The sequence below is a fragment of the Atractosteus spatula genome, chromosome 16 (assembly GCF_055471065.1).
Source record: "Atractosteus spatula isolate fAtrSpa1 chromosome 16, fAtrSpa1.hap1, whole genome shotgun sequence".
NCBI classification, from domain to species: domain Eukaryota; kingdom Metazoa; phylum Chordata; class Actinopteri; order Semionotiformes; family Lepisosteidae; genus Atractosteus; species Atractosteus spatula.
Window position 1 is genome coordinate 16328224 of NC_142721.1, and position 50795 is coordinate 16379018.

Sequence of the window (50795 nt, forward strand, 5' to 3'; positions counted from 1 at the left end):
AACTTGTCTCCCAAGAAAGGCACTTGAAACAAGGAAGTTACTGAGAAATAGATGGACCTGATCACAGTAGGTTATATGTAATGATTAAGTTTATCCAAACTTGTCCAGAGCAGTGTTGGAGCTTTAGTGCAGGGGCACTGTGAAACATGCCAATGTGATACCAAGGAGTTAGAAATTCCCTAAAATCTCTTCTGCTCATTAAACATTGATACAGCCTAGTGAACTGGAATGGCAAGGTAGTATTTGAGCTATTGCCATAAACCAGTTCCGTTCCCTCAAATGGGTCTCAAGTACGACCACCCAGTTAGTCGAGAATCAAAAAACTCTGCACCAAAATTCAGGGTGTTTTGAAGCAATTTTATTGGCCCAATACAACTAGATCCATATAAAAACTTCTGAAGTCAATAAATCAACCATGGAAAATGACCCAAAAGCTGCAGTATTTCCATTCAAAAAGTTGAGCACTAATGAACAATTTTTGGCATTTCATTGAAGTCCTTTTCATCACTTAGTGTGGATTGCCAGCTCCGTTTGCTGGAGTCCATGACAGAAGTGGTCTGATCACAGCTCGTAGTGCGGCAGTCACACTTATCCACATAGATGTAAGTGTAGGGCCGGCTGGTCCCATCAGGGCAGATCACGGTGATGGTCTGCTCATGAGTTTCCACTTCCTGGCAACAAGCACACTTGTGTTCCATGCTAGCTGCCTCAGCAGAGTATCTGCAATGCACAAATGTGGGGAACAAAGTGGTATTTAGCCCTCTATTCTGCTCACTCATTACTTGATTGAAGTAGCCTTGCTTTTGCCTTTGAATTCACTAGCCAATTACCCTTAAACAGCAAGTAGATTCAAGCAATAAATTCAAGCAGAAAGCCTTTCCTGCTTCAATAGCAATTTCCTAATGCAACAACCTCTGGGTCTATTGGGATGTTTTGAGGCATTAGTCTAGAAGTTAACACTTCTACATAGGGGAACAAAGTTCACTTCAAGGCACTAGTTTCTCTAGCCCATAAAAAGGGTCCCAAACCTACTCACTGCAACAGTAACAATTCCTTCAATACAATAGTTGCTACTTAACCATGAAACACTAAGGGAAACTGGTTGAAGTGAACAGCCATTATGGACAAAACGCTTAAAAGCGGACAACCCCCCCCCCGAAAGAATGTGATTGAGCAGTTTGGTGGGAAACCTACATGGAGGAGGTGCCACAGGCACCCTGACAGTGCGTCATCTCAACCTGATCATGGGACTGGCAGCCCTTATCCGTGATGTGAGTCTTCAAAGTGGACACCTTACAGGCCTTCTGTTTCTCCACACCTGCAAGGACAATCCGCAGGGGTAGCCCAGTGCAACAGAGCAAGTGGCTGACGGGATTAGAAGTCTATCAAAGTTTTTGCAATACTTACATGTCTTACAGCACCCATCTGGAGCGGTCACAATTGTTCCCTACAGGCAAAAAAAATGAAACCTAGTCAGGTCATTTCCCGACTTCCTTGAGGGGAAAAAAAAAGCCATTTCAAAAGTGCCCAGTTCCACAGTAAGAAAGATTGCACCTGTAGAATGCAATTAGCATATTGAGCTTCAACCCTTTTGAATCCTTACCAGAAGATTCCTTTTATAGGAAGGAGTCCTCCAATATAAACCGTATGTAGCTTTAAATGCAACCACAATGCTAGAAGATTCTAGCCAAGCCAGAAGCTTTATGAACATTTCCAGTTCAAAGAGCAAGTAGTCGCTTTAGGTTTTGTGCACCCTTACCGGCTGACAGTTGTTCTCGTGGAAGGCAGGACACTGAATGGTGGCTTTAGTGGAGATGAAGGCATTGTTCATCTTTGCACAGCTGTGCACCTCACACTTGTGTCCAAGAGGGGACCATTGCTCTCCAGGCTAAAGGAAGAGAAGAGAAGCACTCAGCATTAGTAAAGAGCCATGATGCAACTTCAATCAATAAGCTTGCCAGTACAGCTCAGCAGACCTCGAGTACATGAATAGTGCCGTCCACTTCAATGACGCAGTGAGTCTGCACACACTTTCCACAGCAATCTCCGTTATATCCCACATATTGGAATCCCTGGAATACACATGATGCCTCTAGGTTAATACCACTAGCAGCTGGGATATTTAACTCCATAACAGCGCCTTGCAACTTCGCAATCCTCACCTCTTCACAGGTCCTGTTACAGGGCAGGGCTGCACAGCTGATAATGCCGAGATGGGTTGAGAGATCCATATCCTTGGTGCAGGAGCACAGCTGGCATTTATCCACTGGAACACTGGATCCCGGCTGGGAAGAACATGGGTCACAGGAAGTGAGCTGGAATCTCCCTTTAAACCCACTACTATTTCTAGATTAAGTGCAGCATTCACACACCCCTAGATGGGCTACCCATTAAGTTACCTGGTATTCCATGTTGTTGTGCACACAAACCTCCTTTGGCACTGAAAAAGAAAATGCAGTTTTGGCTCCACACTGAATCTTTTACTTAAGACTTCATTGAATAGACTAAAGCAGTTCTGTATTAAAATCCTAAACTTCACAAATCCTAACAACTTCATGTTGCACATTTAGGTGGCATTTTGTTGGGGACCAAAACTGTTTAAGCATGTAGCCATATTGAAGTCCTAATTCTGTTTCAATATTCAGGTTTTGCAACCCATTTGGAATTGCGATAGTGGCCTTCAGTCAGCATTATACTGCTCGAAGACCTAGAAGGTGGAGTAGAAATGCATGATTTTATAGATGTATTTGAAATTGCTCCCTCAGAACCCAAACACTGCTAAATTTTACTTCAGGTTTCCCGAGGGAACCCAATCCAAGACTTGGTACTGAACATGGTGTTCAATTCACAGCTCCCAGTCTTGCTAAAATCTGACACTCAACCCCCCCCCCCCCCCCAATCAAGGTGGTTTTACATTGAGCATTATAGAACAAGAATTATGAAAAGTGGCATTGTCTCAGCTTAGAGAGATGCAGGGCTCATTACCACATTTGTATTCAGGACAGCACTTTCCATCAGGGACTTGGACAACAGGCTGGAACCCCACTAGGCAAAGCATGCCATTGGGTGGACAGAAGCTGGCATTGCACCCTGAGATGGAACAAGATACCTCACATGAGCATCACCACACTGGCACATAGGTCTAGGCACTATGGAGCACTTGACAATAAGGGTGGCATTGTTGGAACGCTTTTGACAGTAAAGATAAGGACTTAAAACTCAGTAGGCTTATGCAATCAAGAGATGTTCTAGCCCACTTGCAAAGAAAAGGGGACAGGTAATGGTCAAGTCTGTGCAGACTACGCTTGGTCATGTAATGAACTTACTGCAGACAAGCTCCTTGCAGCAGGGGTCCGTGGAGCTGGTCTCACTGGTGATGACAAAGCCTGGCCCACTGCAGTCAGGTTTGGGCTCCACCAGACATTCCTTTGGCTCACACCTCACTCCTTTCATGTTGAAGTCACAGATGCAGTTCTGGCAGTTGTACTCAAATGTCTCCCCGAACTAGGGCAGAAATAGAAGGATCACAGACAGACCTCATACTAGAGCCCCCCAGCCACACCCATCTTCTCAGCAAGGTCAGGAAAGGCGCACGTGACCCTGCCTGACAGTGAACTAACCTCTCGAGGTACACCAGCTGGATCAAGGCACCCTGTACAGAACAATGCAATAATGGTCAATAAAACTAAATCAATGTGCTGGTACAGTACTATTTTGCAGGTCATTATAGTCTATACAAATGTTTAAAAAAAGACCTGTATCAATTATATCTGTTGGTCCAATGTCTGATGGTATAGCCAATAGTAAGTCAACTTTTCACTTGACAATGTACTTCAATAGCAATATTGCAAGTTTACCAACACCCTTGTAGGCAAACATTTACAGTGAACGGCAGCATTTTAACTGCCCTTAAAGGCTCAGTTAAACCGAAATGCACATACCACACTTCTCCACACAGACTTGAGTGTGCTTGTTGTACAAGATTGAGCCTTCAGGACAGAAGCAGCCTTCCGTCTGTATTGGAAGGATATCATGGCCTTCAGATGAGCTAGAGAACATTAATACAGGTTTAATTCCTTACAATTTCTTCCCCAACTAGAAGTATGGGGATTTTAAATAACAATTCAGCCCAATAACTTACTGGTCTTCACAAGTGGGTTGCTTGGCAGGACCACATGGCCTGTAGACCATGTTGGAAAGGCAGGTAGGGGCTGTGAAAGAAACATGCCAGTTAGCCAGCTGGCAGAGGATTGTGTTCACGGTGCTTAAAATCAAGGTGATTCACAGAGGTTACAGGTTTCAGAACCAAGGTAGCTTTTAAGACTTTTCCTCAAAACCATTTTAAATAAAGGGTCTGACTGTGGCTGTTAATTTAAGCGTTTTCCCAGCTGTAAGTTACTGTAGTGGAAAGAGACTGACCACATGCCAAAGTAGTTCTTCCACACCCAATTCCTTCAGGATGAGGCACTTACGGCATTTCCCATTTGTATCATCTCTCCAGCTCACACAGACGCCCAGCTGTGCACACATGGAGGCATAGGTCTGCAGGCTGGTGCACTCAATGGAGCTGTTCTCCATGTGGCAGCTGTCAAACACACAGCCCTGGTACAGAGGCTCTGGAGGGACCAGTTTATGGCACGCTGCAAACACCCTGTGAATACATGACCGGGCCAGCTGCAATTTTAAAGCACTGGGGGAGAAGAGTCTTGTACATGTTTAGTCTGCGCAATTAGGTGCGCCTACAAGACAGAACTCCAGTATAGTGGATGAATGAGTATACACGGGACTTTAGCTCACTTGCTCTTGAGGAGGTCACAGACAGAATGTGGTTTGCAGGGTCCAGAGGGTGGTTTGGGGGTCACTGGAGGTGGTGAGGTGCAGTGGGGCTTGTGCTCATCTTTGTGTAGCCAGTATTCTCCCATCACAGCACAGTCCTTGACCAGCCGGCCTCCAGGAAGCATGCAGTCATCTGTCTGGTTGTTAGTGCAGGTTCCTGAGGGGGTGAGGAGGGAAGAGGGCAAGTTGTTCATTGATGGAGAACCCAGCTCCAAGTTACACCATAGGATTGCAGAAATGAGGAGGTTAACTTCTACAAATGGATTTGGCTCTTCCCACACAAGCACCAAAATCAAGTAACTCTTGGATACAATATCCCAGAAAGGGCAGGAAGAAAAGATCTAAACCCCCACTGATCAGGGCTCCCGTTTCCCCCAATTCTTGTTTTGTTACAGGGGTATTCCTTGCTCTTACCACATTGTCCCTGCGTGTTATTGCCAAACCTGAAGTAAGGCAGCTTGACACTGAAGGCAATTCCACTGAAAGTCACCACAGCACCTATATCTGGGATCTCCAGCACCAGGTTAAGGCCAGAGCTGACAACCCTCATCTTCTCCCCTTTGAAAGGGAGTTGAACCAGTTGGTTATCCACCAGCACCTTCAAAAAGAAAGAAAGGGCAATGCACAGTGAAGAGGCATAACTGGTCAAAGACTAGGGATTTTTGAACAAGCTGTATTTAACAGCCTCCAGTTTCTAGGTCAAGTTGATGCCAAGACCTCTTTTGAAGGATGCCACGGCAGGCAAACATGGAATTTCAAATTAAAGATCTTTAGTCCAGTACTTCTAGAAAAATTATAAATTAAGGCTCTGCTCAAAAGTCTCATTAGCCTTCCCCATAGAAGTGGGAGATCCCACTGCCCACTAGAAACAAGGTGGATAACGGCCTAGAGTACTGACCTCCAGGCTCACTGTCACAGTATCCCCTTTATCCTTCAGGGCGATCTCCACTCCACCAAAAGAGACAATGATGGAGCGCGGACAGGACACTTCCTCTCGGGGATCACAGTGCACATTATCAATATAAATCCCAAATTTAGGATACACAGGGTTGATCTCTTCCACCAACACATAAGTGCAGTTGCCCTGGAAGCTGTAATAGAGTCCATCGAAGGTGACATAATGGGGATCTCCAAAGCCAATACAGTAGCCTGTAAAACAGAAATCAGTCTGTTGAATGAACTTGGAAAGTTAACCTCAAGTATTGATTGTGTTCACCAGAAAAAGCAAGCAAGCCTGGCTCTGCTGAAAGGGAGGAAACCATACCACATGGTTTCCTCTAGCTTGAATACCATGGGAGGTACAGCAATACTCACATTCACACTCAAAATGCTGGCAGCACTTGTAGTCATCCCACACCAAGACTGGGGGTCTTCCATTAGTGCAGGCGAGGTTCTGAAGAGGTGGGCATTCATAGGGGATTATCTCAATTGTGTTGTTCTCAATGCATCTAGCCATTGTGCAGTTGTGGATTTCAAAGACTTCGTTTTGCTAGAACAAAAAGTTTTCCAACTTGAGAACTGAATGTAGTTTTTGATCCCTTTGGAGATCTGATGGACAGGATTCAGCATTCCAGGACAAGATCTGATCCAAGTTCTACCAAAAAATACTTTGGGTCATCACTACTCACTGCAAGACCTTAAAGTAAACTCACTTTTTTATTCCATCCTGGGCATTCCGGGATTCTGGGAGTAGTCCACGTGGGACTAGGGGTGGGGGTTGTTGTACAGGGTCTTGAGTGCCTTTCAATCTTGCAAACATCAGAACACGCATCATAGAAGCATGAACCAGCCACACTGTTAACATCAGTGATCACATCCCCTGAAGGGAAGAAAAAAAAAAGGTTATGGCATCCTCTTTAGAAGTTCACTCCCCAGAAAGATCCATATAAATGCTGGAGTCCCCACCCCCACCCCCCCACAGAAGTGGGCAGTTTTCTTGCACCTTAGCAATGACGTTATCAACTTCAAGTGCACTGGAACCCCCCTAAACTTGTATTTAAGTCTCACCTGGATTAAAGGTAGTGCCATTCACAACGCAGAAACATTCAGGTGTTGTGCTCGTTGTAGGAAGACCAACAGTGGTGGTGGGATTTTTCACTGATGTGGAGGAACCCTCCGAGATGGGGCCCCCAGTTGAAGGGGTACTGGTTGGAAAGCCTGCAGTGGTAGAGGTACCCACTGTGGACGGGGAATGGCTTGTTGGCACAGTGGTATGGGCTGTGGGGGTGGTGGCATTTGGAGATGGAGATGTTCGGATCACCAATGCTCCCGACGTGGGTTTAGGACCAGTAACAATTTTAAAAGTAGTTGACTCAGCAATGGTGGTGTGGGGAGTTGATGCTGCAGGGGTTATAGATTGGCAGTTAAAACTGCAACATGACACTTGAATCTCATAGTTGTAGCACTTGGGAGGAAGGGCATTCATATTATCTCTGTTCTTGCAGATCAGCCCAAATGACACATTGCACTGAGCCCTCTGTCCAAGATCTTCCAGGGTGTACTCGGGGTAGGACACAGCCCTGCACCGGATGTCCTCTGGGTGATCACAGATGTCACCACCATGGCTTTTAATATTCTCATAGGTCTCCCAGTCACCACCATCAGGTCCCATCTTTGGATAGCTGACATCAAACCACTCCGTCCACTTACAGATGGGCTTGCAAGCTTGAAAAAAGGTCACATGTAGGTTAACCGACAGGAGTTGATTCCAAAGTTTAAACCACTACAATCCATGGTTTCACTAGAATAACCAGTTAAATGCCTCCAAACAACCATTTCACTTGCACCCCAGACTATAGAACCAGTACGTTCCAGATGTAAAGTATAAGTAAATGGCTTGCCCTGGCTTCATCACAGAAGGGAATCCACTTCATCTCGTGCCCATGAAGGGAACAGCAGCCCCAATGGAGAATCAATACAGGGCCCAATGGGGACCATCAGTTGGTGCAGTACATTCCCAACCTTCACTAGGCCAAAACAAGTCTTCTCACCCAAATGAAGCACTAAGCAAGGCAGTCCATGTATAAACATTCTCACATCTCAACTTCTCAATCAAGTAGCACCCAACAGGTTTTAGACTATTTCAGCATTTAGAAAGAGCTAGACAAACGCTAAAATCCAAGCTGCAGCATGCTCCCCGGCTTGCCGAGCTAGACAGCAAGTTTTTATGGACTCCTCCAGATACTGGAGAATGAAGTACCTAAAAGATAACCCTTATTTGTACTTGGTACAAAAATTCACTGGCCTCTCAATTCTCCCCACAGGAACTTTCAAGGTCAAATGGAGATCAGATGTTTGCTTTCAAATCACCTTTTGCTCCATGGCTTCCCCAAACAGTCTTTAGAAAGTCACCAAAAAGCAAGTCTAGAACTACTTCAAGTCCAGAAGGAATCTGGATCCGATTGGCTCTCCCAGTTAGGAGAACACAGCAGTATTGACTTTAAGCCCTCCAGCTGTAGACTGTTAAAATTCAGTCACCATAGATGCAAGCATAGTGAAAATGAGTACTTCATTCACCCACCAAGGCAGAGCAAAACCACTTACCTGGGAGAGAACTGGTTGTGGTCAGAAGAGTTGTGGGAGGAGTAGTGGTACAGCTACCATGGCGGCAACAGTAAACTCTGATCTCATAGTTGAGGCAGAAGAGCAGCACCCCCTTCTGTTCGTCATTCCTGCAGATCAGCCCATGCGAGAGCTCACAGTGCACAGTTTGGTTCAGGCTCCTTTCTAGTGCCTCCACAGCTCTGCATTCAATGGCAATGGGATCACTGCAGACTTCATAACCACGGCGACGGATTTCTTCATAGGTTTCCCTTTCACCTTCTCCAGGGCCAAATCCCGGAAAGTCAACATCAAACCACTCTGACCATTCACATCTGGGTTCACACACTGCGGGAGCACAAGGCCTACCCGTTAGTACCATGCCAGCATCTAAGCACTACATTTCCGTGCACCAAACACTGGATTCCATTTGGCTCAAATTGGTTACATTCGTTTGCTCACAGTTTTGACGCAAGTGTACTGTGGAGGATTAAGACCAGAGGGATTGTTCCTTTCCTCCTGCATTGCAACAAGAACTCCCAAGACTTGTGCTTGAATTCAAGCTATTAGCCACTTTAAGATGCTAATAACTTGGAGGGCAGATTCTATAGAAGAACCGTAAAATTCTTACTTGTGGTTGGAGGAGTAGTTGATGCACAGAGTTGCTCAGATTTTATAACTGTTCCATTCTTACAAGTCACATAAGAGCACATGCCCAAGTGGTCTGGGAAACTGGAAATCACATGACCATCAGAATACACCACTCCATTGTACTCGCAGCAGTCTGTGGAAGACACCCCCAGTCAGGCAAGAATTCAACTTCTGCAGGACTTGTTGGAAAGAAGGGTATTCACTCACCAGGGTGCTTTGTACACTCAACAGTTCCCAGCTCTGTACAGCGACTGCAAGAACAAGAGGGGCACAGATCAAAGCAGCCATCAACCCAAGGTGCTGTAGAAGTTGACCTAACCAAAAGCAGCTTTCATCCTCTGCCATTACACAAGCTTTAATAACAGTATGGACTGTATAAAGCACCAGCTGTAGTAAAAGGGTGGACCTTTACAATTTCCGATGAAGTAAGTCTGTGCTCTGGAATGCCTTACCATGTGGTACACTGGTCACTAGGAACTTCCTGGCCAGGAAGATATGGAGTCCCATCAACAGAACATGTGCATTTCTCCACACAGGCTCCGCGGTCTTCATCAAAAAAAGGCTTGTCTGAAGGGCATGTGGGATAGCAACCTACAAGAACCAATTTTAGACATTTCTCACTAGAAAGGTTTTTCTGGATCACAGAAATGAGTAGGACACTAGAGACCATGATCCACTTCAACATACTGCTCGAGAATGGCAAGAGTCAGTGTAGGAGGTGGTGCTGATGGAACACAGTAAAGGGTGGACACGATTTCTAGGTCTTACCCTCCAGCTTCAGGAAGGAGCTGCTACAGTTTTCCTCTGGGTTCCGACAGGTTTTATAGCATAGAGGGTGGCAGGGACTGTAGTGCCATGTACAGTTCTCTTCAGGAGTATTATAGAAGTCACAAAATACAGCTAAAAAAGAAAGCCCAAATGCAAGGACATCCTGATGTGGTCATAACATTTCAAAGGATCTGCCTATTTGCATCTTGTAGGCCCTACTCACGGCAGATCTCAGGTGTTCTCCAGGCCACACAAACCCCAGCTTTGTTACAGGCCTCAGCATAGGCAGCCACAGCTGTGCAGAAGCACTCGCAGTCTCCTACACCGTCACAGGAACAGGAGTCTGTCACACAGGCATCGTAGTACGGAGTGGGGTCCACCTGCACAAGGATCCGTTTATAAGTTAGTATTTGTATTCTGCTTTAGAAAGCAGCAAGGACAGGCCAAGCTGCATGCACAATCCTTTTAATCTTCCTCCATCTAATCTTGTAGGAGGACTTACCATGTAATGACAGTTTTGGAAGGTCTCTCCCCTAATGATGCTGCACTTCAGCTTAGCCCAGCCATGGCGGAAGGGATTCATAGAGCAGGGGTCATTGAGCTCTGCGTCGGGACAGCTGCTGGACACCTTCCAGCTGTTCCCAAACTCCAGGGGGCTGGCCACCACCAGCTGGCCCTTGGTGGTGAAGTCGTTCTTCCCGTTGTCATCGAAGTTCCCACACAGGCCGCACACCTGCCCCTAGAGGAGACACAGGGCACAAGTCAGGGAGCCTGCAGGGCACATCCTGCGACAGCAGCACTGCAGAATCCCTCCCACAAGCCACTTCATGCTGAGAAATTAGAGCCGAGTGTACTAGTCCAGCAGTACTTTATACTTTACAAGAAGAGTAATTCCACATTGCCAACTATGCAACATGTTAAACAGTATGGGGTCTCTTCTGCTAAATCCCCATTTAATTTCTTTTATACCAGATGTCCTTGACTGCAGGCAGTCCCGACTCACTGCGTATGATGGATCCAGGATGATGTAGAGGGCTGTCTTCCGGTCCCAGAGCACCTTCAGCCCAATGCTGGTTTCGATAACGAGGTACATGCCAACAGACCGCACTCTGTACGTCACCTGTTCTCCCCAGTCTAGTTTAGTTACTTCATACTTCCCATCAGACAGCTTCAGCTCAGTTCTCTGTGAAAGACAGACAGCTCAGCTCCTGGTGAGCCCAACCTTTATACCAGTTCCAACAGTGGGGAGGCTTGCAGGAAACCAGACAACGTCTCAGCACTGGGTTCAGAAACATTGGAGAACAGTTCTGCCAATAGAGTACAGCTTGAGATTGGATCTAGAAGGATGACGATATACCTGAAAGTAGCTATGATGATAGTCAAGAAATGGCTCTTACCCCCATATAAATCCGCACCGATTTGGAGCAGGTTGTGCCTGTTCCACAGGGAATGTTTTCAGTGATCACACTGAAGGTGCCGTCTGTAGATTCATCTCCACAGAAATCCTTTAACACAATGGTCATGGCACTAGTAAAGAGTGCTCATTCCAACATCACCATGTCAAGTTGCAATTAAGACAAAACAAGCTCAGTGGACTTGCAAGAGCACCTTCTTACAACCCTATCAAATCAACAGCTCATTAGCAATAGTACCTGAGCTGCCACATATCCACAGTCTCCATCAAAGCCAAACCTCTGCTCATCGAAGGTGATGTAGTGCCCGCTGCCATAGATGGTGCAGGTGCCCGGGCATTTCTCCTTCGTGCACTGCCACTGCCCCGCCTTGCAGGTGCTGCAGGGAGAGAGTCACCAAAAGCATTGAACCAGGGGAAGAGAGAGTTGGAATCGCACCAGCTGTCAATATCAACACCAGTACCCTGATGAGCACAGCTTAAATTTACACAGGAAGTACCTCACTATTATCAGGATAATGGTGAACTCACAGTTAAGTTCACCACTGGAGAAATTACTTTGTGAAGTAAACTTCATGTTTTGTACTAGTAAAGCAATGACCAAATGCTTCTCATCTGTGAGCACCAAGCTTAACTGCAATTAAAAGAATAAAAGTACTCATCATCCCCATTAAGATGCCTAAAAACTGCATTGAAGCTACACAAGATGCCTCTAGGGAAGGACCTACCAGGTGTTGCACTTGTCCCTCACTGTCACCCCAGGAGGAAAGACATCTCCATTATGGAAACAGGGGCACTGATGTTCAAGGACACAGTTCTCCATCCCGTCATCATAAAGCCCATCGGGACACTTGCACCCCGACACGCACCCAACGGTGTACTGCAGGGACAGAGCACAATGAAGCACCAAGCTACTGCCAATTCTAAACTTGAAGCCAGATTAAAACTGGAAAGGAAAACCTCTGTACTTACACATTCAGCAGCAGGGTTTCTGCAAGTCTGCTCACACTCCAGGCCTGGAGAGCCTGCCATGGCTGTGGAACAGCTGAATGGAATCTTATGGGACGGGCAGTCTATTAAATACAGAATAGGAATCAGACAAAGCCTAGCATCTGGGCTGCCAGCAGTGAGGCTTTAGTACTTACTTATGGATCTTTCTGTTAGCTGGCAATCTAATGTTCCATTAGTGCAGGTGCTAAAAGGAAAATGCATAAGATGTTCAGTAGTTAACTATTAACTGGTGTGGAGTACCTCAGGAATATCCTCAAGATTGACGCCTACCAGTGCTCATCCTCAATTGTGATGGATTTCCCAGGCTGGATTCGGTCTCCATTGTGGAAGCAGGGACAGCTGGCCATGGGCACACAGATGCCACCCTCATCCTGGTACAGACCGTCAGGGCAGGTGCAGCCGTCCACAGGCAAGAAGGTGGGGGAGCAGTACTGGAGATCAGAGCTGAGGGAGAGACAGGTGCGCTGGCAGCCATGGAGCCCATAGGAGAAGGTCTGAGTGGCAGGGCAGCTCTCCTTGTACTTATCTGTAAATCAGCAGAGTAAGAATACAGCTTCTGCAGACGTCCAAGCCAAAGTTCTTCCCCAAGATGTGCAGCATTGCTCCAACATGAACAGAGCTGAAGCTTAAGACTCCCCTCCCCTCTGCCTTTTGTCCCCATTGCCTGGAGTTTGGACAGAGGACTTGGTATGTACCTGCAGCTGGTTTCTCAGCTCTGGGACCGACAGGCCCCCAGAGCCCCTGACCCCAGTCCCTCCCTCCCCCACTCACCACACACAGTGCTCCTCCAGTCCTGCAGGGTCACACCCTTGGCAGCACAGGCTCGCACATAGGAGGACAAGGCAGCACACAGGCAGTCTTCACTCTTCTCACAGTTACAGGTGGAGTACACGCATTTCTGGAATCACAGGAGGCAGGAAACTAGCTATACATTAGACATCCAAGTTGACCAGAAGAATTGTTCTTTGATCTGTAGAGAAAGTGAAGCAAACAAGATGATCTGGATTTGGAGTTCACATCCAGACCTTGTAGTAGTCCTTGGGATTCACCAGCGCATGACACTCAGCAAACTTCCTGTCAGTCTCCAGAACGGAGCACCAGTGTTCAGCATAGTTCTCTGTGGGATGGAAGCACAGGAACACCTCAGTTCCACAGAACTACTGTAATGGACTAATTTTACAGACCCCTGACAATCACTGTCCATTACCATTTATAAGACCAAGTTGGCATTAAAAAGTCATGCCCATGATTTTATCTAGGCAAAGCTACCAAAACAGAGAAGGCTCTGACTTACAGTATATTACAACTGTTACTAGTTATACTGTCTAGGTAGGTTCAGCTTTCATTTATATGAACCTTTGCATTTTGATACCCAGTGCATCAGGTTCTTCATTAGCTCTCCTTCTCTTTAAGACCATTAGCTTTTTCTGTATTGCACTGGATAGGTCATGTTCAGGCTTCATGGCAACACTTGCCACCATACCCAAACATTCTGAATGATACAAAAGCCCTGTACACCTTTAGACCCCAACGTGGCAGAGATGCCGTTTTTAGACAAATGGTTGGATACACTCAGTCCCTTTATCTGGCCAGCACATGCTGTATATGGACATGGAAGGCAGCTCTTGGACTCTCACCCGTCTCCACACTGAGGGCACAGGGGTCATCCAGCCGGTCAGACCTGTCTGGACAGCTGGCCTGGGCCTTCCAGGAGTTGGCAAAGGGGGCAGCTGTGCCTTCCACCAGCCCAAGCTGGGTCTTAAAGTCATCACTCTGAACGTCATTGAAGTCTCCACACAGACCTGTGCACAAGACACTGCTTACAGTGGGGCTTCTGCCTGAGCAACTTACTGACATTTTCCATAGCAAAGGAACTGCAATACAGGCTGTTGGGCAAAGATTAGCTACCAGAGAGCTCAGGTTTTATTGTGGAACAGATGCAGTGCAACTTACCACACATCTTGGTTTTGTAGGACTGCTCCAGGGACACATAGACCTGCATGATGGGAACCAGCTGGACCTGCAGCTGCAAACCAAAGTCAGACTGCAGGATGATATGGAAGGAGGAGGGTCTGAAGACATGGAGGTGAGCTAAACAATGACAGAAATGGAAGTCATTAGATCTGTATTGATTATTCACATATTCATGCAGTTCTATGTTGTGACCGTCACAATGCTCAGCTCAAGTCTCATCATACACCCTACACAACGGAGTCTAGTTCTCACCCATGTTGTATGGGAGACTGATCTCAGCCGAGTTGTGGAGCACTTTCCCATCAGCTTTAAACACCAACGCCTTCAAGAAGAACAAACGTGTTAAAGATCCAGCAGCTCACCAGGTAATATACTGTACATATTTCCATGTGCTCAGAATTGAATCAATACCCATTGAAAACCTACTAGAAGGTTTTAATTGTGCCTCATATGGACAGGGTGGGTTTTTTAATACGATTTTTGCAAGAGATCTTGTGGATGGTCTTTGGAATCACCCCCCCCCCCCCCCCCCAATCTTAACTGTATGCTACAACCACAGATGCAGTATTTTAATTTACTGAGAATAGGGAGCATTTCCAAGTGTATCTGGTAGAATAAGCTGCCAAGCCTGCTAGTAGCAGTGACTCCATAAAGATTCTTGAAGGGTGCCTTCACCATACAGGTTCTTGAAATTCCAAGTGATCTTCACTGGAAGGATATTACAGTAACTGAAACCCATCCTTCCTGGTATCTTGTCCCTCCAGTACCAGCCTCTCTGGCTCCACACTCACATTGTTCGTGTCATGGTCCAGCAGCACCACTACGGTCTTCAGACAAGTGTCCAGGTCCTTGGAGCCACAGGGAACCAGTTCTCCCAGGATGCTGAACCTGGCTCCATCACAGTCCTGAGAGGGTACAAAAAGTTGACCTACTCAAGCCAACTTATCATGGATGACTGCACCCTTTACATTCCACAGGACAGCTTGCAACATCTGGAAATGACATCTTACAGTAATGGGCAGGGACGTTACCTTGGACAGGACATAGTAGCAGTTTCCATGGAAGGTGTAGGTCTTGCCATCAAAGGTGGAGATGTGAGCTCCCCCCTCCACAGCACAGCTCCCAGGACAGGACCGGCTCTTACAGGCCCATTTCCCCGACTCACAAACACTGAAACACAGAACAGCCCTTCGAGTTTCACACCCTGCATGAAGAATATCACCCCTGTGAGGAACTCTGCCTCGAGCACTAGAAACAAGGATGGGTCATGTTTAGGACACAAAGCCAAAGAGACAACAGCATGCACAGCACGTCACACAGAAATAAGTGTTTGTGAACACAATCCATTTTAATGGGAGGATAAGATGGGACCTGGTCTTTTACATTTCAGTTTCAAACTACACTGAATCAGATAGAGAGAGTGCAGGTGACAGAAGCCACTGCAGTGGCAGAAGATGCCGTTTACCATTCCTCGCACTCCTGCTGGACTGTCTCCCCAGGCTGGTAGTGTTTGCCATGCATGTTGCACTGGCACTGCTCCACTGGAATGCACCCGGTCTGAGAAACATCGTCAAACACCGTCCCTGTGGCACAGCAAAGACGGGCAGCATGAGACCACAGTCCACGACAGACTGCCTGTTTCACTCTCATACTGTTCCTGCTGGAAGGACTTCAACACCCAAAAATAACCTCTTCACTGGAGAAGAAGTCACCATTTCTCTACTTGGTCACTAGTGATCACGCACTGTGACAGTATGTGGATCTACAGTCACGTCATGCTCTCAGCCTAACTCACCCAGAAAAATAGTCAAACATCCCATTTCCTAGTCATTTGTATTCAAATAGCTTCTAGTCTCACATCTTGTGCAATACTGTTAATTACAACTGCACAGTGCATCCAAAACAGGTCTTGGAGACCAAGCATGTCATCCTGGTTTTACAGGGTGGTGTTGCAGAACACAGGGGCACTGACCTGCGGGGCAGAAGCAGCCGTCCATGCGATGCTCCTCACACAGTTTGCTGGTGTCAGTGTGGGAGCAGGTGTTCATACAGGGGGAGCCGCTCTCCAAGTACACCATGTTGAAGGGACACTGCTTGGCTGCAGTTTGGACACAGTATATTTAGAGGTCATCACAGCAATGGGTTAATGACACTAAGCACTGCAGGACATGAATTAGGATGAAGCTGTGAGGAGTTCAGATGTCTGTCAGATGCTTTGCTTTCAAGATGCGCTGTACAGTGATTTTTACCGTAAATAGTAAAAGACTAGCATTAAAGGAGAAATCCTTTGGTTTAATGCAAAGGACTGTACCTCTATCACTGCAGTCAGAAAGTAAATTCAATTAAGCTGTAGTGAAATTCAAGATGGAAACAGGCTTTCCATCTCAGCCACCAAGAACTGCAAAAACTTCAAAGCTGCAAAGAATCCAAGTGGAAATCTCAGCTGTAGAACAATCCACCTGTGATTTAGCATCTTACCGCAGAATTTCTCAGTCCTCCAGTTCTGGGGAGTGCCACCAGCATGGGAGCACTGCCGGGAGAATTCGGAGAGGGTGCTGCACACACAGAAGTCACCCAGGGTAGAGTTACAGCTGCACATGTCCTGAATGCAGGCCTGGACGTAGGGCTCAGGGTCCACAGAGCTCTTGCAGTCGGCCCAGACTCGCGACTTCAGCAGCTGTTCACAGGGTGTGCGCTAGGTACGATACAAGAGGCAGGTTACAGCCACTGAAGTGAGAAGCTGGCACAGAATGCCACTGTGAACAAGCTGGAGGTTTAGACCCGATACTCACATACTGAGAGCAGGAAGGTGTTGACTCCTCATAGGGGTCCTCACACTCTTCACTGGGTTTATGAATCTTCTGCAGGTTCCCAAATGCAACAGGGCTCATCAATTCACCTGCACAAAGCAACCATTTCTAACAACTCTGCATAAACAGTAAACCATTTTAGCAAGGCAACCTCTGTACTACTCCATTCTCCAGCCAAGCTATGGTACACGTTAGCTACTACCAGGTAGTCACACCTTGCCAGCTGGCTGGGTGGAAGCCCCTCTGTGGACTCCAACCAATTTTAGCCTTTGAAAGTGCAGCTCAATCATGTAAAATACAAGATTCATAGCTTCCTGGCTACAAGAGCTAGTGAAAGTGGTGCCCAGTTATAGTTGTACTTGATGTGGTATACTGAAACTGTGGGAAGAAAAAGACGTTGTTGGGTCTCCTGAACCACATCGGCAACAATCAAAACCCAGTGGCAGGTCTAATCTAGCTTCATGTATACGGCCTCTTACTAGCTGCATTCATGAGATGTCTCCTGAAAGAGGAGGACTACAGATAGCAGCATGCATTTACTTGTACAGGAGAGGTGAAGTTAAGAGAAGGCCACAGTGGAGAACTTCCCACAAGCTTATGCTTCAGATATAGATCAAGTTGATATGCTTTGCAAGTTCAGAAGCAGCTACTATGGTCGTTTTCATTTAAAACAAGTCAAGCACTTAACATGTTTAAAATGTCATGGTGTGCCCTTGGCAAATGCCCAATTTCATCTTCCTGATCCTGTTTGCCTTTCCACTCTTAAGAGATTGGAAATGGATCCAAAGCACTAGTAAATTTTAAAATCTTTGAGATGACAAGGGAGCCTAACCCAAAACACAACGATGGGTTTGAATAATTCAATTTGAACCAGGATGCAAGCACAAAAATTGAGAAAAAAAGCATTTTACAAGCTATCCAGTCATGAAGCCAATAGCTTAGTTATCGAAGGATATCCGTTACCAAGTACGCCACAGGCCTGTGTGTAACCGATTCAGAGAAACTGCAGAGGTGCTAGTTCTTGTCCTGAAATGTGACCCGACTTGTTTGAAAGATGAGCATTGATCTCTTGAAGCAAGAGAACAGCAGCTGTTGAGTGCTTAGACTTTGTATGGTATTTGAGGGCACCTTCCCCTTTCAAGAAATCCAAGAGCTAGGAAAACCTGTTGACATCCTCCCCCCCTTCAGATGAATGAGCAAACGATTTTGGCTTTATACAAGTGTAGCCTATATAGTATCGCACAAATGCAGGTTTTGATACTATTTGTTGCACTTCATTTAAGTTTATAGTTAAGTTACCTCAGAAGACCTACCTCACTACAGGTTGGTTGACCAATGCATTTACTGTAAGACTTATTATGGAGAAATCACTTAATACCAGAAGTTTAATATACCCCTACATAAGCTATGTAGGCATATTGGGGAGCTGGGGGTACAGAGAAGATCTCCCCTTTCCTGGGAGGAAGGAGCCCCCCCCTCCCCATCACAAAATAGAATTAAAACTCAAGATATGCAGAACCTTTAAGACTCTCAAGCATTTCCTACTGGCTCTCTACTCAGAAAATCCACACATACTTAAGGCTCTGAAGATAAGCACCAAAATGTAACCTAGCATGAGACACTGTAGAAGTTTACAGCAACCTATTAAAGCATCCAAATTGCTTTTAATTGCAAAGCCACAACATAAATAGGTTCTGGCAAAAGTCCACTCACCTTCATAGATGAACTCATTATACATGCTGATCCCATTGTAATCCCCACACAGCCCACAGGTGCGGTTCCTGTACTTGGAGTCCAGCTCCAGCTGAGGAGAGAAAGCCCAGAATGCTCAGTTCAGAACTGGGGTAGCCTGGCGTCTTGACAGAAGTACATGGAGAAATGTGTGCATGTCAGGCCTGAGACACGCCAACATTTCAAAGTCATGTCTATGGTCTCGTTACAGCTCCAGGAGTGACCTACTGGTAACAGGATGGGAATGAATCTTCCCTCTCTGAAGAACTGACAAACAGCCTGGCTCTTACCATGATGGCATCTTCTCCGTTCCACATGACAGTGAGTCCCAGTTTAGCGTACAGCTTTGTGTAGACCTCATTCTTCTCCAGCAGTACCCCTGAGCCGTAGTATGGCGTTTTCACACTGGGGTTGGGTCAAAAAATCCATGGTGTTAGTCCCAAGTTGTAAGGCTACAATCAACATTGTGGATTTAAAGACTAGTGACTATTTGGGGGTTAGCTCTACTTCATGAGGCTGAAACTATTACACCACATAAGGTACTGTAGGTTTGAAACAGAAGAAAGCTTTCAAATCAAGTAGGTTTATCATGTCCTTGACTGTTCTGAACAAGGAACAGACGTTTTGCGCCAATTTCTGGATTTCTGCACTCCAGAACTGTGCAGCTCTCTTTCCTCCACACAGCCTAGGCCCTAAACGTCATAAGACCCACACGTTTAGACACCTGGAGTGGGAGAATGAAGATCTGACAAGAATCATTCCTCCCACTTGTCAACATTGAATGCTTTGTGGCCACAAGACTTTTTAATGAAAAGGGATGCAGTATAACTAGTCTGTATTTCACTAGGGGCAATTAAGAGAAACATTCCCAGGCTCATTTTATTGAAGAAAGGGCTTGCATCATATCCTGCTGTAGGTGTAGTCAGAATCACAAGAACATGTGCTGCAGAAGGTCAGCACAGTTAAGAAAGCCCAGACTAAGCCTTCAGTACTCACATGTCTCCATTGACAGACACCAGCTTGCCGCGGAGGACGACGATGATGTTCTTGATGGTGACGACCACCTGGCTGATGACCAGGCGGTCCCCGCGCTCTGCCCGCTGGATGTGCACGGAGAACTCCAGGTAGAAGTCATGGCAGTCGGAGGCCAGGTTGTACTCGCACGTCCCCGGGAACTGGTACACGTCCCCATCGAAAGTCTTGTAGTGCCCGTTGCCCCAGGTGCTGCAGATCGTCTGGATGTGCTCACTGCCACTGCCTAGGAGGAAGGGCAAAGGGCAGCTCAACTGGCTGAAGGGCGGCCAGTTTAACAGGTGCAAAACTATAAAAGTCCTTAGTTTGACAACAGTTCTTAAGAACAGCTGTTGTGTTGCACACGGCAGCCACTTACAGCATACTTTGGGGTTACCACATTACAGCACTCACGTTCCCCCACCACCCACCCCCATTACCAGTTCTAAAACATGCACAATAACGAGCAGACATCTGCAGAGCCCTTCCACAGGGAAACCAGTGTGTGAAGCTCTTCCTCCGATCAGACCGCAATATTTCAACCTGCGGTCAGGTGCTGTACAGGATCGTCAGCCTCCCGACAAAACAAGCTGGTTTTGAAACGCTATGCTGTAAAGGGTTTGATTTTAGTTGTTAATGAAATTAACATGTGGGATTAGAGACTAGGAAGTCAGTCTCATGAAGTGAAGGACAGGTTTTATTTGTGTTGACGCGGGCGAGGTCGTCACGCCGACCGAGGAGAAAGCGAACCCACTCCGGCCGGCGGACCGCTTGCGGGCTCCACGAAAGCCGCCTGTCAATGCCGGCAACTCGCGTCCAGCACCGCCCGGCTCGGAGCAGGAAGAGACGCCTCACAAGCCGACAGCTCCGCCACGGGACCGGCTGAGCAAATCGCACCTCATTACTCCGGCAGGGACGAGCGGCGACAGCAGCAGCAGTGTGTGTGTAACAACGGCATCCTACCTCTGGAGAACCGAGAGCCCAGAACGCACACAATCGCGAAGCTCCACACACGGAGCCAAACCGTTATCCTCCCCATCGCGGCCTGAAGAGAGAGCTAAAGACTAGAGCGTGAGAGCTTCTCCCGGTTGATAGGGAAGATTGCGCCCCCCCTCTCTTTTATACTACGCCACTAATTGCTTTAATTGCGGGGTGGGGCCTCTATCTCCATCACGAATAGCGGGTCAGAGGAGCTCATTATTAAGAAATAGCAATTAACTGCCGTCATTCTGTAGCGGAGCTAGTGTGGTGACGTCAGCGCCCTCACTGCGCGTAGCAGGGTCCTCAGTTGGTCCGAAGTCGATATGAGAGTGAGCGCTCATCCAGCTGCCGGTACGCGCAAGTGCTACATGTGTGATTTTAGCAGTCCAGTTTGGCCTGGCGGCGGGTATGCAGACCGAAGTCATCAGAGGTCTGATTTTTTGCCTTCCCGGGGTCTTATACCAAATTAAACTTTCCTACAGTATACCGTTTTACATTTAAATGTAGTCCATCTTCGCTTTGTTATCTTTCACATTTTGTGCCAACGTGTCGTCAAGTCGGCGTGAAATTATACAGTACATTAAAATCGATTGAATTCTCCTCGTCTGGGGTTTGCTACAAATTCCCTTGTTTAATATAAAGTGCAAATAGTGCGTCAAACTAAATGTTCAATATATTTCTTTCCCTTGGGCTGGAGTCATAAATCTAATTATAGATATAATTAATAACAGGTACAGTATTCTGTAATTCTGTAATTAAAATGTATTTTAAGGTGCAGTGTGCAATGAGCAGAGCCCAGCACAGACTGGCAGAGCTGCAGGAGCTCAGAGCTCAGAGCCCAGCATAGACTGGGAGAGCTGCAGGAGCTCAGAGCCCAGAGCCCAGCATAGACTGGGAGAGCTGCAGGAGCTCTGAACTCAGAGCCCAGCACAGACCTGTATTAGTAGGTGAGGCTGCGCTTATCCAGAGTGGTGCTGGTGTCCTGGGAAAGCATATGCATAGAGGAGTTGAGGATTACTGAACTACTAGGGATCTAGTGGAGCAGGGAACAGTTCATAACTGGCCAGCTCTCCTGGCATCAGAAAAGCCCAGAGCAAACGCCTCTTCAAATTTCATGAACCAATACCTCAGTGCTAGAAACCCAAGGCCACTGCATTAATGTGCAACTATAAATTAGTAGAAGTAACTGAAACAGAATGGCTGTGGAAGGATGAGGAATGATGAATCTAAGATGCATGCCTGTGTTCCTGAAGGAAGGTAGGCAGGACTGTAGAGGTGTCGGTCTAGTTTGGATCTCCAGTCGAAGGTCATGGCAATCCAAGGGAATACTGGTTAACAAAGAGGAAGCGACTGTCGTCTTACTGTGCAGATGTGTAGCGCAGGGAAGAGAAATTAGCCGGGTCTAAATGGGGAGAGAAGCTCTCCAGCTCAGAAAGACTTGAATTCAGAGATTGAGTCCTAGATTACATTCATGTTAAAATGCTTAATTCCTAAAAAGGTTGTATGATGATTTGATACTCCTGAGATGTCAGACAGTCCAAAAGGAAAGTTATATTGTAATAAGTTACAAATTGTAAGAAACGTCTATATTTGAGATACTCGCAAGAAGGTCATTGTTTGCAATTTCTTTTTCTTACACTCAACACAGAAACAAGACAGATCAGAGTTTAAAATTGTTTTGAAGTTGCTTTTTATTTGCACAAGCAAAGCATATAGATTTTACCACTTTGGAGAATAATTGATTACTTTAAAGTCTCAAATCAACAATAAATAAAACCCAGTATTTAAGAAGCGTGAAGATTGCCCTTGCTTTCAAAGCGCAGCAGTGTCGTTGCTATCCGGAGGCTAGCGCTGGCGAGCGTGGCCGGGTTGCGCAGCTCAGTGCCTGTAGAAGACCGTCCCTGCGCTGAGAGCCGATCGCCGGTTCCGCTTGCCGGGAAGCTGCACAGCAGAGGCTGGCTGGTCGCAGTTTGTGGTGCGGCAGTCGCATTTGTCCACGTGGATGTAGGTGTAGGGCCTGGTGGTCCCGTCGGGGCAGATCAGCTGGATGGTGCGGTTGTGAGTCTTCACCTCCTGGCAGCAGGTGCACTTGTGATGCATGTTGGCGGCCTCAGCAGAGTATCTGCAAGGAAATGACCAGGAGAAACAACGTTGCGCTTAGCCCTCTGCTTCACTGATCGTTACAGGGTAGAGAGGAAAACTGTGACTTTTCTTTTACTGTACATTTGTACATTCATTTACTGTACTACAATGTGCTAGTCTGGAACTCATAAGAGGGCATTTTCCTGTTGGCCACCATAACCAGAAATCCATTCCAGGTACAGAAACATGTTATGTGGAGCACTCCCCCTGGTGGAGTAGTTGGAAGATCATTACATTTTGCAGCAGGTTTTTGACAAGTCAGGTGAGTGAAATTCTGAGGAACTTGTGACCTATTAGGGGGAAAAAATCTATACATTCCAAACTAGCAATTAATTCTGCCCGTTGCGATAGAAACTATTTCACAAAACCACCAGCTCAGCAGAATATAGTCACTTCTAAAGGCTCCATGGTTTTAGGCCATGTGCTTTTTCAATGGAAACTGGAAATCCAGGGTCTTGATTGAGCAGGGGAACTTACATGGAGTAGGTGTCACAGGCACCCTGACAGTGCGTCATCTCGATCACTTCCTGGGACTGGCAGCCCTTATCCGTGATGTGAGTCTTCAAAGTGGACACCTTACAGGCCTTCTGTTTCTCCACACCTGCAAGGACAATCCGCAGGGGTAGCCCAGTGCAACAGAGCAAGTGGCTGATGGCATCTCTACTGCACTCAGCTGACGGGATTAGTACAAGTCTGTAACTGTTACAGTCATGGCAGACTCAGTGAGTCAACACGACATCACTGTGGCTCGGTAGCATTTATGACCTGAATGAACCTCAGTTTTTGCAATACTTACAGGCCTTACAGCACCCGTCTGGAGCAGTCACAATCGTTCCCTACAGAGAAAATAAAAATGGAAAACTAGAGCAAGAGCTTCCAAAACAGATGCAAAGATCAGCAGGTGACCAAACATCTTCCACACAGTCACTCTTCCAAGATTCATGGGAATTTTGCAATCGCTAAATGCACAATGTGAGATGCTTGTGAATACGTAATCTTTTCACTAAAATGAAATGCTTTTTCATGTTTAAAACATTCCCAGATCTACAATATTTCACTTTAGTCCCAGTTTACCAGTTTCTTTTTTAGGAGAAAATGTTTGCCATTTTATTCCTTGGATGGAAGAAAGAAGATATTAAGAAGATTCTTGCTGCACAGTTTACAGTTGTAGTTGAGATGAGTGTAGAATAGCCCAATATCCACCGTTTTTCAATAAGCGCTCAGTCCAGTACAGGGTCTTGGTGAGGTAGAGCCCAACCTCGCACACAGTGGGCACAAGCCAAAGCACAGCCTGTCACAGGGTGCACACACTCACATGTGCATACAAGAGACAACTTAGAGACGCCCGTTAACCCAGATCGCACGTGTTTGGACTGTGGGAGGAAGCTGGAGCAGCCAGAGAAAACACACAGTCTGTGAGGCCGCAGCACTAACTGGCTTGGTACTGAGCCACCCGTAGTCACAGGTTGCAAATGGGAATAAGTTTAATAGAAGAGCCGGGACACGTCAACTGGCCGTTCTTTTAACCCAGAAGGAAGAAGCAGAAGTGGTTGGCAGGCAGTTGCTTTAGTTTCTGTGCACGTACCGGCTGACAGTTGTTCTCGTGGAAGGGAGGGCACTGAATGGTAGCCTTGGTGGAGACGAAGGTGTTGCTGATCTTCACACAGCTGTGCACCTCACACTTGTCTCCAGGAGGCGACCATGTGTCTCCAGGCTTGGAAAGAGAAGGAAGCCCTCGGTATTAGTGAAGACCCAAGACAGCTGGGAAAGCTGGCATTCCTTCCCAAAGTTTGAAACAGCAGGAGCTGACCTTGAGTACATGGATAGTGCCGCCCACTTGGATGACACAGTGAGTCTGCACACACTTCCCGCAGCAGTCGCCGGTAGACTCCACATATTTGAATCCCTGAAAAATATAAACATCCATTACATATGTGTGCTGTATGTGTACATCATGTGTATATACTGTACTGTCAATACAGTATTACAGTGTGGTTTGGCAGCAGCTCGTTGTCTGGCTGAAAGGCCTTACTGGGGGTGATCAGGTCAGTCCAGTCCATTGTCGGAGTACCTCTGTTGTGGACATTTGTACATCTCATTGTCTCAGGTGGGCTGGGAGTATTGCTTAGGATAACAATAATTCTGATTCCTCACATTTCTCTCCCCTGTTCTCTGGTAAGGAGCAGAAAGGCACATACCTCCAGATTCAGAGACAGCTTTTTCCTGCAAGCCGTCAGATTATTTAATACTGCCTCTACCACTGATTCACAATGCGGTTTCTTAGCACTGCTTATGCTGGGTTTAATTCAAGTTGAGTGTTATTTAACTTTGTTGTTGCTGCTGCTTTTCTGTGTTTAAGTTGGTGTTTCTTCAACGTCTTTGTGTTGGAACATACATACAAATACTGTATAAGCACAGTATCACAGTATCATTGCACTTGTGCATATGACAAACTGAATTGTGAATATCCATGTATATCAGCATGATGCATCTAGGTCTGTACTGTTATCAGTCTTCCAATTAAGTATCCTGAGATGGAAGGTGCTGTGCATTTGCTCATGAAAATTCCTTACCTCTTCACAGGTCCTGTTACAGGGCAGGGGTACACAGCTGATAATGCCGAGATGGGTTGAGAGATCCATATCCTTGGTGCAGGAGCACAGCTGGCATTTATCCACTGGAACACTGAATCCCGGCTGGGAAGAAAATGGGTCACAGGAAGTGAGCTGGAATCTCCATTTAAACCTAACACTACTGTTTCTAGATTAAGTGCAGCATTCGCAAACCCCTAGATGGGCTACCCATTAAGTTACCTGGTATTCTGTATTGTTGTGCACACAAACGCCCTTTGGATCTGGAAAAAAAATAAACATTATTCACTGTGGAGCCCAAAATGCATATCATCTTGCACTTGAGGGTGTATATAGTAGACTGCCTAAAGCTGTCATCTTTGAAACCTTAAAAATTGGTCTTTAAAACAGATTATATATATGTGAACTATAAATAAAAAAGTCACAGGAATCAAACTGAAAACCAGAGACCCTGGAATAGCAGTTAATTATTTTCAACATTACCTGTGGTTCCCAAAGCAATTTATTATAGGCACTGGAAGACTGAACAAGTGTCATTCTGTTCTGCTTTGGGCTTTTAAAGAGAGTTAAAAGATTAAATGCCTTTACCGCATTTATATTCTGGGCAGCATTTTCCATCAGGGATAATGACAGTAGGCTTGAATCCCACTGGGCAGTCCGTCTGAGTGGGTGGGCAGGTGCTGGCATTACATCCTGAAGAGAAACAGCAAGAGGCAATGCAAGACTGTCCGCCACTTCACCAACACAAACAACTGAGGCAGTGATAACGTGTTCCCAAGAATACATGCATTTAGACAAACATCTTGAGCTGAAAATGTGACATAGCCAAGATGTATTTTTAATGTGTGGTTGAAGCAGCCACATGGCGGATGATTGGAAGAGCAGGTTCCTCCTTTCTTCTGTGACAGAGGCCAAGTGATGGTTGAGTGTCGGTGCAGACTACTCTTTTGGTCATGAAATGAACTTACTGCAGACAAGCTCATTGCAGCAGGCGTCCGTGGAGCTGGTCTCACTGGTGATGACAAAGCCTGGCCCACTGCAGACAGGTTTGGGCTTCACTGGACATTTCTTTGGCTCACACTTCACTCCTTTCATGTTGAAGTCGCAGATACAGTTCTGGCAGTTGTACTCAAATGCCTCCCCGAACTAGGGCAGAAATAGAAGAATCACAGACAGACCTCGTACTAGAGCCTCCCAGCCACACCTGTCTTATATCAGCAAGGTCAGGGAAGGCTCACGTTGTCCCCTGGTAGCTAAAGTTCTCTAACTACCAGAACAAAACAACAAGACCGCCTCACCTCCCGAGGTTTGCCCTCTGGGTCCAGGCATCCTGTGGAAACAAGGAGCGAATGTGAGCCAGGTCAGTAGGATACTGTGGAGGTGCAGGTACAGCAGTATCTTGGCTGGACATTACAGACTGAGGCTGTTACTGTGGGGTGTCTAATGATATAGCTGATACTACTGTGTCATCTTTCCCTAAAAGTTTATCATGGACTTTGAGCAATAATAACCTTTAGAAATGCTTAGGCATTATTTGCAGACACCGTTTCTACAATACGTACTGTACACATAGTTTGAACTGAATCAAACTGTGCTCAGGCTGGTAGTCTTAATTGCAGTTCTTGTAAGCACCCTTATTCTGCTCTGTTCTTTTCTCCCCCAAATGTTAACCAGGGCTGTTATTGAGAACACACCCTTACTAAAACTAATGATTTGCTGTTTGTTTTTTTCTCAGATGAAAAATGAAATGCACATACCACACTTCTCCACACAGACGTGAGTGTGCTTGTTGTACAAGATCGAGCCTGCTGGGCAGAAGCAGCCCTCTGTCTCTGCTGGTTGGGGTCCCTGGTTTTGAGATGGGCTGAAAACAAAACCCAGTTAGAAAGTCAAACAGCACCGATTCGTCATAACGTTTCAGTGCAACCCCTCTGGTGGGAAAATAGGCCAGAAGCACATGTCAAACTTTAAATTCAAGACCAGTTTTTGTTCTTGTTTCCTTCACTGTGCTTCTGTATGACAATAACTTACTTGTCCTGGCAAGTGTGTGGACTGATAGGACCACATGGCTTGTAGACCATATTGGAAGGGCAGGAAAAGGCTGTAAGAGAAGATTTTAGTTTTAGTCAGCTGGGTAAACCAACTGCAGAAAAGAGCTATGGTTCATGGTGCTGGTGCATGCTCACAGCAGTGCAATACACCTCTTTATCTTTTCACCTTATGAAAAGCTATTCTAAAACCTGATATTTTAAAACCTTTAAATAATAATAATAAAATCTGCACAGACCTGCAGCCCTTCTAAACCACTGTCTTTACCACACCCTGCCTTGTCATATACAGTATGGACAGTATGTGAGATATCCTGTGTATTAATTAAAGTACTGCAGTGGAATTGATTGACCACATGCTCAGGAGCTCTATCCAGGAGCTCAAAGGAATCAGGTGGAGGTACTTACGGCATTTCCCTTTTGTGGTATCTCTCCAGCTCACACAGACGCCCAGCTGTGCACACATGGTGGCGTAGGCCTGCAGGCTGGAGCACTCAATGGAGGGGTCAATCACGTTGCAGCTGTCAAACACACAGCCCTGGTAGAAAGGCTCTGGAGGGACCAGTTTATGGCACGCTGCAAACACCCTGCGAATACCAACAGGAGGGCAGTCCATCACTGGGCAGCAGTGGCAGGGGGAGTTGCATGAAGGAAAGTTGTCAGTCAGTGAGATTATGATTTGTTTTGCCTGAGTCCTGCAGGGTTTATAGGGGTTTTGAATTAAGATGTAAATGATGCTACTTTTTTCCAGTTAAAACAGGTAAATTAAGAGCAATGGTAAAACCAGAGGAGGCTGCAAATGTTTGGAAAAAGGAATCTGCTGCTCTGTGTCGATGAATGGGTGACTGCTGGACTGTTTTGTTAGCTCACGTGCTCTTGAGGAGGCCACAGACAGAATCCGGTTTGCAGGGTCCGGTGGGCAGTGGGTTTGGTGGGCTGCTAGTGGGCAGGGCAGGTGTGGGGCAGAGGGGCTTGCTCGTCTCTTTCACCCAGTGGTCTCCCATCACAGCACAGTCCTTGACCAGCTGGCCTCCAGGAAGCATGCAGTCATCCTCCTGGTTGTTATTGCAGGTTCCTGAGGAGAGAAAGCAGTATTTTTGCACATCAAAGAGTTAGTTGTGAATTGAGACTGTTTTCACAAGAGGCCAAAATACTTTGAACTTCTGTAATGTTTTGATAGTTTTTTCTAAATGATGTGAATAATGAGATGTAGAAAGCAGCGAATCAGTTCTCAACTCAGGTGTGTACACTAATAAAAAAATAACAGGTAGCAATTATAAAGTTTGCATTTGTAAGTTATTTTTTTCTGATTCTTAAAACAGGAAACAAAAAGAGCAATTTAATGCCTCAGATAATGAAGACAACGAGGCTTTTAGGTGACAAGCTTATGAAGACTCCAGTTTTCCAATTCTAGGTCTGCTACAGGTATTCCTTGCACTTACCACATTGTCCCTGTGTGTTATTGCCAAATATGGAGTAAGGCATCTTGATAGTGAAGGAAATTCCATCGAAAGTCACCAAAGTGTCTATGCTTGGGATGTTCAGCTTCAGACTATAGTCAGACTTCTGTACAGTCATCTTGCCCACCTCGTACTCGTCCTTGTCAGACTCCGAAACATTGCCATTTACCAGCACCTTCACACAGACAGGAGGAAAACAAACATTAGTATACATGCTATTGAGCCCTTGGCCTTTTTTGGAAAGTTTAAAAATAGTGTCATTTGTGAGGTCTTTGTCAGTTCTGTGATCGATCTAAAAAACGTCAGATGGCAGGAGTAGGTTTTCAGATATGAAATACAGGTGATCAGTGCATTTGTAAACTTGCAGAGAAGGCAGCGAGATACAGTGTGCTGGTTCAATGCACAATATTCAGTGTGTGTCCATTTTGTTTACCCACTATCAAATTAAATGCTGCTTGAGATTATCAAGTGGAAATCATATCCAGGAAGCTAACAGTAAGAAGTGAGTAAGACAGGATCGTGTAACAGTGGAGCAAGTAAAGGTTTATTCCAGCTGAAAAGTGAAGAAAAGAAACACATCTATTCGGCTGTAGAGCCTTCTTTGGTTCATAGAAGATGTAGGCTCCACAGCTGAAACGTTGTGTTTCTTTTCTTCTCTTTTCAGCAGGGAATAAACCTTTACTTGCTCCTTTGCAGTTTACGCATACTGACACAGCTCCCTACTTCAACTATTATCATGAAACATTCACTATACTGGGGAACAACAAAATCCGATGAGCGGAATGAGCTTCCCTCCTAACGTTCTTAAAAGTTCTGCTGTGGCAGTTATGTCCTGAGGTGGCTCCTCATGAAATTCTGTATGAAGATGATCAAAGTTAAAGATGTGTAATCAACATGAAAGACCCAAATAGAGAAACTGAGGATGAGTAAAACCAGCGAGGACTGACCTGCAGGCTCACTCTCAATGTGTCGTCTTTATCCTTCAGGGTGATCTCCTCTCCACCAAAAGAGACTGTGATGGAGCGCGGACAGGACACTTCCTCTCGGGGGTCGCAGTACACATTATCGATGTAAATCCCAAATTTATGATATATGGGTTTGATCTCTTCCACCAACACATAAGAGCAGTTCCCCTGGAAGCTGTAATAGAGTCCATCGAAGGTGACATAATGGGGGTCTCCAAAGCCAATACAGTAGCCTGTAAAACAGAAATCCCATCAGTCCATCACTGTGGAGCTAACTCGTATCAGTCTGTATAAAACTTCAAGAATAAATCTAAACAAAACTAAAGGGGGCTGTTGCAACATGAATCTTTGCTTATTCCTGGTGAATATACTACATGGGTCTCGTTTTTTCCATTTTCAGTAGAGATTTTTACTTTTTATACACCTAGGAAAGCACTCCAGAGGTACAGTAATACTCACATTCACACACATACTGCCTGCAGCACCCAGTGCTATCCAACACCAAGACTGGGGGTCTTCCATTAGCACAGGTGAGGTTCTGAAGAGGTGGGCATTCGTAGGGGATTATCTCAATTGTGTTGTTCTCAATGCATCTAGCAATTGTGCAGTTGCATATCTCGAATGTTTCATTTTGCTGGAAATCAAGAATGAAAACAATATTACAAATGCAAATCGTGACCAACAATTCTTGAAGACTGAACTAATTAATCCACCGTACCACTATGTAATTAAATTTTTTTTTATCAATGGTAACCTGTGAAATATCTCTCAAGGGCTTTGCCTCAAAGAATCTGTAGTCCTCATCAGGATTAGGCTAAAAATGTTGTATTACAACATGTACTGTACAGTGTCATGATCGCTAACCCCTCCTCTTAAGGGAGCTCCAGCCCTTCCTCGTTCCCTCCCATTGTCTGCACCTGTTCCCTATTCCCGTTCCCCCTTAAAAGCCAGACGTGGACCTCACTCCTGGTTCCTCATTGATTTCCGCATCATGAGAGCCGGGGGTCCTGCTGTGTCTGGCTCCGTTATGGTTTTACTCTTCTGTTCCCGATTCCCCTCCCTTCGCCGGTCCCGACCCAGTTCGTGTTTTAACTCCCTGGATGGATCCCCTGGCCTTGGACTCTACCCTTTGTCTCGGATTACTCTTTTGGATTTCGCCTTTTGTTCGCCCCGGATTCACTCCCCCTGGACACCAGCACTGCATGGACACGCCCCCCGTCTCCAGACCCTCTCCCACATGACTTTTTTCCTAGTGTATCTTCACTATTCTGGATCGCGTCGTCCGCATAGGGCCCGGAAGGAACTGCTAAGTGACATACAGTGTGTACTGTAAATACACTTACTTTCTTCTATTTTACAGTACCTGTTCGGTTTAAAGGATACCTTCATTGATAACTTCAATTTACAGCTCTGTTATCTTTCACATTATACCTCTACCATTATTAAAGATTGTAAATTTCCTAAGTAACACATTTTAAGAAATTGCTAAAGTTCTATAATCAGTAGTATATACTCACTTTTTTATTCCATTCCGGGCAGCCTGGAGGTGGAGTAGGACCTTTAGTTGTAGTTGTAGTAGTTGTGGTTGTGGTGGTCGTGGATTTGGGGGTTGGAGTTGGAGTTGTGGTGGTTGTGGGTTCAGGGGTTGGAGTTGTGGTTGTGGTGGTCGTGGATTCGGGGGTTGGAGTTGTGGTTGTGGTGGTTGTGGATTCGGGGGTTGGAGTTGTGGTTGTGGTGGTTGTGGATTCGGGGGTTGGAGTTGTGGTTGTGGTGGTTGTGGATTCGGGGGTTGGAGTTGTGGTTGTGGTGGTTGTGGTTTCGGGGGTTGGAGTTGTGGTTGTGGTGGTTGTGGGTTCGGGGGTTGGGGTTGTGGTGGTTGTGGTGGTTGTGGATTCGGGTGTTGGAGTTGTGGTGGTGGTGGTTGTGGTTTCGGGGGTTGGAGTTGTGGTTGTGGTGGTTGTGGATTCGGGGGTTGGAGTTGTGGTGGTTGTGGTTGTGGTTTCGGGGGTTGGAGTTGTGGTGGTTGTGGTGGTTGTGGATTCGGGGGTTGGAGTTGTGGTGGTTGTGGTGATTGTGGATTCGGGGGTTGGAGTTGTGGTTGTGGATTCGGGGGTTGGAGTTGTGGTTGTGGTGGTTGTGGATTCGGGGGTTGGGGTTGTGGTGGTTGTGGATTCAGGGGTTGTGGTTGTGGTGGTTGTTGGTCCGGGGGTTGGAGTTGTGGTTGTGGTGGTTGTGGATTCGGGGGTTGGAGTTGTGGTTGTGGTGGTTGTGGATTCGGGGGTTGGAGTTGTGGTGGTTGTGGGTCCGGGGGTTGGGGTTGGGGTTGTGGTGGTTGTGGTGGTTGTGGATTCGGGGGTTGGGGTTGTGGTGGTTGTGGATTCGGGGGTTGGAGTTGTGGTGGTTGTGGGTCCGGGGGTTGGGGTTGGGGTTGTGGTGGTTGTGGTGGTTGTGGATTCGGGGGTTGGAGTTGTGGTTGTGGTGGTTGTGGATTCGGGGGTTGGGGTTGTGGTGGTTGTGGATTCAGGGGTTGTGGTTGTGGTGGTTGTTGGTCCGGGGGTTGGAGTTGTGGTTGTGGTGGTTGTGGATTCGGGGGTTGGAGTTGTGGTGGTTGTGGGTCCGGGGGTTGGGGTTGGGGTTGTGGTGGTTGTGGTGGTTGTGGATTCGGGGGTTGGGGTTGTGGTGGTTGTGGTGGTTGTGGATTCGGGGGTTGGAGTTGTGGTGGTTGTGGGTCCGGGGGTTGGGGTTGTGGTGGTTGTGGATTCGGGGGTTGGAGTTGTGGTTGTGGTGGTTGTGGTGGTTGTGGATTCGGGGGTTGGAGTTGTGGTTGTGGTGGTTGTGGATTCAGGGGTTGGGGTTGTGGTGGTTGTGGGTCCGGGGGTTGGAGTTGTGGTTGTGGTGGTTGTGGATTCGGGGGTTGGAGTTGTGGTTGTGGTGGTTGTGGATTCAGGGGTTGGGGTTGTGGTGGTTGTGGGTTCGGGGGTTGGGGTTGTGGTGGTTGTGGATTCGGGGGTTGGAGTTGTGGTTGTGGTGGTTGTGGATTCGGGGGTTGGGGTTGTGGTGGTTGTGGGTCCGGGGGTTGGGGTTGTGGTGGTCGTGGATTTGGGGGTTGGAGTTGTGGTTGTGGTTGTTGTGGGCTGGGGGGTTGTGGTGGTCGTGGGTTTGGGGGTTGTGGTTGTGGTGGTCGTGGATTTGGGGGTTGTGGTTGTGGTGGTTGTGGGTTCAGGGGTTGGGGTTGTGGTTGTGGTGGTTGTGGGTTCAGGGGTTGGAGTTGTGGTTGTGGTGGTTGTGGGTTTAGGGGTTGTGGTTGTGGATTCGGGGGTTGGAGTTGTGGTTGTGGTGGTTGTGGATTCGGGGGTTGGGGTTGTGGTGGTTGTGGGTCCGGGGGTTGGGGTTGTGGTGGTCGTGGATTTGGGGGTTGGAGTTGTGGTTGTGGTTGTTGTGGGCTGGGGGGTTGTGGTGGTCGTGGATTTGGGGGTTGTGGTTGTGGTGGTTGTGGGTTCAGGGGTTGTAGTGGTGGTGGTGGTTGTGGGTTCAGGGGTTGGGGTTGTGGTTGTGGTGGTTGTGGGTTCAGGGGTTGGAGTTGTGGTTGTGGTGGTTGTGGGTTCAGGGGTTGTCGTAGAAATGCAGTAGGAGGGCTTGCAGCACACTTGAATCTGATAGTTGAAGCACTTGAAGGGTGGGGTCTTCATGTTCTCTTTGTTCTTGCATATCAGCCCAAATGACACGTCACACTGAACCTTCTGTCCCAGTTGCTCTAGTGTTTTATCAGGGTACGCCTCTGCCCGGCAACTGATGTTTTCTGGGTGTTCACAGATTTGATGTCCTGCCATTGTAATGTTCTTATAGGTCTCCCAGTCACCGCCATCAGGACCTAACTTTGGATAATCAACATCAAACCACTTTGTCCACTGGCACGTGCAATCTGTGAAGAAGTGAAAGAATTTTGTTAAACGGTAGTTATTGTTATTGGCGATATAGGCCAATAACTAGAACAAGTAAAGGTTTATTATAACAAGAACTATGGATTTACAACACCCCACTCAATCATTGTTGACATTACATTGCAATATGACCTCTAGTCTGCTGTTCATGTCTTTTTTACAGTGAAATTATATACTATAAATTCATCAAAATTAAAGTGAAACTACAACTTGATCAAAGTATAATCACAGTTTGCACTATCACATGCAGAAATCAGTTAAGTATACACCAAGTGGTGTGGTGTATAATCATTAAGTGGTGCTAATCATCATTACCATCATTAATACTAATTACAATACAACAATTCAGAGCGACGTAGAATATTGCTCATGTTGGACAAGTAAGAGAAGTAAAATACCACACTAAATGGCTGAAGAGCACAATACATTAACAGCAACAACAGTTAATGTGAAAGGATCTATCTTCATGGCTGTACTTTCGCTTGTTTTATTTAATTCAGAAAAACAGATTTTATGTGTTGTGAATATCATATTCTAGTAGTTATGTGAAGGAACTGAGGAAGAAATGAAGTGATTGCAATTGCAAGTAACATACTTTTTTACTGAACTTAGTCATGGTTTCTATGTTTCTTTATAGATTTATTCCATATAATTATTGATTAATTAATTTTTTAAATATTTTTTATGATTCATAATGTAATTATTCAAGTAATTTTTAAAATTCACAATTAATGTAAATAAAGTGGATTTACTTGGGGGTTTGGTTGTTGTGGTAGTAGGTGTAGTTGTAGTGGTTGCAGTGGTTGTTGTGGTGGTGGGTCTGGTCGTTGTGGTGGTGGGTGTGGTTGTGGTGGTTGTTGTGGTGGTGGGTGTGGTTGTGGTGGTAGTAGGTGTAGTTGTAGTGGTTGCAGTGGTGGTTGTGGTGGTGGGTGTGGTCGTTGTGGTAGTAGGTGTAGTTATAGTGGTTGTTGTGGTGGTGGGTGTGGTTGTGGTGGTTGTTGTGGTGGTGGGTGTGGTTGTGGTGGTAGTAGGTGTAGTTGTAGTGGTTGCAGTGGCGGTTGTGGTGGTGGGTGTGGTCGTTGTGGTTGTTGTGGTGGTGGGTGTGGTCGTTGTTGTCGTGGTAGGTGTGGTTGTTGAGGTGGTGGTGGGTGTGGTTGTTGTGGTAGTAGGTGTAGTTGTAGTGGTTGCAGTGGTTGTTGTGGTGGTGGGTGTGGTTGTGGTGGTAGTAGGTATAGTTGTAGTGGTTGCAGTGGTTGTTGTGGTAGTGGGTGTAGTTGTAGTGGTTGGTGTGGTTGTTGTGGTGGTGGGTGAGGTTGTAGTGGTGGGTGTGGTCGTTGTGGTTGTTGTGGTGGTGGGTGTGGTCGTTGATGTCGTGGTAGGTGTGGTTGTTGAGGTGGTGGTGGGTGTGGTGGTTGTTGTGGGTTCACATTCGTCCACGCAGACCCTCTTTTCTTCATCAAATAAAGGTTTTTCTGGAGGGCATTTGGGGAAGCATCCTAGAAATGAACACAATTCCGTAATTAGTAGTGAAAACCAAACATATCGCACAGTACTATCATTCTATGACCTTTAATGGTACAGAGTCTAGCTGATGGAGTTTGGGGTCAGGTGTGCAGGCACTTGAACAATAAAGGAAGTGGCTAAAGATACCAGCTACCCTCACAGATCATGTACTGTACTACTATTCCCAAGACAGGCAGGGATCGATGATTTTAGTAGTATCAAATATGGTGATGGGAGAGGCAGACGTTATACAGTAAGAAGCTACAGTACCTTCACTCAAAAACCTGAGGCTGTGTTTGTGGTCTCTTACCCTCTATGGCTAGGAGTGAGCTGTTGCAGGTTCCCTGCGGGTTCTGGCAGGTTTTAATGCAGGGGTTGCAGGAATGGTAGTGCCACTGACAGTACTCTCTACGGGGGTTGTAGAACTCGCAGAACACAGCTGCCAAAGACAAAGCACATCCAGGAAACCACATTTACATTGTGCTGTTCTCTTTGAAGAGTGTGTGGTACTTATATTTAAAAAAAAATAGGTGGAACAAACTTGCTTTCTTTTGATGGACAGTAATTGTAATTAACTGAACTGATTTTATGGAGGTGTCCACTCTGATGTACTGTACCTGTGGTTGTTTTCAGGCTAAAATGTAGGGGCCGTGCTTTAACTATCGAGAGTATTGTATTGTAAGGCATGATATGGCATAACATTAGATGGGAAATGTAATGTTAATAACAGTTAAGGGCATCTTAAACAGGCATGTGCACCAGGAAGGAATGAAGAGTAATTGTGAATTTGTAGTCCGGTGTCTGTACTCACGGCAGATCTTTGGAGTCCTCCAGGCCACACAAACCCCAGCTGCATTACAGGCTGCAGCATAGGCAGCCACAGCTGTACAGAAGCACTCGCAGTCTCCTCCAGTGTCACAGGCACAGGAGTCACGGACACAGGCGTCATAGTATGGAGCGGGGTCCACCTGCACAGGGGGAGGAATTCAATATGGAAAATGACAGCTTGTTTACAGCCATAATATTGAGCAATGTATTCTCAAATCAGCTCTCAAAGACCACAGTTACTCAGAATGATATCCAAAGTGAGTGAACATAATGTAAAATCATGTTGCAACACTTATTACATTAATGCAGTGCTGACTGGGAGGAGAATTCTGTATGCTCATCCACAGGAGGTGTGCTAAGGACAGAGATTCAACTCAGTCACTAAGTCACTCAAATAAGACATGCAATGCTGTTTAAAATACATGCCTCTACAATCCTCTGCACAAGGGATATGAGGATGGGTGTACCTTATGTCGGCAGTCCTTAAAGGTGTCTCCCTTAATGATGCTGCACTTCAGCTTAGCCCAGCCATGGCGGAAGGGATTCATAGAGCAGGGGTCATGGAGCGCTGCGTCGGGACAGCTGCTGGACACCTTCCAGCTGTTCCCAAACTCCAGGGGGCTGGCCACCACCAGCTGGCCCTTGGTGGTGAAGTCGTTCTTCCCGTTGTCATCGAAGTTCCCACACAGGCCGCACACCTGCCCCTAGAGGAGACACGGGGCACGAGTCAGGGAGCCTGCGGTGCACTCAGGGTACATCCTGTGACAGCAGCACTGCAGAACCCCTCCCGCAAGCCACTTCATGCCGAGAATAAGTTTAACTTATAAATTAAAATGTCAGCAAATCTGGGATCAGACAGTGGATGTACAAGTGCAGAGTACAGTGATACTGTTCTCTTTGCCATGGAAACAACATCTGGATGACAAGGGCATCTTCCACTAAATCCATCTTATTTTTGCATCTATAGACCTCAGTGTCAGAAATTTTGGAAATACCTGGTACGATGGATCCAAGATGATGTGTATGGCTGTCCCCTTGTCCCAGAGCACCTCCAGCCCAATGCTGGTTTCGATAACGAGGTACAAGCCAACAGACCGCACTCTGTACGTCACCTGTTCTCCCCAGTCTAGTTTAGTTACTTCATACTTTCCATCAGACAGCTTCAGCTCAGTTCTCTGTGAAAGACAGACAGCTCAGCTCCTGGTGACCCCAACATTTATACCAGTTTCTACAAGAGACAGTGGGGAGGCTTGCAGTAAACCAGACAACGTCTCAGCGCTGGGTTCAGAAACATGGGAGAACAGTTCTGCCAATAGAGTACAGCTTGAGATTGGATCTAGAAGGATGACGATATACCTGAAAGAAGTAGCTATGATGATATTCAGGAAATGGCTCTTACCCCCATATAAATCCGCACTGATTTGGAGCAGGTTGTGCCTGTTGTTCCACAGGGAATGTTTTCAGTGATCACACTGAAGGTGCCGTTTGCAGATTTAGCTCCACAGAAGTCCTTTAACACATAGTAATAATTAATGTAAGTGCATAAATATAAAAAAAACATAAACGTATTGCTTTCTGTGTGTCTTGGCCATTAAGGTGTTTCTGTAAAAGCAATAATCTAGTTTATGAAAATTTCTGTGATGGTCAGACAGCATAAATGGTAAGCTAATCAGCATACAGCTCCTTAGAAACAGTACCTGAGCTGCCACATATCCACAGTCTCCATCAAAGCCAAACCTCCGACCGTCGAAGGTGATGTAGTGCCCACTGCCATAGATGGTGCAGGTGCCCGGGCATTTCTTCTGCGTGCACTGCCACTGCCCTGCCTTGCAGGTGCTGGAGAGAGAGTCACCAAAAACATTGAACCAGGGGAAGAGAGCTGGAATCACACCAGCTGTCAATATCAACAAGAGTATCCTGATGAGCACAGCTCAGTTTACACAGTGACTACCTCTCAGCACTGCAGTCTGGATTGCACCAAGGTTATGGCTTACTGCAGTTGCATACAGGCCAGGTAGTCCACCTGATCCAACTCAAGCAGGAAGGCTGACAATATGTGCGCAAGAGTCAACAGTGAAGAACTGTTTCTCAGCAATACACCGCAAGAGGCTTTGCCAGGCAGCAGCCATGACGGTATGGAATTGCACAGCTCTCAAGTTTCACACAAAGTGTTCGTATCTAATGGTCTCACTCATGGGTCTGAAGATGCCATGCATTTGCGTCATGTCCAGGCGGATTTAAAAATGGAGTAATGAATGTAAACTCTTTCAGTCGTAGAGACCGATGAATAAAAGACACATCAATGCAAAGAGTATGCAATCACAATTTTCAATGGCAAATCTCATACATTAGGGTTTTGGACTCTTAAGAGCTATGTTAGTAAGATGTAGAAAATGCAGGGTTGTCTTACAGCTGAATCATCCAGTCACAGACAAATAAATACTTATTGACTTAAGTATAACTGTAAACAGGGCCTCAAAAGCATAAAGAATGCAAGGCAGACAATGGCTTAATGCAGATAGAAAATAGCAAATAGCAACGTGTTTCAAGCGCAAAGCTCTTTCTTGGGTAAGGAAGGACAGGGAAAGGGCTCTGAGGTAAATGAGTCGATTTCCTCAAAAGGCCTCTAGTCAAAGACTTACCAAGTGTTGCACTTCTCCTTCATTATGTGTCCATTGATGAAGCTATTTCCATTATGGAAACAGGGGCACTGATGTTCATGGACACAGTTCCCAATCCCATCGTCATAAAGCCCATCGGGACACTTGCACCCCGACACGCACCCAACTGGGTACTGCAGGGACAGAGCACAAAGTTATGTATCAGGCTATTAAATAAAGTCTTTGATTTTTTAAAACAACTAAATTAAACTGGAAATCTCTAATACATTAAGCATGAATTGATTTTCTGTGAAAAGCCCATAGAATAGAGGAGCTTGAAAAGCTGGAGAAGAGGAGAGAGAAATTTGCCTTCACTCACACAGTTGCCAGCAGGGTTTCTGCAGGTCTTCTGACACTCCAGGCCTGTAGAGCCTGGCCTGGCTGTGGAACAGTTGAAGTAGGTCATGGAGGATGGGCAGCCTGCAGTACACAGGACACAGGGAGTCAGAGCCAGCAGAAGAAACCAAGAGCTCTCTGCATGCTTTGCCAACCATGAGCCCATGGTACTTACTTGTTGATTTTTTTGTAGTGCAGTGTAACTTCCCATTGGTGCACACGCTGAAATCACAGAATGTGTAGGTTACTTATATCTTAGTGAAAACAAAAACGAAAACTTCATATTAAAAAACAGATGCATTCAAATACTTGCGTCCATATTTGCAATTAGCTTTGTCCATATGGACTTTGGAAGCAAAAGAAAAACGCAAACTGAAAACAGGCACTTCCTTGTCCTAAAAATGTGGTTCTGATCTGGAACAAGCTACTCATCCATACTGTCAAAGTTAAAACCATGGTTTCTTATAAGGCATTGACAGGATGAGATTATGAACCAATTCGCTTCTGAAAACTATACAAGCTAGTTGGGCAGAAGGAGACAGTGTCCTCTTCTTGTTTAAATGCTCTTGTGTTCTTTTATTCTTATGTCTTATTCCAATATGGAAGAAACTCTTAAATATTATGATATCCTGTAATTCTCTATGATTATCAGGTGTTTATTTAAGAATATTGGGAATGACGCCTACCAGTGCTCATCCTTGATTGTGATGAATTTCCCAGGCTGGATTCGGTCTCCATTGTGGAAGCAAGGGCACTTGGCCATGTGCACACAGACGCCATGCTCATCCTGGTACAGACCATCAGGGCAGGCGCAGCCGTCCACAGGCAGGAAGGTGGGGGAGCAGTACTGGAGATCAGAGCTGAGGGAGAGACAGGTGCGCTGGCAGCCATGGAGTCCGTAGGAGAAGGTCTGAGTGGCAGGGCAGCTCGTCTTGTACTTATCTGTAAATCAGCAGAGTAAGAATGCAGCTTCTGCAGATGTCCAAGCCAAAGTTCTTCCCCAAGATGTGCAGCATTGCTCCAACATGAACAGAGCTGAAGCTTAAGACTCCCCTCCCCTGTGCCTTTTGTCCCTGTTACCTGGAGTTTGGACAGAGGACTTGGGGTGTACCTGCAGCTGGTTTCTCAGCTCTGGAACTGACAGGCCCCCCCGAGCCCCTGACCCCAGTCCCTCCCTCCTCCACTCACCACACACAGTGCTCCTCCAGTCCCGCAGACTCACACCCTTGGCAGCACAGGCTCGCACATAGGAGGACAAGGCAGCGCACAGGCAGTCCTCACTCTTCTCACAGTTACAGGTGGAGTACACGCATTTCTGGAATCACAGCAGGCAGGAAAGTCATCCTTATTATCAGTCCGAATCAAATTGCTTTTCAAAAAAACAACATGGCCACATGTGTACCTTGTAGTAATCCTCAGGGTCTACCACAGTGTGACACTTGACAAACTCCTGGTCACTCCTCAGAATGGAGCACCAGTGTTCAGCGTAGTTCTCTTAAGGGAGAGAAAGAAAAACCATTAGATCCCACTGCACTGTGGCAGAGATGCCGTTTTTAGACAAATGGTTGGATACACTCAGTCCCTTTATCTGGCCAGCACATGCTGTATATGGACATGGAAGGCAGCTCTTGGACTCTCACCTGTCTCCACACTGAGGGCACAGGGGTCATCCAGCCGGTCAGACCTGTCTGGACAGCTGGCCTGGGCCTTCCAGGAGTTGGCAAAGGGGGCAGCTGTGCCTTCCACCAGCCCAAGCTGGGTCTTGAAGTCATCACTCTGAACGTCATTGAAGTCTCCACACAGACCTGTGCACAAGACACTGCTTACAGTGGGGCTTCTGCCTGAGCAACTTACTGTCATTTTCCATAGCAAAGGAACTGCAATACAGGCTGTTGGGCAAAGATTAGCTACCAGAGAGCTCAGGTTTTATTGTGGAACAGATGCAGTGCAACTTACCACACATCTTGGTTTTGTAGGACTGCTCCAGGGACACATAGACCTGCATGATGGGAACCATCTGGACCTGCAGCTGCAAACCGAAGTCCGACTGCAGGATGATATGGAAGGAGGAGGGTCTGAAGACATGGAGGTGCGCTAAACAATGACAGAAATGGAAGTCATTAGATCTGTATTGACTATTCGTATATTCATGCAGTTCTCTGTTGTGACAGTCTCATCATACACCCTACACAGGTAAGGGCACATTCAAAACAGACAGAGTCTAGTTCTCACCCGTGTTGTATGGGAGACTGATCTCAGCCGAGTTGTGGAGCACTTTCCCATCAGCTTTAAACACCAAGGCCTTCAAGAAGAACAGACGTGTTCAAGATCCAGCAGCTGACCAGGTAATATACTGAACATATTTCCTTGTGCTCAGAATTGAATTAATACCCATTGAAAACCTGCTATAAAGGCTAACTGTGGCTCATATGGACAGGGTGGGTTCTTTAATAAGATTTTTGTACGAGATCTTGTGAATGGTCTTTGGAAATACTGTTGTGCTCCTCTCTCACTCCCACTGTCATCCCCATGTTCACTGTACACTAGGACAGACCACAGATGCACTCTTGTAGCATTTCCATGGACTGAGAACAGGGAGCATTTCTGAGTGTCTGCTAGAATAAACTGCCAAGCCTGCTAGCAGCAGTGACTCCATAGAGATTCTTGAAGGCACTTTATGGTGGGAATCCAGCCGATCTAGTTAGGATATAGTTACAGTAACCTGTCAAAATAAATCTGTCCTTCCTGGTATCTTGTCCCTCCAGTACCAGTCTCTCTGGCTCCACACTCACATTGTTCTTGTCATTGTCCAGCAGCACCACCACTGTCTTCAGACAGGTGTCCAAGTCCTGAGAGCCACAGGGAATCAGTTCTCCCAGGATGCTGAACTTGGCTCCCATGCACGGCTGAGATGAGAGGGAACAAATAGAGACTCAAACCACACTTCTTATCAAGGAGGGCTGTACTAATTTACATTTCTACAGGACAGCTCGAAACATCTGGAAATGACAAAGAAAGGACGTCCTACAGTAATGGGCAGGGACGTTACCTTGGACAGGACATAGTAGCAGTTCCCATGGAAGGTGTAGGTCTTGCCATCAAAGGTGGAGATGTGAGCTCCCCCCTCCACGGCACAGCTCCCAGGACAGGACCGGCTCTTACAGGCCCACTTCCCCGACTCACACACACTGAAACACAGAACAGCCCTTCGAGTTTCACACCCGCGCCCTGCATGAAGAATATCACCCCTGGCTCAGCAGCACTGTGAGGAACTCTGCCTCAAAGCCAAAGAGACAACAGCATGCAGAGCACATCACACAAAAATAAGTGTTTGTGAACACAATCCATTTTAATGGGAGGATAAGATGGGACCTGGTCTTTTACATTTCAGTTTCAAACTATACTGAATCAGATAAAAGAGAGATTGCAGGTGACAGAAGCCACTGCAGTGGCCGAAGATGCCGTTTACCATTCCTCGCACTCCTGCTGGACTGTCTCCCCAGGCTGGTAGTGTTTGCCATGCATGTTGCACTGGCACTGCTCCACTGGAATGCACCCGGTCTGAGAAACATCGTCAAACACCGTCCCTGTGGCACAGCAAAGACGGACAGCATGAGACCACAGTCCGTGACAGACTGCCTGTTTCACTCTCATACTGTTCCTGCTGGAAGGACTTCAACACCCAAAAATAACCTCTTCACTGGAGAACAAGTCACCATTTCTCTACTTGGTCACTAGTGATCACGCACTGTGACAGTATGTGGATCTTCAGTCACGTCATGCTCTCAGCCTAACTCACCCAGTAAAATAGTCTAACATCCTGTTTCCTTGTCATTTGTATTAAAATAGCCTCTAGTCTCACATCTTGTGCAATACTGTTAATTACAACTGCACAGTGCATCCAAAACAGGTCTTGGAGACCAAGCATGTCATCCTGGTTTTACAGGGTGGTGTTGCAGAACACAGGGGCGCTGACCTGCGGGGCAGAAGCAGCCGTCCATGCGATGCTCCTCACACAGTGTGCTGGTGTCAGTGTGGGAGCAGGTGTTCATACAGGGGGAGCCGCTCTCCAAGTACACCATGTTGAAGGGACACTGCTTGGCTGCAGTTTGGACACAGTATATTTAGAGGTCATCACAGCAATGGGTTAATGACAGTAAGCACTGGAGGACATGAATTAGGATGAAGCGGTAAGGAGTTCAGATGTCTGTCAGATGCTTTGATTTCAAGATGCTGCAAAGGTCTTCTGCTTCAGGGCAGATCCTAGCTTGATTTTCATAATGCTAGATGTGTTTTTCACATAAACAGTAAAAATCATTCTGTCCAGCATAAGACTATCTATGGTTAAGGGAGAAAACCTTTGGTTTAGAGCAAAAGATAGTACTTATAATATCACAGTAGTCAGAAAGTCTACCTAATTCAATATTAAGCTGCAGTGAAATACAAGATAGTATCTGGGATAGAAAGCCTGTTTCTAAGAACTGCAAAAACTTAAAAGCTGCAAAGAATCCAAGTTGAAATTTAATCTGTACAACAATCCACCTGTGATTTAGCATCTTACCGCAGAATTTCTCAGTCCTCCAGTTCTGGGGAGTGCCACCAGCATGGGAGCACTGCCGGGAGAATTCGGAGAGGGTGCTGCACACACAGAAGTCACCCAGGGTAGAGTTACAGCTGCACATGTCCTGAATGCAGGCCTGGAGGTAGGGCTCAGGGTCCACGGAGCTCATACAGTCGGCCCAGGTGTTGGACTTGAGCAGCTGTTCACAGGGTGTGCGCTAGGTGCAATACAGGCAGGTTACAGCCACTGAAATGAGAAACTGTACACAATCACATTCTGTGCTGAGCTGGAGGTTTAGACGTGATACTCACATACTGAGAACAGGAAGGTGTTGACTCCTCCTCATAGGGGTCCTCACACACCTCATTGGGCCGATGGATCTTCTGCTGGTTCCCAAATGTAATGGGGCTCAGGGCTTCACCTGCATAAGAAGGTTTACGGTTTTAAATATGTTTTGGCAATGCAAAAGATATGACATTTACAGAATAACTGATGAATAGTTTACTAAATTCATTTGTGTTAAGTACACAGAAGGTGTTTTATTATATTATATAAATTATACAGTAACCATGAGGAAAGTAGTTTCACAAGTATATAAACCCAGTCTTCACTATTCATGTTTGACAACAATGTGTGATTGCTGACTGTCTCATACTTTTCAAAGTCCCTCGTTCCAATAACTCACCCTCATAGATGAACTCATTATACATGCTGATCCCATTGTAATCCCCACACAGCCCACAGGTGCGGTTCCTGTACTTGGAGTCCAGCTCCAGCTGAGGAAAGAAAGCCCAGAATGCTCAGTTCAGAACTGGGGTAGCCTGGCGTCTTGACAGAAGTACATGGAGAAATGTGTGCATGTCAGGCCTGAGACACAACCAATTCAAAGTCATGTCTATGGTCTCGTTACAGCTCCAGGAGTGACCTACTGGTAACAGGATGGGAATGAATCTTCCCTCTCTGAAGAACTGACAAACAGTCTGGCTCTTACCATGATGGCATCTTCTCCGTTCCACATGACAGTGAGTCCCAGTTTAGCGTACAGCTTCGTGTAGACCTCATTCTTCTCCAGCAGTACCCCTGAGCCGTAGTATGGGGTTTTCACACTGGGGTTGAAATACATTGCGTTAGTTTTAGGTCCTTGTCTTTTGGAGCCTGATTTTAAGGCAATTCATTTTCAACACTGTAACTGGACTGTGTACATTAAAGAGAGAAGATTGTTCTGACTTTACTTAATGAAACAACCTGCATGAGGAAACTTTTCTCACCAATATGAGCGCAAGACAAATATGATTTGAAGAACAGAATATAAGACTTTTACAGCCAAGAACAGTCTAGTTAAACTTAATGTATTTTCAGAACTCATCGCTGATTTCTTTTGCTACCATGCCTTTGTGATTTCTCACTTCTGTCAGCTTAGTCCTTGAACTGAGCTTCTGAAGAGACATAAAGATTCTCACACCAATACTTTATAACCTGCCCGAGCACCAGGAGAGAGGTGGTGTCAGCATTCAGTGTACATACTGCAGTGAGCAGTCAGAGACAGAAATCCTCAGCCTGAGGGAATAAGCTGTAATGCCAAATGCATTAATCAGTCATTTGCTTTTATGATACAAACTGCCCAGTTAAGCTTGTCTCAAGGGCAAGCTGAGACAGTCCTAGTCTTTTCCTCATGTTTACAATATTTCATGATTTCCATTTTTGCTTCATAAAGATACATTTGTGTAAAAAATGAATGGAATTGAAAGACAATACATCTAGAATTTTTTCCTCTGGAGTGAATCCATTTTTAAAATATTTCAATTAACCCTACCAGACCACAACAAAGCACTACCCTACTGAGTGACTAGAGTGAAGATATTATTACTGTGCTTGCTTTAATTAACAGGCTTTTTCCCCAGACGGAGGTGTCCAAGTTTCAGTGTCCAGTCTGCAAAGGGTGACACTGAGGATGATCGTTACGAATCTCAGCAGTACTCACAATTCTCCATTGACCTCCACCAGCTTGTCGCGGAGGACGACGACGACGTTCTTGATGGTGACGACCACCTGGCTGATGATCGAGTGGTCCCCGCGCTTCACCCGCTGGATGTGCACGGAGAACTCCAGGTAGGACTCGTGGCAGTCGGAGGCCAGGTTGTACTCGCACGTCCCCGGGAACTGGTACACGTCCCCATCGAAAGTCTTGTAGTGCCCGTTGCCCCAGGTGCTGCAGATCGTCTGGATGTGCTCACTGCCGCTGCCTAGGAGGAAGGGCAAAGGGCAGCTCAACTGGCTGAAGGGCGGCTTGAGATTGATGGTGATCAATTAAAAGAAACTGCAAGCATTTTTTTTTACATGCATCCCTTAATGGCTGCCTCCAGCGTTAAGGTTTTTTAAGCATTACCTCAAGTGCTAACTTACTTACTAGCGTTTTTGTCTGCTTCTGTCGTTTGGAAGGTTTGGTGTACCTGTGGGCTCACAGTCTCTCTACAGGGCCCTCACCAGCAAAGACCAGGGGAGACTGTAGGTCTTCCTGCTCAGGGCTGCATCCTCAGAACTCAACAGAGTTTCTTCTGAAGTACGCATAAGTCTGCAGGGCGGATGCTCCCAATTCTAGCCTTGCAGGACCATTGCTAACAGAATGTTGGCAATTTTGCTTCTGCTCCAAAATTGTAATTTATTTACAAAGTGCAGTAGTGAAAAGGAAACTTCCAACATGCAGAATAGCTGAAAACAGTCCGAATAAATTAATTGATGATTAACTCAATTAAGAGTTTGATTATGTAACTGAGGGCTTTGATGAAACAAAAACCAGCGTGTGTGTGGTCCTTCAGGACCAGGACTTGGACCTCCTGCTATAGAACCTGGGTTTTAACGTTTAATCACTGCCAGGCTGTGTCTTTCATTACTCACAATTGCTCTACTGTTAGGTACCAGGCCCTGCTGGTAATCAGCATGCTGTGCCCTTATCACTATGTCATTAAAATGCCAGGAATCATTAGTGATGACCATCCGCACGGCAGATAAGAGTATTCTTCTTTTTCCAAAACCATCTCCCTACCTTTCGTTACATCGGACCCCAGAGTGCAGGCAATCAGGAAGCTCCAAACACAGATCCATGCCATTGTCCTCCCCATCGTGGCCTGAAGAGGGGGCTGCCGAGTCAAGCGCTGAGTCTCTCCGTCCGGTTCGTGGTCGAGACTGAGCGATCCATCCCTATATATACGCTCCGCCGCCGAGCGTGAGTGCTGTAATTGCGGGGTGGGACCTCTGACAGATAGCAGCTTTTTATTGAGACAATGCAAACAAATCCCATTAACATGCTGCAGGCTGGGTGAGACTACAGCAGCCATACGTGAGCCGTGATGTGCGTCATGCCAGGACCTGCGTGTCACGGTCATTTCAGTAACAAACCATGGGCCTGGAAACAGGGCTGCAAAGTCCACATTAAGGCATGTGCATTCATTCAGCTATCTGCGAAACATTAAAGTGCAGACAGTTTGTGTGCTTTTGCGGTTTGCAGTGGGTTACTGTACAGAGTAAGAGTGTGCAGACTCCCCCAGGATGCAGAACCCCTCACTGGCCTGTGGCTCTTTCTCCAAGCCCTTTCCAAAGGCACATAACGGACTTTCAAACACTAGATATCCTGCTTCACAACCTGCACAGCCTGGGGAATCTTTCCTTCTGTCCGCAGAGACTGCCCAGACACAACACACTTTGAACTGAGCACCCTCTCCTGTTTACCCTGCCTGCCATTAATAGACGGGTTAACCGCGGATGGAATCATGCTGTTTTTCAAATTGCGCTGTATTATAGACTGGAAAAAAGAAAACTTCAAAAAAAGATTTCAAATCTCTGAATTTGGCACGTGGCACAAGGCAGGACCTCAGTGTGGATCTTTGACACACTGTTGAGTGGAGGACAAACCCAGCACGACCTCTGTTCTGGTTTATAGACTCCCAGTTTGCCATGGAGAGCCAGCTTTGGAAGTGATGCTTACAAGCAATACTCCTGCATTTGTGCTAATTCACACTCTTAATTCTAGGGGGCAGTGTATTAAACATTTAGTCAAGCATAAAGAAGTATTAGGAACTGTTTTGTGTGCAAGGCAGAAGTCTAGCAGATGGTGATGCAGGATGTAGCTGTCTGAAGGTGAGACTAGGCTCTGCCTGACCACTCCTGTGGACAGATTTGTATGGAAATGAATGTGCATTCTGGAGGAGGCTGGGGCCTGTGTTGACATGTCGATCACAGGTGTGGTGGAGGACAAGCTTCAGTGCTGTGCCTGTGGTATAAGAGCCCAGTTCACTTCTACCTGCATGCCGAATCCCCAGCCTGGGCTGTACAGCACGGCTAAGGACCCCCACCCTTTCAAAGCAAAACACCCCCACTTAGGGCCTACACTGTCCGAAAACCACAATTCCTTTCTTAGAAGATACAAGGCAAATTCAATTGTCAGACTAGCTGAAACACCCTGAGTATTCAGCCATTCGGGTGCCATGCAAAGTGATACGATCAGCAGGCGACTCCGAGCACTGTGGTCTGCCAGCGCTTGTGCGTAATCTCTCCTGATCCGAGCAGATTTGGGCGGATCACATCCTGATAGATTCCGGGACAAAATAGACGGCAGTATTTGACGTACAGGTATCTTGTTTATATAGTGACTTAAATAACAATAGATACAAATAAGGTTCTTTCCAGTGTTGTCACTTAGTGTTGTCATATTTAACTTTTATTGATTAAATCTCCATGATTGCGCTAGCAAAAAAATAATTCTAGCCAGTCTGACATAAAGTAGCACTTCATTCAGAAGCCATAACCACGAATGTTTAATGTATTTAATTACTTGGAAAGGCAGAGCAAATAAGAGATCTATTAAGTCACACTTTGGTCAGTGATCCTCATGACTGGTTTTGTCAAGTACGTAAGAACAGTTCCAAAGGAGAGGAGGCCAGTTGTTTGGAAGTTAGTAACAAATCACTCTAAGAATCTCGTCCAGCCGTTTCTTGAAAGACACCAGGGTGGGCTTGGGCAGCTTGTCCTTACTCCCACCACTCTTTGTGTAAAGAAGTGGTTTTAAATGTACTTACCTGGGCCACGAGGTCTTCTGGTTGTGATTCTACAATTCTCCATCCTAAAAAACTAGACAATACAATTTGGACGTTAGATTTTCGGTGGTGTTTTGTGACAGATGCTTGTGGATATAACTGCTGGCTGCAACAAATTTCTGTTGTTGAGCTTTTTAAGGAGCTATTAGCAAGATTTTTATCTGTATTAATTTTACATGTGTGACCTTTGTAGCTTTGGGTTAACTGGGAGACTGAATTTGCCAACATTAGAAATGTGAGCTGGAGAATGAACCTGGAGGATCATTGCAGTGAGGCCAGACACAGGGGGGTCCAGTGATAGGAAGGGGGTCCCCAGAGACAGGCTCTGTACCGAGAGCCCGCCAGGAGCCCAGATGGATCTTTTAAGGTTCCTGCAGCTGCAATGGAATGTCAGTGGCGTCAGTCACAGCCGAGAACTGCAATAAGGAGACAGGGAGGCACAGCGAGTCAAAGCTTTTTTTGCGTAAGCTGTGGTGTTTGCATTAGATGGTTCCCTGTCAAACAGCAGCAGCACACCGCCCAGTTCAGCTTCCCAGCTGCTGCTCCTGCAGCTCCTGCAGTTTATCATTAACCCACCCAGGCAATCGACATCCTGAACCCCGTCCCTGTGTGTAAACTGTGGTGAGCTGTGGTTTGGATTATCCTCTGCTTCACACTGTGCTGAAGTAATAATTAATTGCAGAGCAGATACCAGCACATAGGTCTGCTCTCCAGCTTGTGTGCAATGGGATGCAATAACCTGTTCCCATTCTGAAAAGCGTTGGCATGCGCTTACCCACAGACAGCAGACAGCTAAGCATGACACTTACATGGTCTTGCAAGGGGCCAGATACAAGGGGCCAGCAGTCACTGCTGGTGAAATACAGCCACAGACCGGTCAAGGAGACCCTTCGTCTGACACTCTGGAGGAGCCTCTATAACATGAGACAGGCAGTAGCTTGGCGTGGTCCTGTATTTGAACCTGTCAGCCATGGGATATTAATGAGTAGTTCAGCCTGTTCTGGCTGGGCCAGAGAGCATTGCGATTGCAAGAACTTTTCGCACAAGTGTTGACCGGAGTGCAGTGGTGGGAGGGGGCTGGTCTGGAGGAGAGCCTGGGAATCTGCTTGGAAAGGCCCTTCCGTTCCCTTCCCCCCGATCCGAGCATGGCCTGCTGCTCCCGGCTCCGCTGGCACAGGCGCCCCAGCGCCAGGCAGGCTGGTGTGGGCTCTATCTCACTGCGGCCTGGGTGAGCACCTCCTGATCCTGGAGCTGCTCGCTCCGTTATGCTGCCTTGAAAGCTCTGTGGCACCCGGTCCAGCAGCGTGGGCAGACTCTCCTCTCCCCAGCCCGGGACGGGCCTGACACTGTCCAGAGACAGGGGCTCATCCTGAGCTCAGGACATCGGGGATGTGTCGCATTTTTCGTCTTTTCTCTCTAATTTGAGAACGGCCTTTCTCTGGGTTACTTTTGGTTTGCTTTACCATTCCCGCTCCCTCTCTCCTTTATGAAGAAAGTCTTATCAGTGTTTACCTTTTCCAGGTAGTTCCTTGATGCATTCCAGCACATGGTCAGCCCACTAAAGTCAAACACACAGCTTCTGTGAGCTCTCCAATTACTAAAATGATTGCAGTTGATGCCGGGAGCATAAGGGTCTATAATTCTCTAAAGCCCATCCACTGTGCTTTCTTTTTCTGTCTTGGCATAATTTATCCACCTGCTGTTTTCGGTGAAACAGCAGTGAGTCTGGCTGCCTCAGAGTCGAGTCAGTACGCCCCTTGGTTTAGAGATTCTGTCCTGCCTCGCTTGTGTGATGCCCTTCTCAAATCCCATCATTGTCTCGTACCCTTTTCAGAGAATTAGGCTTTATTTCTCTTGAAATACATTGCTAAACTGCACGTATACATTTGTGTGTGTGTGTGCAGTGTATGCAGTAAAATGAATGGATTTTAATAATAATAACATCA

At 46.4% G+C, this 50795-nt stretch overlaps 2 protein-coding genes across 2 annotated transcripts; both read right to left on the reverse strand.

Moving 5' to 3' along the window:
* Positions 1-464: 464 nt before the first annotated feature.
* On the reverse strand, positions 465-20782 carry LOC148819676 (mucin-2-like). Its single transcript, XM_088934967.1, has 48 exons — positions 20707-20782; positions 19729-19990; positions 19023-19137; positions 18715-18805; positions 16984-17090; positions 16670-16886; positions 16164-16289; positions 15657-15774; positions 15223-15361; positions 14983-15096; positions 14444-14513; positions 14171-14308; positions 13855-14019; positions 13243-13334; positions 12989-13115; positions 12488-12743; positions 12352-12401; positions 12179-12279; positions 11935-12086; positions 11448-11586; positions 11193-11300; positions 10799-10978; positions 10298-10534; positions 10019-10175; positions 9796-9927; positions 9480-9618; positions 9235-9278; positions 9008-9160; positions 8380-8724; positions 6844-7500; positions 6489-6655; positions 6151-6325; positions 5735-5985; positions 5251-5434; positions 4798-4993; positions 4473-4651; positions 4142-4211; positions 3942-4048; positions 3621-3652; positions 3327-3504; positions 2986-3090; positions 2400-2440; positions 2163-2285; positions 1977-2072; positions 1760-1888; positions 1408-1447; positions 1195-1318; positions 465-720 (listed from the first exon to the last, which is right to left on the reverse strand). The coding sequence occupies exons 1-48, from the start codon at positions 20780-20782 to the stop codon at positions 465-467; spliced, it is 7260 nt and encodes a 2419-aa protein (XP_088791093.1).
* A 1621-nt stretch (positions 20783-22403) lies between these two features.
* LOC148819677 (mucin-5B-like) lies at positions 22404-46910 on the reverse strand. Its single transcript, XM_088934966.1, has 44 exons — positions 46803-46910; positions 45741-46002; positions 44751-44865; positions 44445-44535; positions 44071-44180; positions 43760-43976; positions 43175-43300; positions 42668-42785; positions 42248-42386; positions 41991-42104; positions 41431-41500; positions 41155-41292; positions 40839-41003; positions 40601-40692; positions 40387-40513; positions 39885-40140; positions 39374-39420; positions 39182-39282; positions 38845-38996; positions 37900-38038; positions 37602-37712; positions 37198-37377; positions 36670-36906; positions 36186-36342; positions 35685-35813; positions 34624-35367; positions 31448-33852; positions 30390-30564; positions 29913-30163; positions 28948-29140; positions 28376-28580; positions 27914-28092; positions 27489-27558; positions 27215-27321; positions 26756-26787; positions 26426-26603; positions 26046-26150; positions 25680-25720; positions 25440-25562; positions 24677-24772; positions 24452-24580; positions 23663-23702; positions 23344-23467; positions 22404-22846 (listed from the first exon to the last, which is right to left on the reverse strand). The coding sequence occupies exons 1-44, from the start codon at positions 46876-46878 to the stop codon at positions 22603-22605; spliced, it is 8910 nt and encodes a 2969-aa protein (XP_088791092.1). The 5' UTR covers positions 46879-46910; the 3' UTR covers positions 22404-22602.
* Between the last annotated feature and the right edge of the window lie 3885 nt (positions 46911-50795).

Bases quoted from the DNA above. Each gene is read 5' to 3' on its own strand.
- LOC148819676 (XM_088934967.1), bottom strand. From the start codon at position 20,782: ATGGGGAGGATAACGGTTTGGCTCCGTGTGTGGAGCTTCGCGATTGTG. The intron at 9,928-10,018 runs GTGAGTAGGGCC...TTTCTTTTTTAG, and splicing joins GAGAACACCTGAGATCTGCC to CTGTATTTTGTGACTTCTAT. The intron at 4,652-4,797 runs GTGAGCTAAAGT...ATGTATTCACAG, and splicing joins TGTGACCTCCTCAAGAGCAA to GGTGTTTGCAGCGTGCCATA.
- LOC148819677 (XM_088934966.1), bottom strand. From the start codon at position 46,878: ATGGGGAGGACAATGGCATGGATCTGTGTTTGGAGCTTCCTGATTGCC. The intron at 41,004-41,154 runs GTAAGTTGCACT...TCTTGTGCACAG, and splicing joins CTACAAAACCAAGATGTGTG to GTCTGTGTGGAGACTTCAAT. The intron at 30,565-31,447 runs GTGAGTATATAC...CTTGATTTCCAG, and splicing joins GCCCGGAATGGAATAAAAAA to CAAAATGAAACATTCGAGAT.